This window comes from Zea mays, chromosome 4, assembly GCF_902167145.1.
Source record: "Zea mays cultivar B73 chromosome 4, Zm-B73-REFERENCE-NAM-5.0, whole genome shotgun sequence".
Classification (NCBI taxonomy): domain Eukaryota; kingdom Viridiplantae; phylum Streptophyta; class Magnoliopsida; order Poales; family Poaceae; genus Zea; species Zea mays.
The window spans coordinates 246,357,465-246,428,800 of NC_050099.1; the positions used below are offsets into that span (position 1 = coordinate 246,357,465).

General features: G+C 45.2%; 3 protein-coding genes and 1 long non-coding RNA gene across 9 annotated transcripts; 2 read left to right on the top strand and 2 right to left on the bottom strand.

Annotated features, from left to right (window-relative positions):
• Window positions 1-9,953: 9,953 nt before the first annotated feature.
• Window positions 9,954-15,129, bottom strand: LOC103654925 (glycosyltransferase-like KOBITO 1). The gene is made up of 7 exons (XM_035967629.1): window positions 15,124-15,129; window positions 13,731-13,838; window positions 12,434-12,583; window positions 11,647-11,781; window positions 11,520-11,563; window positions 10,680-10,856; window positions 9,954-10,599 (listed from the first exon to the last, which is right to left on the bottom strand). Exons 1-6 carry the CDS (start codon window positions 15,127-15,129, stop codon window positions 10,847-10,849), a joined length of 453 nt encoding a protein of 150 aa, XP_035823522.1. The 3' UTR covers window positions 9,954-10,599; window positions 10,680-10,846.
• A 7,028-nt stretch (window positions 15,130-22,157) lies between these two features.
• On the top strand, window positions 22,158-30,165 carry LOC103654926 (cycloartenol synthase). Its single transcript, XM_008681732.2, has 18 exons — window positions 22,158-22,609; window positions 23,384-23,569; window positions 23,864-23,953; window positions 24,026-24,220; window positions 24,312-24,396; window positions 24,730-24,896; window positions 25,363-25,551; window positions 26,706-26,819; window positions 26,984-27,106; window positions 27,188-27,310; window positions 27,583-27,681; window positions 27,938-27,994; window positions 28,293-28,339; window positions 28,417-28,560; window positions 28,686-28,863; window positions 29,223-29,303; window positions 29,400-29,483; window positions 29,730-30,165. Exons 1-18 carry the CDS (start codon window positions 22,418-22,420, stop codon window positions 29,847-29,849), a joined length of 2,274 nt encoding a protein of 757 aa, XP_008679954.1. The 5' UTR covers window positions 22,158-22,417; the 3' UTR covers window positions 29,850-30,165.
• On the bottom strand, window positions 30,090-33,898 carry sbp20 (SBP-transcription factor 20). 6 transcript variants are annotated; one of them, XM_035967028.1, is made up of 6 exons: window positions 32,891-33,898; window positions 32,532-32,765; window positions 31,527-32,223; window positions 31,275-31,411; window positions 30,902-31,204; window positions 30,090-30,838 (listed from the first exon to the last, which is right to left on the bottom strand). In XM_035967028.1, exons 3-6 carry the CDS (start codon window positions 32,147-32,149, stop codon window positions 30,447-30,449), a joined length of 1,455 nt encoding a protein of 484 aa, XP_035822921.1. In that variant the 5' UTR covers window positions 32,150-32,223; window positions 32,532-32,765; window positions 32,891-33,898; the 3' UTR covers window positions 30,090-30,446. The 6 variants fall into 6 exon arrangements, with proteins under 6 accessions (XP_035822921.1, XP_008677558.1, XP_008677560.1 ...); NM_001175227.1 differs by having other exon boundaries at window positions 30,097-30,824; window positions 32,891-33,079; XM_008679336.4 differs by having other exon boundaries at window positions 32,532-33,898.
• Window positions 32,943-35,733, top strand: LOC103656034 (uncharacterized). Its single transcript, XR_004857988.1, has 2 exons — window positions 32,943-33,092; window positions 35,407-35,733. It is a non-coding gene; the product is annotated as an uncharacterized lncRNA (long non-coding RNA).
• The last annotated feature ends 35,603 nt before the right edge of the window (window positions 35,734-71,336 follow it).

Below are 71,336 nucleotides of genomic sequence, written 5' to 3' on the forward strand. Positions count from 1 at the left end.
TGTCAATGATGGGGGAGTTGAAGTATTTTCTAGGATTTCAAGTAAAGCAACTCCAAGAGGGCACCTTCATCAGCCAAACGAAGTACACTCAAGACATTCTAACCAAGTTTGGGATGAAGGATGCCAAGCCCATCAAGACACCCATGGGAACTAATGGGCATCTCGACCTCGACACGGGAGGTAAGTCCGTGGATCAAAAGGTATACCGGTCGATGATAGGTTCATTACTTTATCTTTGTGCATCTCGACCGGATATTATGCTTTCCGTATGCATGTGTGCAAGATTCCAAGCCGACCCTAAGGAAGCTCACCTTACGGCCGTAAAACGGATCTTGAGATATTTGGCTTATACTCCTAAGTTTGGGCTTTGGTATCCTAGGGGATCCACATTTGATTTAATTGGTTATTCCGATGCCGATTGGGCAGGGTGTAAGATTAATAGGAAGAGCACATCGGGGACTTGCCAGTTCTTGGGAAGATCCTTGGTGTCTTGGGCTTCAAAGAAGCAAAATTCAGTTGCTCTTTCCACCGCCGAAGCCGAGTATATTGCTGCAGGCCATTGTTGCGCGCAATTACTTTGGATGAGGCAAACCCTGCGGGACTACGGTTACAAATTAACTAAAGTCCCTTTGCTATGTGATAATGAGAGTGCAATCAAAATGGCGGATAATCCCGTCGAACATAGCCGCACTAAACACATAGCCATTCGGTATCATTTTCTTAGGGATCACCAACAAAAGGGAGATATCGAGATTTCATACATTAACACTAAAGATCAATTAGCCGATATCTTTACCAAGCCTCTTGATGAACAATCTTTTAACAAACTTAGGCATGAGCTAAATATTCTTGATTCTAGGAATTTCTTTTGTTAACTTGCACTCATAGCTCATTTGTATACCTTTGATCATATCTCTTTCCTATGCTATGACTAATGTGTTTTCAAGTCTATTTCAAACCAAGTCATAGGTGTATTGAAAGGGAATTGGAGTCTTCGGCAAAGACAAAGGCTTCCACTACGTAAACTCATCCTTCGCCGTCGCTCCAAGCAACTCTCCGTTCTAAGGGGGAGAAAACATGAGCACCAAGCAAAAGGACTTCTTCTTTGGTATAATCTTAACTCATTTATTTATGACCAAAGAGGAAGATATCACTTCAAGGGCTCTAATGACTCCGTTTTTGGCGATTCATGCCAAAGGGGGAGAGAGTAAGAGCCCAAAGCAAAAGGACCGCACCACCACCTATTTCAAAATCTTAAGTGTTGAATTTTCAATTGGTATCCTATTGTGTTCAAAAGGGGGAGAGTATTTCAAAATGATATATCAAAACCCTCTTGAACACTAAGAGGAGGATCTCATTTAGGGGGAGTCTTGTTTAGTTAAAGGAAAAGCATTTGAAACAGGGGGAGAAAATTTCAAATCTTGAAAATACTTCTCAAAATCTTATTCATTTGCCTTTGACTATTTGCAAAAGAACTTTGAAAAGTATTTACAAAAGAGTTTGCAAAAACAAAACATGTGGTGCAAGCGTGGTCCAAAATGTTATAAGTAAGAAACAATCCATGCATATCTTGTAAGTATTTATATTGGCTCAATTCCAAGCAACCTTTGCACGTACATTATGCAAACTAGTTCAATTATGCACTTCCATATTTGCTTTGGTTTGTGTTGGCATCAATCACCAAAAAGGGGGAGATTGAAAGGGAATTAGGCTTACACCTAGTCCCTAATTAATTTTGGTGGTTGAATCGCCCAACACAAACAATTGGACTAACTAGTTTGCTCTAGATTATATGTTACACAGGTGCCAAAGGTTCATCTATAACTATACTAAATCGACTGTCCGGAATACCGTAGATTATTCCGGACAGGAGAAGCTTTTTGGAAAAACAGGCCAAGCGCGGACCGTCCGGGCCCTTGCGGCGGACCGTCCGCGACACGAGGATGTCACTCGGCCAGAACCAATGCAAAAATCCAAGTCTGTGCTATGGACTGTCCGGAGGAAAAGCAAAGACCGTCCGAGCCCTTGCGCGGACCGTCCGGCCTCTGGCGCGGACCGTCCGGTAGGTGAGAAACCGAAAAACCCGAAGGTAACGGGTTCGGAGAAATGAATTATAGCGGCCTCGCGGACCGTCCGGACCAGGCGGGCGGACCGTCCGCGACTGGCTCTGTCTGACATCTGACGACGCATTAAATGCAATATAGCCGTTGATATAGCCGTTACTGCTGACCGTTGCATTTTCAGCCGTTGATCTACAGGGGCGGACCGTCCGCACCAGGAGGGCGGACCGTCCGCGCTCAGCAGAATGGCCCAACGGCTAGGAAGTGGTTGGTGGCTATAAATACAACCCCAACCACCTCCATTCACTTGATCCAAGCATTCCAACCTTCAACATTCAATACAAGAGCTAGCAATCCATTCCAAGACACATTCAAAGCCTCCATCTCTCCAAGTTTCACAATTGAGAAAAGAGATCATTAGTGATTAGTGACTTGAGAGAGAAAGTGATCCGTGTGTTATTTGTCGCTCTTGTCGCTTGGCTTTTTCAATCGTGCTTTCTTGATTCTTTCATTGCAATCAAACTCACTTGTAATTGAGGCAAGAGACACCAAACTTGTGGTGGTCCTTGTGGGAACTTTGTGTTCCAAGTGATTGAGAAGAGAAAGCTCACTCGATCCGTGGATCGTTTGAGAGAGGGAAGGGTTGAAAGAGACCCGACCTTTGTGGCCTCCTCAACGGGGAGTAGGTTTGAGAGAACCGAACCTCGGTAAAACAAATCTCCGTGTCTCACTTGCTTATTTGCTTGGGATTTGTTTTTCACCCTCTCTCGCGGACTCGTTTCTATATTACTAACGCCAACCCGGCTTGTAGTTGTGTTTATATTTGTGAATTTCAGTTTCGCCCTATTCACCCCCCCCTCTAGGCGACTTTCAGCTACAAATTATATACAAGTCATTGTTGAACAAACAAGATACACATCAAGTGTTTTGCAAAATAAGCTACAAAATGTTACTTCAACTTACCGAGAGAAGAGCTTGATTTTGGGCCTGGAGGCTTGCATAATACTCGTCCCTCTTCTTCTAGTACTCGGCTTGTTGTCTCTGGTATTCAGATTGTTGCCTCTGGTACTCCAATTGTTCCCTCAAGACTGATTGATGGTACTCTGCCTGTTGACGCAACACTGCAAGCTCTATCTCATGGGCTGCTGATCGTGAACGGGACGACTGTGAAGACGACGATGTGGATTGTCGTCCACGACGTCTCAGCTCTCTGGAATCAATCGTAGAATCAAAAATACCCAACCTACAAGAGTGAACCATGCACTTAGTATAGTAACTCATGGCTCAGTTGAATCGCAAGCATATGATGACAATTTTGAAAACCAAATCAAATAATCTCACCGTCCATGGGCTTGTCCTCCTGCGCTAGCATATGCTGCCTGAGGGTCGATTGGCTGGCTCCTCCAATCGTACTCCTCCCCATGGCGTTGAACCATCTCCTGCCCATACGAAGCCTGGAGGCAAACAATATCAAATATAAGTGCATAACCCCTATGCCCTTGCAAACAATATCAACACACATAATAGAGTATCAAAAACTCACTAGACGGTCGGTGGCCGTCTGAGTGCATAACACATCAGGATTCTGAGGATCAGAACCCCTATGCCCTTGCATATACACCTCCACATCCGTGGGCGTACGGCCGGATTTGACTTCCTGTACATAAAAGTTATAATGACACATTTCTATGTGATTCAAAGTTACGACAAACTGTGACTTACCATTCGCTTAGCCAAGCGCACATGACCATCACCGTCGTAGTTGTGGAACGACTCAGTCCCACGGTTTCCCCTGTTCCTTTCGGAAATGGCACGAAACTCAGGGGAAGCCCACCATCTGCACAATGCCCGATAACCGTCTGATCGGGTGGCCATCCACGGCACCGACACCTACATGAAATTTTTTAAATAAAGCAAGCAAATACATGGCTTTGTGCGATATGAGAGGCAACAACCTGTTTACCTCTAGGTATTGCTCCTCCGTCAAGTAAATTGATGACCACTCGGCCTTTGTATTTGGCATCGGTCGATCATCAGCATTTGGTCTGTACCATGCCTTTATAGCCTGAATTCGTGCATAGTACATTGCATCTGCAACGACATCGTTCGCGTTAAACTCAAACACGTAACGAGCGTTCATATCATATGATCCATCGTCCGGCAACTTGTACCGTTTCTGCAAAAACCATAGTGTTATCATAAAAGCAAACATATATGGAATAACTAAAATAGTATAAACAAGTCATACCCAGAATGCATCCCAAACTAGTGCCTGTGTGTTGCCAAACGTTCTACAGACACCATAGCGATAATGCTCCCAAGTGGTGGCGGGGACAGACTCGCCAGTAGGCAAAGTCACAAGACCAGGCCAGTGCAGACGAACAAGATTACCAAGAAGCATGTTCACCTGCCTGTAGTGTCCTGTGCCTGTGAACGAGTCGTCGATCCAAGTCCTGCAAACAGAAATCAATGTAGAAATTAAAACATAACTTTCAATAACATTTAAGCAAAGATATGTCACTCACTTTCCACTAGGCTTTATCACAACCCGAGATTCGGGTGGAAGCTCTGGAGGTGGTCCAACAAAATGCAGCTTCCTCGTTCTCTTAACTCGAGAAGTTCCAGACCCAGCTGCAGAATCTCCACCAGCCCCAGAATCCCCAGCCCCAGAATCCCCACCAGCGTCGTCTCCAGCATCATCTCCCACATTATCTCCACCATCATCTTCAACATCATCTCTTGCATGATCCTCTAGCACTGGTTCCTCAATTTCAGCATCCTATGAAACAAATAACTTACATCATACAATATTAAGTAACTCAAATAATGTAATTTAACAACTAACTTACATCTTGTGGATACAAATGTTCTGCCAGCGCTCTCCGTCTGCTCATGGTAGAACCTGTGCCCTGAAAAACTGAATCCTCACCCCTCGAGCTGCTCCTCGAGCTACTCCTCGACCCAAGCAAACTACGAGCTAAAGACTTCATTTTCTTTGACATCCTATTTTAACAAAAACAAGTTAGTACATAAATCGACAATAAAATAATAAAATATGCAATAAAATCATAAAATATGCGATAAAATCATGATCCATACTCGTCAATCGTAATCGTAATCAAAATCAGGATCTAGTTGCTTTCGTCGATTTAATGGACGCCAAGTAGCTTTCTTCTTTCTCGTCACTCGTTTTCTTTTTGGAGGAACCTCTACATCATTTTGATCGCCTAATAAAGATTCTTCCAACATTTCAGTTTGTACATTAAACGTGCTTGTAAGTTCTTTGTCTTGGAAAATCTCAGCAGCCCCCACTTCCTGCTCGATTTGACTTTCAACATAACCAGCATCACCAGGAGCATATAGTCGTTCACGCGAATTAACTTTGTACACTACCCTCCAATCAACCAAACCGTTTTTCTTAGATGGATATGTCATATAATACACCTGCTCGCATTGGTGGGCAAGGATTATAGTGTCGTGGCCTTTTAATCTATCGTTGTGTTTGACTTCCACCATGCCATATTGATTTTCTCGCGTTGTATTTGGAGAAAACCAATCACAATCGAAGAACACCACTTTGAGTTGTTTATCTCCAAAAAACTTGTACTCGATTATACCATTAATGACTCCATAATAATTAGTCACCTTCCCTTCATCATCGACAGCTCTAGTTACAACTCCGGAGTTTGTCGTGGCTGCTAGAGGATGATCATCTTCGAACCTTGTGGAACGGAATCTAAAACCATTGACATCATACCGACCATAACGTCTGTCAGTTACTGCTCCTAGGGATAATTGTCGAAGGTCCAGGTGTATATTGTCATTTTTATCTACATAATCTCGAAACCAACACAAGAAATTAAGTCTCCCATCTTTTCCCTCTCGACGAATCTGGTCACGTTCACAGCCAGAGATGCAATTTTGAGAATCAAATTCCCTGTTAGTACAAGGAAACAAACCTTTTAGTATCACAACAAAAATTCTATCGGCAATGACTAAAATAAAGTTTACACTTACAGGAGAAACTGACTCATCTCTTCCATGTTGTTATACATGTAGAGTAAAGCAGTCTTCCATTCGTCGTTGGTGAAACAGTATGTTGTGCTGGGTCCTACAGTTTTGCCCCTCCATTGAAAAATTTCAATATCACTAATAGGGGGCTCGTCGACATGATACCGCAACGTATGGGCATTGACATTGTGTTCCTCTGCAAAGTACAGGCCCGTGAACGATGCTATCTCTTTGTATTTGAATTCTTCAGCGATGCACCCTTCAACTCGTCTCTTATTACCAACCATTGCATGTAGCTTCTTTAGTGTCCTTTCGGTGTGATACATCCATCTATATTGCACAGGACCTCCTACCTTAGCTTCGTATGGTAGGTGAACAAGTAGATGTTGCATCAGATTGAAGAGACCTGGTGGAAATATTTTTTCAAGTTTGCATACCAAAATCGGTATTTCTTGCTCAAGCTTCTCCATCATCTCTTTCTTTATTTCTTTGGCACAAAGATGTCTATAAAAGTAGCTTAGCTCCGCTAATGCTTTCCAGACATCATTTTTTACAAAACCACGAAACATAACAGGAAGGAGTCTTTCCATTATTATGTGGTAGTCATGACTCTTCAACCCAGAAAACTTGCCCGTCTTCAAATTCACAGACCTTCTAAAGCCCGCGGCGTAACCATCTGGGAACTTTAAGTTTTTCAACCATTTCATCAATTGTTTCTTCCTTTTAGGTTTAATACTGAAAGGAGCATGTGGCTTCTTCTGATTCTCTCCTATCTCCATAGTTGGTCTTCTACAGATTAAGGCCAAGTCTTTCCTTGCCTTAGGGTTGTCTTTTGTTTTGTCGGTGATATTCATGCAAGTGCTGATAATGCTTTCACCCATATTTCGTTCCTGGTGCATGACATCAATGTTATGCATTAGAATCAAGGCTTTCATATAAGGGAGTTCCCATAGACCACATTTGTGAGTCCAATTATGCTCGGTTCCATAACCTTCAAAACGATTTCCATGTTCGTTTAGTTTCAAATCATTAAGTCTCGCGAGAATCTCTGGACCACTTAGACGCTTGGGTGGTCCCCTCGTCACAATCGTGTCCTTTTTAAAAGCGTTCCTATCGAACCTGAACGGGTGATCCTCTGGCAAAAAACATCTATGGCAATCGAAGTAACATATCTTTCCACCAAACTTTAGTCGAAAGCATAAAGTGTCTTCAACGCATATAGGACATGTCAAAATCCCATGACAACTCCATCCAGCAAAGATACCATAAGCCATAAAATCATGAATAGACCATAAAAACGTGGCTCTCAGGTTGAACTTCTGTTTCTTGTAACAATCGTACGCCTCGACTCCTTCCCACAAAATTTTCAATTCTTCAATCAGGGGTCTCATCATCACATCGATCTTTGTTCCAGGATGATCCGGACCAGGTATTATAAGACACAAGAAAATAAATTCATATTTCATGCAAAGAGCTGGTGGAAGGTTGTATGGAACAGCAAAGACGGGCCAACATGAGTACGACGTTGCAGTTAGATTGAATGGTGAGAAACCATCTGTTGCCAAACCGAAGCGGACATTCCACACTTCATCAGCAAAGCTGGAATCAAAAGCATCTAGTGCCTTCCATGCATCTGTATCAGTTGGGTGCACCATGACATTTGGATTCTCACGTACCCCTTCTTTGTGCCACCTCATGTGTCTGGCTGTATTCTTGGAGATGAACGAACGTTTCAACCGAGGTATGAGAGGCATGTAATGAAGCTGCTTACGTGCAATCTTCGTAGTCACGGTCAAACCATCATCGTTTTCAACCTCAACGAATCTACGCTCACCACATACAGTACACTTCTTCTCACCTTCGGTCTCCTTCCAGAAAAGCATACAATTATTTTCACAGACATCGATTTTTTCGTAGTCCATACCGAGGCCAGATAACAGCTTTTTAGACTGATACATGTCCTTTGGCATCTTGTGATTCTCCGGAAGTACATCACTGATCAAGTTTAAAAGTTCCTTGTAACAGTTGTTTGAGAATGCAAACTTAGACTTAATAGCCATAAGTCGAGTCACAAATACAAGGACGGTCACTTTTGTATGCTCATGCAACGGCTCTTCGGCAGCTTTAAGGAGCTCGAAGAACTTCTGAACCTCAGGTGTAGCTGGATCCTCAAACTCGGTGGGTTGACCGGGGTTCTCCGAATCGACGGTTAGAAACTCATGGCGTACATCGTCAAGCATCTCTTCCATCCTATCGTAGTCCTCCTCTTCATGTGACTGAACTTCCGATACAATACGAGGAGGTGGGTCCTCACCGTGGTGCACCCACACCTCATAGCCTGGCATATAACCGTTCTTGCAAATATGTATCGACATAGTCCTCCTGTCAAGGAAATTAATGTTCCGACACTTGCTACAAGGGCACCTAACATCGGTTCCAGTCTCTGACCGAGCAAAAGCATGGTCGAGAAAAGCATCAGTCTTGGCCACCCACTCACTTGATAGAGCACCTCTTTTCTTCCAACCTTCATACATCCATCGACGATTCTCCTCCATACTAGATACGAGACGTTAACTTAATTAGATAAGTAATGCACGGGCCATCCGTTTTTACGAAGAAATCACGCCCCTACATCTGTAGGAAAGGATAGGTCCTAAACCCACCCAGGAGTGACCGACGAGGCCGTGTTTATGACAAGACATGTGGTCGTGCGAAATTTCGGCAGCATAACCCCGTTGTTCTCCAATCGCACGCCTAAAAATGGTGCAATTGGAGAACAGAGAGGTTATGCTGCCGAAACTAAGCAGGAGCACATGCTTTTGTCATAAACACGGACTCTATCGGTCACCCCGAGGCTGTCCAATAAAGGGACAATTCCGGCCCAACATACCTCACATGCGTCGCTTGTAAGGTGTGTTGGGCCGAAACGGGTGACGCCTAGGTTTCGTTTGTTCACACTACGATACACCTATGATTAACTATAATCATCGTGCATTATTAAATAATTAAACTAATAAACCACAATACAATATTACATACGAAATAACATTGTTATAGATGACAAATCATATAAAATGACCTTATTTCCGAGGGCATAATAATTACCCTCGTAAATTAAAAATTTAAATTATCTAAAGTACCACTAAATAAACTAAAACAAGCTACTTTAATTACGTAATCAAATTTTGGCCGTCGGACATAACAAACTAAACAATCAAATGCATTCATACATACAATTCTAATCAAATACATTAATACAAGCATACAATTCTAATCAAATAAATTAATACAAGCATACAATTTTAATAAACAAAATTGCTAATTAAGTATACTCACTTAGCGGGCGTGGGGAGCCGGCCGGCGACGGGCGCACGGGGCCGTTGGCCGGAGCACGGGGCGGCGGCGACCGGCAAACGGGGCGGCGGCGGCGGCGGCCGAAGCACGGGGCGGAGCTCGGGGCGGTGGCCGGAGCACGGGCCGGACCACGGGGCGGCGGCGGCGGGACCACGGGCGCGACGGGCGTGGCGGCGACCGAGCGCGAGCGGCGGCGATGGTGGCGGCGACCGAGGCCGTGCGGGACGGCGGCGGCGGCAGAGAGAAACGGACGCGCGCGCGGTGAAATGAAAGCCGCGCGGGTCCGATCCGCGCGTTAAAAAGCCTTATCTCCGACGGCTAGGTACGGGACCGTCGGAGATAACCTTATCTCCGACGGCTCGGTACGAGGCCGTCGGAGATAAGCGCTATTTCCGAGAGCCGACTGTGGCCGTCGGACATAACCTTATCTCCGACGGCCTCGTACAGAGCCGTCGGAGATAAGGAGGCCGTCGGAAATGCTCTGTTTTACTGCAGTGGCTAGTCGAACAAAGCTAAACGATGATAAGATTAAAAGAAAAAATGATATTAGTAAGCGCCATATTTTTCACCTGCACGTGCCAAAACATATCAACAGTAATTAGTGCCATCCAAGTCGTACACAACACTCCTATTCATACCTTCAAATACATACACCCACTAACCGCACCTAGATCCCTACATGCCGCAAGTACTGACAATAATGGCATACCGTCAGGCTCGATGTCTTCGACTTGTATCCTGCGAAATGACTCGACTGCCTCCTCTACACGTCTCACTAGAAAAAATAGCGCCCTATCGGGCGCTGTATCACCTAGCATGGTTAAACAACCCGAGTCCATGCTTAATAACGCCTCCAGAACCTCACAGCGTCGTCAAGTCGTCATGACAAAGCAGTGGCGCGTTCCGAGAGCTCGAGCAAACCAGGGGACGGCCTCGGCGGCATTGCTTCTTCCTGTTCCTGGGCGTCCACCATTTCCAAGATCTTTCTTACGGTTGCCTGTAACCTCTCGTGACCACCTTCCAGTGTGGACTGACCAGCAGTTACGTTCGGTTGGATGGCCATAGCCTCCTTGTTTCCGAGACCCATGTTTGACGGCTTCGTTTTCGACTGTGCTTTCGCTGATGTTACTGCATTGGTAAAGACGTCGGGTTCCTTGAGGCCACGAATGATAGCCTGCAGAGTTTTGGGGCATAAAATGTAGCAGCAATAAGAAAAACAGCTTTCACGCCTACAAGATTGAGATCAGGACTAACCATGGGGCATAGTTATGTTCCCGGTACCTGAACAAAGGTAATCATCAGACCAATGTGATGATCTCTCTTAATTCAGGTAGGATAGGGAGGAATGGTCGATGCTTGGTACACGGAGGGCTAAGGGTGTTACCAGTTCCCCATCTCCTCCTCAGTTGCTGTCGATGCAATTATAAAGGCCTGCCATGACACAATACACGGGAGGATTCATTACTCATTAGCTCTCCGAGTCAGTTATCCAGTTAGCTACCAATGCACAGTAAGAAAGGGGCCATTCAAAAGACACCTATATGGTTCTCTGGCATGGCTGGCTATACATTGTATGCTGGAGAATGGACCATGAGGAAACATTTCTGTGATGAGTACAAGGCACATGAAGAAGGTAAAATATTGTATCTGATTCAGACATAACTACATCCTGTCATACAATTTCAGTTAAAAAAAAGATACTACATGCATATGCGAAAAATGAAATCGTTTCCACTCATGACAATTTCCGTGAGCATTTCGAGAGTTATGATACCATATGCATATTGTGAAAAATGAAATCGTAAAGATATTTCTTAAACATGGAAACCTGCAGGCACAAAAGAATTTATAAAACATGCAACCTATCAAACACAGCCAACGATAATCCGACCAATCCTATCAATTCCTGCAATGCATTAATGAGAGTAGTTATGTGTAGTGTTTGCTAAACTATAGTTTTTTTCTAGACAGTGAAACTATATCCAGTTACGTACAGGTGGCACTTTGTTTCTCAAGCCAGTGGATCATCAATAGGATACAGAGCATTTTTCCCTTTCTTTTGAATATATGTTACAGATAACAGTAGTTCTATACCTCAGTAAAAGGATCCTTAATGTCATACGGTCAATGCTGCTTTCCTGGAAAAAAAGAAATATATACACAATAATCAGACGTGAAACACGTTACGATATTCAACAAACATGTTGCTTCTGTGACTCACATAATTGGGGAAGATAACCATGTCAACGTTGTCAGGAACATCTAAAAGCAATCGCCTCAGGGAGTACTCTCGGGCACCAGCTTGATGAATCAACTCATCAGTATCGAGGTGAATGATCCAATCCATTCTAGCATCCTGTGACAATCAAACGGGGGACATTCACATCAATGTCACCCCTAAATACAAAAGGTTGTATCCTAAAAGTTGTGTTAGGGAAGTAAGAAAAGGATGCGGGGCAGGAAAATGTTGATAAACTGTTCGGAACTTGACATTATTTTTATTATAGCCTCCCCCTTTCATTGCTATAAACTGTATAGATACACTGCTACGCACAATCAATAACTCAACATGGTGAATTCCAGTGTTGTTTTCATATATCAATTTCTGCACAGCAGAGCTCGAAACAAGACTGCTACATAATTATAATATAATTCCCAATAGTGAGGAAAACGATGCTGAAAATTAAATAATATGAAGAGCAATGTATCTGCGAATATAGGCGTGGACAACAATTACAACACTTAGGAAAGGGCTATGGAAGTCAAGATTACTGTTTAAATCTATGCTAAAAACACAGAAAGTCAGTGCTTTAGTTCTCATGGAACGAGTATTTTAAGGTTGAAAAGGTTCTCATGGAACTGTTGTGTCATCGACATACTTTCTATCCTGTTTCTCTTTCAGTTCTTTAGTTCTGTAAATAATTTTTACCCCCTAAAGACACAGAAAGTCAGTGCTTAGATAATGCAAAGAAATAAGACATGATATGGGATAGAAATTACTTGTTTACCTGAATAGATTCAAGAACAGAGGTGACAGCTGGCTTTGCAGCCTCTCCTTCAACTAATAGAAAGAAATGTGAAACACCAATGACATTGTGATAATACAACCATGGAAGAATCTGGTGTAGGCCAGCAGATGTGCTTCCCGTGATACAGATCTGCAATCCAAGATACAGGATAAGCTGAATATAGGTACAGTTTGGGTTCAAAATGTGAACAAGATTATTGCAAAACAAAACAAAAAAAGAAAAAGAGGGGACAAGGTTTTAAGGTTGAAATGAAAAAATGGTATTGTTGGATCATGGCAAGTGTTCGCCGAGTGAGGCTTCTCAACAAACATTTTAAGATCACAGGAATGTTATATATCTTGTTTTCCCAAGTTCCTACCTTAATAACAAGGTAATCTAATATGCTTGGATTCATGCTGTTGCCAAAACTCTTGTGTATATGAATGTGATGATACAACATCTCCATATTGTGCAATCATGATTGTACAAACAAGGAATTTCTACATATACTGCAGCTACGGTTGCTCATGCAAGGGAACTTTCACTTGAATGCTACGACCTGCACTGCACAATTTACCGAACATAGAACGAGCGCTAGTGGGGAGGAGGCAACTGTTGCTTCAACGCGCAAGCAGAATCGCGGCACCACACGTGGGGATCCGGCTGCCTAGTGGGGAGGAGGCCGTGCGGGGAGAGAAGCCTGCTCGTCGCCTCCTCGAGAGGGCGACGACGGAGATAACCAGATCTTGGGATTTGGGGTTGGTGGGGAGATGGGGACGCGATGAGAGGTGATCGCGACAAGAACCTCCGTCCCCATCTCAAGCCTGCTCGTCGCCCATTGTGACCAGATCTCTACGATCTTCGAGTCGGCCAGCTGCACGTACCCGTAGGAGACGAGCTTGGACTCGGCGGCCGCATCCCCGAGCTTCTCAATCTGGATGACGCCCTCGAGCGGCACGCCTTCGTCCGCGACGCGGACAAGGACCGGGTCCTCGGTGGAGGAGGGCGGAGGGGCCCTCACCCGCGGCGGCTGGGGTCGGCGCGGCGCGGCGCGGGGCTTGGTCGGCGCCAGCGCCGGAGAGCGCCAGGCGGCGGCGCAGGAGGCGAGGGTTGGCGAAGAGCGGGTAGGGGTTGGTGGTGGACGGCCCCGGCGGCTTCGACGGCAGCCGCCGCGCGGAGAGGGAGGTGGGGAGGGGGGCTGGGAGGGAGGGAGGGACAGCCTCGGCGGCTTCGACGGCAGCCGCCGCGCGGAGAGGGAGGTGGGGAGGGGGACTGGGAGGGAGGGAGGGATTTGCACCTGGATTCCGGAGACCACGTCGAGGGAGGAGCACGAGCTAAATCGCGAAAAGACAGAGGATCTTTGTGCAAAACTGCGACCGTGAAACGCGGGGAGAGCTCCAAACAGCTTCAGGTTTTAATAACTCCGATGTGTTGTATCCAACGACCACCGTCGTCTCATGTTTTAGGAGGGGCTCTATATTTAGCGTTGGTTGCCATCGGATGACAAACTTTTTTTTAAGATAACATGGCTTAAGTACATGTGAGAGTTGCTCTCACGGTTAATATAGTAAATAAAAATAAATAAATATGACTCTCAGCCGAGCTCCGATGCAACGGTGATCTCCTCTCAGGGCCGTTCCTGGTTTTTCAGGGGCCCAGTGCGAAATTCGATATATAGACCTCATCCACACACAAATATATATAATTACTAGTCGGTTGTCCGTGCGTTGCGACGGTATACAACAATACCCACATAAACTATCCATTAAAAAATTTCAAGATTTTTTATTGATTGTCTCCGCTCTCTGTATAATATATTTTTTGATTTGGCTAACTGATGTTATTGTTTACTCCATGCAAATATGTCTTGGTACAACACGGTCAATAAAGTGAGCGATTAGAAAAGAGTTCACAACGATTGACTAAATGAACATAGATAATAAAATGACATAATTCCATCATAAAGAGACCAAATAAGAGAAAGTTTGTGAGATCAAGTTTATAAAATAAGTCCAATGAAGTCAAACTTATAAAAAAGATAGATCAAAATATGGAGTGGTTGCTAAAGTCAGACATCAATAAAAACTGAATGCGCTCCACATAAATTACGCTACTTCGTAGCAATTACTAACGTTTAAAACCAACAAATAACCTTTCATTTTGCTGTTAGTGTGACAAATCATTGCTGCTCCAACCAATTCAGCAACTTCAAACAACATGTAGTCTATTGCGCCAATGTGGTCTTAGAAACGACCTAATGCTTGCAAGAGCAAAGAACGTCGTGCCGTGTTTGGGCTGTAGCCTCGACCCGTAGTGCTGGTCCGGTCCGACACGATTATTTTTTATTTTACAAAAAAATGTATATACCTATATACAATTTATATTCAATATTAAAAATATCTTAACGTGATGTTCTACTGGTTAGACAGTTTTACCTAGTGTCTCCTGACCTTCTTCCATCGGGGCACGGGTTCAAACCCCACCTTTTGCACCATTTTTTAACATTTTACGTTGATTTAATTAAATGGATCGACGGGCTAACGGGCTGCCCGACACAGTTAGCAGGCCGACATGACGTGTTTGTGCCATAGTTGTGGCCCGTGTGCATCTAGCCCATGTCGGGCGTCGTTTCACTGATTTAATTAAATGGATCGATTAACTAACGGGCTGGCTCGACACAGTTAGCAGACCGGCATGACGTGTCTATGTAGCGGATTAATTTGAAATAGCTGTGAGGGTTTATTTATAAAAAAATGACGCATGACGACCGTTGAAACTGGTGCTTTAAGTATAGTATAGATATATATATATATCACCAAATATTTTACGTATAAAAATTATTATGCACTGTTTTATAAGATAACAGATATAAAATATAGCAAAAAACACTTACTTGTTATATGATATTATTAAAAATATCTTTAACATTTTGTGATACAAAGTCATCGCTTATATCATCGAGATCAATCTCATCCAACAGCTTTTTTTCGACATATAGAATCACCAAGCAATTTAACCTCTCTTGAGTTATTGTTGACCATAAATAATTCATAATTTTTTAAATTTTAAAAATCTTCTCTCTACCGAAGCAACCATCATATGTATAGTTTATAATACTCTCTCTATATCAAAATAAAATTTGTTTTGCTTCTTTAGTGGATTTATCATCATCATCAATATAAACATAAAAATTAAGAGCTAAACCGAATATTATTTTGAAACGATGAAGTATTCGATAAGTAATTGAGATATTAGTTTAACAATATAAATGAGACTAGTCGATAACTCGATAGCGTATTGTTTTTTGGGTATTTATGTCTAGAATAGATAGATTTAACAAAAAATATATACTAACGTCCAGTGGCTAGGGGGCCCGGTGCCGCGGCACCCGAGGCACCCCTCAAGACCGGCCCCGTCTCCTCTGCACGGCAGCTGGTACGGTGGTGCATGTTTCATGTTCCATGGAAGTGGTTGATGAAGCAACACAAGTGGACAAGAACAAACCATGCATACGTAGCTAGGCGTCCCGCACATGTTGCACACCTTACCTCTAGGTCTACATAGGATAGGTTTTTCAAGTACAACAAATACTTAGGAGACTGTATGATACACTCCAAAACTTTTAGGCTAACTGCAACAAATCTCTATTTTATTTCTGTCGGAGAGGAAATTCTCCGGCCGGGTGACGGAACGCACCCGCCCTAAATCCTAAGATGAGGAGGAGGCCTAAGCGTTTTGCCTGCTAGGTGGATTCGAGATGAACACAAGAACACACAAGGGTTTAGAGTGATTCAGACCGCCGAAGCGTAATACCCTACTCCACTGTGTGTAGTATTGAGTATGTGAGCTTGAGAGCTTGTATGAACTTGTGAGTATGAGAGTCTGTGTGAATTTGCCTTGTAACGTCGTGTGTCCTCCCTTTTATAGCTCAAGGGAGGCACGTACAAGGATGCTGAGCCCCGACATGTGGGTCCATGAGCAAAACGGAGGGAATACATTATAGAAGTAACTAATGCGAGTACGCCTGAGCAATCTTCTGGCGCCATGTTGTCCGTAGTCCATACAGTGTTGATATGTTGCGGCTGCTTCCTTGGTAACGCGTGAGTAATGATGGGCGTAGCGTACGCGGCAGCATGGGCGTACTGCCTGCCAGTGGAATGGACAGGCACGCCGCCTGCGGAATGGACTGGTCACCGCCTGCCCGCGGAATGGACAGGTCTCATTAAATGCGAAAGCGGCACATCACCTGCCAATAGAATGGACAGGGCTCAATAAATGCTGAGGCGGCACATCGCCTGTCAGTGAAATGGACAGGTGGCGCGCCTTGTCCGCAATAAATGCAGAGACCGCGCAGCCCAGAGGCCTTACATCAGGTTCCGCCCGTTGGCTTACGTCACGTGTACCATGCCACATGACAGCATCGGCGCTCCGCCTGAGTGGGGAGCTGAAGCGTATACGGTATGGCTCGGACACGTGTCGGCTCCGGACCCCGTCTGGCCTTGATTAAGGCCTGTGTATTCTCTGTCCCAGAATCCTGGGACCCTGCTGTGAGTGGCTCGGACCCCACACAGAGGGGTCCGGAACCCATCATAGGGGTCCGGTTTGCACCCGTGGGGGTCCTGGACCTTACCCGGAGGTCCGATCTGTATATACAGGGATCCAGCACTTTCACATGGGGGTCTAGACTCACTGTTGATACCTTGAAGTATATCATCTTCTCTGGCCATGCGGCGGCCCGGGAGCCGTCTACGTGGTGGGGTCAGGTGCTGTTGCTGGCCCAGAGTAGTCGCCCGAGGCTGGGGGCTAGATGAAAGTGGTAATTCGAACTGTTAGGACAAATTTAATATTTTAAAATAGATATGTATAAAATTTGATATTGATCTTTTTTTATGTTATCAAGCACATTAGTACAAATACGAATAAAATATTACATAAATTGTTTTATTTATTATTTGCTCCACATAACACAAAAAGTTGAAAAAATTACCGAATTTATTTCCGAATCCATACCGAAGTTTATATCTATTATTTAAAAAAATAAATGATGAATTTGAGGTTTACCTTTTATGAATATTTAGAAGCTGAATGTTAAAAACAAGAATACAAATTTGCATTATAGATTCTATATCTTATTTATTCGCAATCAAAGAAAAACGACTAAAAAACTGATTACCGAATAAATATCGTTTCCGACCGTTTTCATCCCTAGCTGGGGCAAGCTATGGTCTGGTCCTACGCACAGCTTCTTTACCACGCGACTAGAGATAGCCACATAGGTACCGCGTCTTCATACTGTAGTAAGGGGTACCTTAGTTTCAAGGTACCGATAATTTCCTATTTTAAACTTTATTATAAAAACAGTATCATTTACAGTTCTGTGTCCCTTATTTTACACTATCCACTGAAGATAGTTTTATATCGTAAACATAATTAAGAGAAAATATGCATAAAGAATCATCGAGAAATAAGCTCTTCGCGAAAAATATCAATTATTTCGGTCCAAATCCCAGCCTATCATAACTAAGCACCGGTACTGACGACGCATATAGGTGATGTACGGAGCAAGATCAGAAAAGAGAAAAGAGTGTCCATCACGGCATCAGCTCACAGCTCCTAATCCTGTAGCCAATTGTTAAAGGGTGTTTGGTTTCACCCAACTAAAATCTAGTCCATATCATATCAAATGTTCTAAAAAATTAATATAGTCTAATTATAAAACTAATTATATAGATGAAGATAAAAAAAGACAAATTTATTAAACATAACTAAGTCTATTTTTAATACTGAAATATTTAATGTGATGTAAAATAAACTTTAGTTAGAGGAGCTAACCTCTCCCACAAGATAGATGCCACGCGTAGACTAGACAAATACTACAAAACCTTAGAACGCTAACACATCCGGATGCATGACGTCTCTCGCTCCTTTGAGCGTACGTCTCTTTTGTTAAGGATATTCTCGATAGAGTTTCATTGCATTATTTTTAATACTGCTACATCATTACAAGTGACATAAAATAAAGAATTTTCTATATATTAAAGCGGGGAGCAAACGAGCGCAACCGTGCTTCCACGTCAGTAAAAATATCCATATCCATACGATGCTGCATCATCGGCTGTGAAAGTATCTCACGGCAACGAACCAGGCCGTATGAGCGAAAAAGATCTTTTTCCTGCAGGTGTTACCACGTTCGTAGCTTACTAGCTTCTAGGATACGCCTCGAGGCTTCTAGGTTACTTTCCCATCGTGCGAGCGGCAGACGTTACAGAGAAAATAAAAACGCCTGCCAGCCTTGCAATCTCTCCCAAATGGGACGACGCCTTCGATGTCGACCTGCGACCATGGAGACCTCCGACTTTGCGTATCAATTCCTCGCGCGGTCTCATTTTCGTTCGATTTCCTAAAGGTGCGGACAACTTATATAGTTATATCACTGTTTTTTGAACTCAAATCTCATACTTCTTGATATAAAGGTTTGGTCCTCTTCGTGCTTAACCACCGTCTCCTCTGCTGCGATATGCATCGGTCACACATGGCTCAAATGTCGGCGCCTCCTCCTCCAAATCCGTCTGACAGCCTATGTGATCCGTTCATGGCGATTATTTCTCCCTCCTCTCCGGCGTTCGTCCCTATGCCTCTCTCTCCATTCGCAAGGTTAGTAGCAACTACAGCTAAAGTTAGTAGCAACACATTATGCTTTGCATTTCTTATCTTATTTCTCTTAGTACCACCATTTTATTGTTTTTTAATCCTTAAATTGCCGAATACCGAAAATAGAATATAATTGAGAGACTAAAAAATAGTACCCCTTTATATACACAATTTTCAAAGAACATGTGCACTTATTATAGGCTAGCCTCTCATATAAATTAAATTATGGATACATCATTAGTTTTCTGAATTTCCAATCGTTCATCCACATAGACAAAATATCGTTCATTCATAACATTGCATGCTTCCTTACCGCTTTGAACAACACAAATCGCTTCTCATGCTCTGCATCTTCTGTCGGACGAGGTGTGGTTACTTGAAAAAAGAGAGTACTTTGTTCTATCATATTTGTCTTATATATACACATTGTTAACTTTCTGTCTTGACATTACTCCTTACCATATACACAACAAAATTTAATCTGTTCATTTTTTGGCTAATGTTACAGGTTGCCCAAAAGTTAATCTATTCATTTTTGGCTAATATTATAGGTTGGCCAAACGCTTGGAACAATGGAACTATTGCAAATTTCTTTTTACAGACTACAACTTCTACCAGACTACGTACAACTAACAAATCTTCTGCCAATGCATATAACATACGATTAAAGATACTATCTTATACATAACTTAAACGCATAAGTTTCATTATTTTATTTATTTTTATCAAAGGTAAAAGTAGCATAATGAAACATCACATGATATTTTGTAAAACAACAAAAAAAAACTACATTACACTGCATCCATCGAATGTCGTTTTCAACCTGTTCAAATATATAGAGGTTGTAAGAGCATCTCCAAGAGCTCTCCATAAAACGACTCCTCAAAATCAGTTTTAAGGGACATCTAAATAATAAGTGGAGGTAAATTTTAATCCTTTCTCCAACAGATCCCTTAAAGCAGCAGTTTGTTTCTGGGGAGCCCAAAAAACCCCTCATTTGTAGCTACAAATGAGGGAGTTTTAAGGGCTATGAAAAAGTTGGGGGCGCTTTAGGGGAACTGTTGGAGACATGTTTTTGTGTTTTTCCCAAAAAAATAGATTTAAGGGAGACTTCTGGGGAGCTTTTGGAGATGCTCTAACAGCTTTACACTATTCTTTTTTTTTTTGGTAAAACGACCAAACTAAAACATATTGGGATATATTTTGTAAACCAGAAGGTGCCCTTAGTAAAAAGGCAAGGAACATATTGTAATACGCAGCACAAAAGGTGCTCCCCACAAGTTAAAGACCATCCTAAAAAACACAAAACTTCAATATCCTAGGATATATTTTGTAAAACAGAAAAATATAATGTGTTCAGCCATATTCATAATATGTCATTGGCCATTTCCATTTTATTTTGAATGCTATCTGAACCTGCTACAGCAGAAAAAAAATCACAAGCCCACATATGTTGCTTCAATTTTGACACCACCTTAATTTTCCTCAATATGTTTATTGCTTCCAGCACACATCACTTGCCATGTCACAACTCCAACTATATTCACTGTAACTTTTTCATATTTTTCAGGCATTTGCATAATAGTACATTTCATTGCAGTTAACTAAATCTTCCATATTCAAACTTTAGAGAACCTTGCCACTTAGGTCTGCACACAAAAATTTATCAACAATATGATTTGTACATAAAAGAAAAAAGTTCCCTGCCAACTGTAAACGACTGCAAAAGTCACAGAGGCCAATTTGAAAGAACTTTGGAAAACCGGTTGGAAAGAGTGAAAGTCTGTATTTATTATTGTGTCCACACTTCTTCATATATCTTTATATGATATTACATTTGTGACCAACTCAATAAAAATCACTCAATAGATAAAAATATGTACAAATAACTCGCTCATTTTGTACAATTCAATTGCTTATAATTTTGTTACAACTTCATATACCTTTCTTTAATGGTACATCTATGATCCATAAATGAAGACATATCGAACAACTCATTAGTTTAATCTGTATATTTGATCCATAGGCTCAAGAAAGGAGTCATGCACATTTGAGAAGAAACACACAACAAATCTTCCAAGAACTGAATATTGTCTCATATCATCATCAATATCTACAGTTGTAGAATGTCTATTTTGCATGCTCTGTATAATTATATAGTACATCTGTTTAGGCCTTCAAAACAGCTTTTGTAAATATAACAACTCAACTCCATATGCTACTGTAGATGCTGAAACAGACAACTAGCCCTTGGCACAACTCAACTAACACGGTTTTATATGATCTTTCCTATTTCAGAACTATTATAAGATTTATATAAATACATAAATTAGGGCATGTTTCCTACGCGCTACGCGCGCACAAGCTACTAGTATAACATCACTCTCAATACAAAGTTTTACTTCACATTTTTATATTTTAATAAAATGTTGCATCTAAATAGCCAATAATAATATATGAAATAAATAGAAATGAAACAAACTATTCGGTGGTTTTATACATTTTCTAATGTCTTGTAAATGAGTCGATATGGCTTTATGGTGACGAAACTACCTCCATTCATTTCATAATAAATATGATGTCATATCATTCATAAATCCGATACGACATCTAATTGACGTACGAAACTTCTCATGAAACTATAAATCAAGAATGACCTTAAGGTATATAAAAATGCAGACAAATTCTTTATAAGATATTGTTTCTACACGACTCTATGCATACATATTAAAAGAAAATTGTATCCAATAGACTCTGTAAACGACTCTTTAAATTTAGTGGATCTCTATTTTTTTTTTATCTTCGCTCTCCAATTTTGGATAGCCTGCTTCATTCTGTATTCAGTTCGTAGGTTTACCGAGTCTGTTGGATTAGCCTACACTTTTTCTCTAAAATCTATTTTAAAGAATAGCTAAATCAGTAAATTTGGCTACTCTTTTTAGCTAATCACCTGGAGTTGCTATTACCCGTCTATTGTCCTTCCGATCGCCATCCAATTTCAAATCTAGTTAATTTATAGAAAAAAACAGTGTCGTATTTATAGTCTATCTATTGCACGCTACTGTCTCGTCCATATTCTTGAGAGGCGCCCGCCATCTACCACGAGGCGCTGGCAGAGGGAGACTGGCCGACTGGCCCAGTGGCCCTATAGAAGAAACGGGATCCCGCCAGGCCTCCCGGGACCGGGAGCCACGCCACGCAGGCACGCACGCGGAGGGGAGCGCCGGCCGTCCGCGGCGGATTGGGATCTCCCTCGCCCGCCCGTCCACTCGAGACTCGACGGCACCCGCCGCATTTGAGCTGAGCTGAGGAGGCGTGGGGGACGGCGCGGGGATGTGGCGCCTGCGGATCGCGGAGGGGGGCGGGGACCCCTGGCTCCGCACGAAGAACGCCCACGTCGGCCGCCAGGTCTGGGAGTTCGACGCCTCCGCCGACCCCGACCCCGCCGTCGACGCCGCGCGCCGCGCCTTCGCCGGCAGCAGGGGCCACCTCAAGCACAGCGCCGACCTCCTCATGCGCATCCAGGTGGGCCGCCGCATCCTTGCCTGCGGCACCGCCCTCCCCCTCCCCCTCCTCGGTTACGGGTCCGGGCCCCTCTCCTTCTCGGCTCCGGTTCCACGCTGCTGCACCCACGCGTGCCGCCGCCGCCCTCACCCCTCGCCCGGCCGCCGCCGCCGCCACGCTCGACCGCGTTCAGTCGTTCTGTGGCCTGGCTGCCGTCGTGCGCCGCAGCAGAACAACCGGCGGTGATGGTCTTACTTGGCACATTCTCGTGGGCCCGACGACGCGACCTTAATAATTTCCAGTCGCTTTGATGCGAGGGCGGCCGGTGAACTATTTATGAGACTCTCTCGTACGATTTTAATGCGCGGTATGTGCGAGCCGGGATGGGCTCTGCCTCTCGCAGGCTGCAGGGAGGATCATCCTTCCTCTTGTCACGATTTCAGATTCGTTCCGTTCCGTACTTTACTGTCGGCACCTTAAATGTGCTGCCGCGGTTCAGTTTGCAATTTCCAACTGGCTGCCCCCCCCCCCCCCCCCCCCCCCCCCACACACACACACACACATAACACAGTAACTCTTTCACTGTTAGTGCCACTTTTTTCCAGAAAAGAAAACATTTCACTGTCCATGGAAATACAGTACCTACGGCCACAGAATGGTTGAAAGTGGACACAGATTTTCTCAACTCCATTCAAGTCCAGTCTTGCGCTCAGTGCTTCTTTCTTGTGCAGTCTCTGTTTCTGTGCTCTGCTTCCCTGTGAATTTGAAACAGCTGCTCCCTTTTACACACTGCAGTTCGCCAAAGAAAATCCTCTTGAGCTTGACCTTCCAGCGATCAAGCTCGGTGAGCACGAAGACGTAACCGAGGAAGCCGTGTCTACTACTTTGAGAAGGGCAATCAGCCGTCTTTCTACTCTCCAGGCACATGATGGACACTGGCCTGGGGATTATGGTGGCCCTATGTTCCTTATGCCAGGCTTGGTACCTCTTTCAACTCTACTTCTACAGTGATATGTTCAACTTGCTTACTTCACTTGGATAATCTTGCTTAACCTTGCGATATGTTTAAGACGAAATTGTGCTATCTTGCTTTCTCACATCTTATGCCTCACAAATTTTTTTTCTTGCATTTAGTGTGAGTACCATTTGGATGCCTCCTAAAATAGCAACTAGCAAATTGTGGCAGGCATCTCAGTTTTAGATTATATGGAAAACTCATGTTTCATGTTTCCTGGTTTACAGAACAGCTACTAATTGTTATTATCCTTTATCCAGATCATAACATTGTATGTGACTGGAGCACTAAACACTGTCTTGTCATCAGAACACCAGAAGGAGATCCGTCGGTATCTTTATAATCATCAGGCAAGGATTCAGTTCTAAATTTGTCAACCCTACAGTGCTAACGGTGATCTAATTTTGTCGCTGCAACTGTAGAATGAAGATGGTGGCTGGGGCTTGCACATTGAGGGTCCAAGCACCATGTTTGGCTCAGCACTGACCTACGTTACTTTGAGATTGCTTGGAGAGGGACCAGATAGTGGAGATGGAGCAATGGAGAAAGGCCGAAACTGGATCTTAGACCATGGCGGAGCAACATATATAACATCCTGGGGGAAGTTTTGGCTCTCGGTAGGGAATTGACTCTTATTCATTTGTTTATCAGTCGCTTCTATTTTCTTGGATCTGCTTTAATTCCTTCTAATTACCTGGCTTATTAAAGGTACTTGGTGTATTTGAATGGTCTGGTAACAACCCGGTACCACCAGAAGTATGGCTACTGCCATATCTCCTGCCATTTCACCCAGGTTCTGCGTTCTTTTCATCAGTGTACATAAATCTAGTATGTTATAGGTGTATATATACATTCTACCAGTCAATGGTAAAGATCTTTAAGTTGGTCCTAAAGGTTTTATATACCGCGCTTTGAAGATTAAACAATATATTTTTAGCCTTAATTCAGTGCTCCAATCACCAATGAGCTTAGTGTATACCATTCCTTTTTTTTCATTTTTAATGGGTCAATTGGCCAACAATCAAGCTATGTTGCATTACCATAGTCTTTCGGTAGTCTGCTCTTGGTTGCTATGTTGTTACTTTTGCTGATACGATACACTATTATGGTTTACAATGTCTTACAGGGAGGATGTGGTGTCATTGTCGAATGGTGTATTTGCCAATGTGCTACATCTATGGGAAGAGGTTTGTTGGTCGAATCACACCACTCGTGTTGGAATTAAGAAAGGAACTTTTCAAAGACCCTTACAGCAAGATTGATTGGGACAAGGCCCGCAATCTATGTGCTAAGGTTTGTTAAATTTTTATGTAACCTTTCTTATGGGCATTGATACATATTTTCCAAATTGTGCACAAGTTCATTCCATGAGGCACCACAAAGTTATCTATTAGTCTCCAAGTTGATCTTGTTTTTCGCCAAGGCTATCCTTACTCCTTGTTCAGAAATCCCATTCCCAAAAGAGTATGCTTAGTTGCTGGCACAACCTTGTCGTAACCACACTTTATTATTCGAAGTCTCTTGTTCCTATTATTTTGTTCAAGATAAACATTGTAACTTACCAGTTACTACCATGACGTGACCAGTTGATCTGGATCTGTACTTCTTTAGTAAGTATGAGATCCATCTTTCACATATGGTGCTTAGTCCTGAAAACTTAAAGGAAATTTCATGTTTCCTTTGTCTGTTAGGAGTCCATTTTGGATCCTGATTGTTCTGTCTGGAACTCTGAATGAGTTTTGATACATTTGTGCTGCAGGAAGATCTGTACTATCCACATCCATTTGTTCAAGATGTCTTATGGGCCACTCTCCATAAATTTGTTGAACCAGTTATGATGAGTTGGCCTGGCAGTAAATTGAGGGAGAAAGCTCTGGAGACAGCCATGCAACATGTTCACTATGAGGATGAGAACACTCGGTACATTTGCATTGGTCCTGTAAACAAGGTAAATTGAGGGCTATTATTGATTGCTGAACTTTTACTTAAGGAGATGTGGTCTTATGTTGTCCTATTTTTGCTGCAAACATCACAAGGCCATATGCTAGCGACTTTGATATAGATTTATACTCTCCAACAAGAAAGGAAAGCTGAGGCATTTGTGATTCAGTGCTTCCTTTAACTTTCAGCTTGTGTTGTGATGTCTTAGCTTACTATGGGCATTATGATGATTAACCGCCCCCCACACACATTATGGTCTTCACCTTTTTTTAGCACATTACTTTCTCCTGAATTTTCCATGAGAACTAAAATATATTCCTACCAGTCCACCACAGTTTTTTTAAATACTACGTTTTCTTGTGCTGTCTTAGCTTACTATGGTATTATGATGATTAACCCTCATGTTACCATCTTCACCTTTTTTTAACACATTACTTTCTCTGTACTGCCCATGAGAAGTAAAAATGTTCCTACCAGTCCACCAAAGATTTCTGTTTAATATTGCAATTGCTGTTGTGGGTTGTGGGTTCTGTGACTTGTTATCTCTTCCACCTTCTCATGCACTATGATTGCCATGTGATATGTATCATGTAGGAGTGGTAATGGATCGCGATCCAAATGTTTCTTCACAATTTGTTAGGGCCCTAAATTAATTTTAGTTAAAAAATGAATAGAAATAGAACCCGATCCTAATCCGATCCGATCCTTAAATTTTTTAGTGTAAAATTTAGAGACCATTGTCACCCCTAGTATCATGTAATTGGTAAGAAATGCATTATATGCCACAAATAATCATGATTTTGCTAAGTGTATCCAGTATATGCAATCCACAGTCCTTTGTAACAGCATAGGATTATGCCAAACAAGACAGCACTTGAATGATCTATTCAAATTATGGAATTGTTTTTCTCTCTTTCTGCTCCAACAGTTTTGTATTAACAAAAAATATCATTTTGTTAGTGCCTTGATGTCTGGGATGGATTCCTCAGTCTTGAGTGGAGTTATTTCTGACTCTCGTTTTGCCACTTTTGTTGATTTAAATCACTTCTGCAAATTTGATGATGTTCAGTTATTGCTCATATGTTGCGAAACTTTTATATATAGATTTCTTGATTATTTCTTAATATTGTTCAACTGATTGCCGCAAGAAATTCTGTACAGGTATTAAATATGCTTGCTTGCTGGATTGAAGATCCAAACTCAGAGGCCTTCAAACTCCACATCCCACGAGTCTATGACTACTTGTGGCTTGCTGAAGATGGCATGAAGATGCAGGTGATTATTGCTTGTTCTGTGGCCCATTTCTTTTTACTTAATTAATCCTAAATTAGGCAGCTATTGCAACAGCAAACCTGTCAACATATAATATTTTACTGTTCCTTAGTGGGATTGGCATATTGTTTTGGCATCTTCAATCCAGCTAGCTCTTTCCATTGTAGGGTTATAATGGTAGCCAACTTTGGGATACAGCTTTCATAGTTCAAGCCATTGTGGCTACCAACCTTACCGAAGAGTTTGGTCCCACCCTTAAACTAGCACACAACTATATCAAGAAATCACAGGTACAGTCAACATGCCTTTTTGTCTATATGGTTCAATCTTAGTCCTTTACATTACTGATAAATGTCTATTTATCATGAAAGGTTCTTGACGACTGCCCTGGTGATCTGAATGACTGGTACCGCCACACATCTAAAGGCGCATGGCCATTCTCCACCGCGGATCATGGTTGGCCTATATCTGATTGCACTGCTGAAGGACTAAAGGTGAATTTGGTCATCAGCATTACCAATAAGGAAATTTACTTTGGAAGATTTTTTTTGTCTTTTGAGATCTAGGATCCTTTGTTGTTTCAGCATCTCTAAATTCTTCCCACACATGCTTACGTAGCTAATAAAGTTTAGCTTTGTTCCTTCACATTTATGTAATTATGTTCCAACATTTTTTACAGTATAGTGTCTGGCAAGTCTTATTCATAATTATTTTTGTATTTTTTTAACATAGTTAATACTTAATCGCTTCTTTTCTTTTACTCCAGGCTTCATTATTGTTATCAAAGATTTCTCCTGAAATTGTTGGTGGACCGATAGAAGCTAATAGATTTTATGATGCTGTCAGTTGTCTGATGTCTTATATGGTAAGCATCTTGATTTTTTTTCTTTATCTTCATGCATTTTTTGCTATTTAATCATTTTTAAAGAAATGGTCGATGTGAGTCTATAAACATGGTTTGCGTTATGGAAAAGAAGACTCCTTGAATTGGCAGCAATCCTCTTATTATACTGTGGTCATATATGATATGTCCCATTTAAATTCTATACAGTTTTTCTTTGGTACCATTGTTATGTGTTTCGAATAAATCCGTTGATGGAGGGACTCATTAACCTTTACAGAATGATAATGGTGGTTTTGCGACTTATGAACTCACAAGATCCTATGCCTGGCTGGAGGTAGGTGGATGAACTTTTCTACTTTCAATATTTTAAATTAATGTTTGCATGCTCTCCTCTGAAATGGGAAGTTATCTTTCAGCTGTCACTTTTCTACTTTCTGAAGTATAGAACACCAATTGGCAAGTTAATCAGGCCACTTGTGAATTTCTTAACTATTTCTATTTGCCATTGCGTAAAAATACATGCTAGATAAGATATTTCCTTTGTTTCAACTTTCAAAAACAGAATAATTCATCAGCATTCCTTGAATCTTTCATGTTTCATCAATATTGATATTCTTTCTTAAACTATTCAGCTGATCAATCCTGCTGAGACCTTTGGGGATATTGTGATTGATTACCCGTAAGATGCAATAACTTTCCGTCGTGCTGATCTTTACTTATAAAACAAACTGAAGAAACATAAAACTCATTTTGCAGGTATGTTGAATGTACATCAGCAGCAATCCAGGCCCTGACATCATTCAGAAAACTATACCCTGGGCACCGCAGGAAAGAGGTGGACAGCTGTATCAGCAAAGCTGCTAATTTCATTGAGAGCATTCAGAAAAGTGACGGTTCATGGTCAGTATTTGGACTCCATGCAACAACAAAATAATAATAATAATAATAAACAGATTCGTTATATTGGAAGGTGCCTCCAAATAGCACTCCTCATTACCTTGTATATGTTTATCTGTTTCCGACAGGTATGGCTCTTGGGCTGTTTGTTTCACGTACGGCACTTGGTTTGGTGTGAAGGGACTAATTGCTGCTGGTAGAACATTTGAGAGCAGTCCTGCAATCAGAAAGGCATGCGGCTTTCTGTTATCAAAAGAGCTTCCTTCCGGTGGCTGGGGAGAAAGCTATTTATCGTCTCAAGACCAGGTAAATCCACTTCTGCCAGTTCCTTAAATTAACAGCACTTAAACAGTGGATATACCGGCAATGCTGTTTGCTGTGCTATGTTTATCTATTCCAGTTTTCATCATCTGTGTGCTACAGTCAAGATTTTAGGGGAGCTTGATTCTACTTTTAGGTTTATAATAACGTACCAATCCCAGGGAAAACTTGACTATTCAGATCGCATCATTTTATCTGAAGATTCTGCTACGAGTAAATATTAGATGAAACGCAAACATGCCATTGAGCAAGGCAGTGGTGCAGTGTTGATTCTGATATGCATATGGACTTGTTGGATTTGAAAAAGGACTCTGCATTAACCATCTCTCGACACGCTCAATCAGGTTTACACCAATCTCAAAGGCAACCGAGCTCATGCAGCGAACACTGGTTGGGCCATGCTGGCGCTGATTGATGCAGGACAGGTCTGTCATTTGACCTTGTAGCTTTGGATACTATACTAAACTCTGATACGATGCGCACGTGTTCGTTATGGGTACTTAAATCGCGCGTCCGTGCAGGCCCAGAGAGATCCCGCGCCTCTACACCGAGCAGCAAAGGTTTTGATCAACTTGCAGTCAGAGGACGGAGAATTTCCCCAGCAAGTAAGTAACAACAGCCGGTCCACAGAGATACTACCCTTAATCTTGCTTACATCAAACACAGTCTCACTTTAAAAACTTTGCTCAAGGAGCAAAAGGGTAAATTGGTCTTGATATCTAAACATCTTATTATTTTAGGCATAACAGTTTTGTCTTATTAGCCAGGGTTAATCGTTGGTCGCCTGGCATGTTGTGGTGTTGCCTTTCCATTCGTAACTAACTAACTATTGTGTCCGCCGCCCAACGCAGGAGATCATAGGAGTGTTCAACAAGAACTGCATGATCAGTTACTCCCAGTACAGGAACACCTTCCCGATCTGGGCTCTGGGAGAGTACCGGTGCCGAGTCCTGGGAGCTGGCAAGCGGTAGTGACCCGGCCTGGCCCCGTCAACTTGACTGAAAGGCGCTTTGTTGTCTTGGTGTTCTTGGTGTTCTATCTTGGCACGCCGAGGGCTGTCTTGCCGGCCGCCTAGCTGTCTCATGAATCAATCAGCTTTTTTGTGAGTAGCTAGCTATGTGCGGTGGTTGGAATAATGCAGCTATGCTTTTTTTTAGGGTTGCGCTCCTAGTTCTAATAATGTACTACGTATATTGGAAGCAGAATAAATGTTAGATTGAACTAATGGTGCCATTAAAGATGACAATAGAACTCTTCCGAAGCAACCAAGTTATTACATTGCACAAATCAATAGAACTTCAACTGCTAGCGTCACAAAACCGTGGATTATTCAAGCGCGCGCAGCTCTACCGGCGACCTCCACGAGTTCCCATGGCGACAAGGCCTTCTTCTTTTTTATTATTTTCTGTTCGTTCAGAACACAAGCAAAATCCCGCTCCCGCGTTGCAGAGACGACGCCACAGAAGCCACGTCTGACTGATTTCCACGCGCCAACCGGGGGCACGGCGGCGCTCCCGCTCCATCTCCAGTTCTCCACCACAATCCACAAGGAAGGAAGCATCAGCGCATCAGGTCGTAGTGGGACGAGGAGCCGCCGTACGATGGCGGCGGCCTGGGGAGCTGGAGGAGCTCCTGCGCCGTCGCCATGGCGGCGTCGAGAGCCTGGAGCCGCGCGTGCGCGTGGTGGCCCAGGGCCGCGCTGCCGCCGCCGTCCTGCCACAGCCCCGGCGACGAGGCCTCCTGCAGCACGGAGACGGAGCCGGCGGCGAGGCAGCTGCTCGGGGCAGCGCGGTGGTGGTGCAGCTCAGCCGCCGGCGGCGGCGGCGGGTGGTTGGTGTTGGTGCCGCCGCCACCGGCCGGACTGTTTGACAGAAGAGAGAGAGCACGCTGAAGGTCCGGGGCGCCGTCCGGGCTGGAGACGGCCGCACAGGCTTCAACGCCTGCGCCTGAAAAGATGCATCTTTTTTTCGATATCATCTCTGAATGTCATCATGTTCGTCGGAAAATGGCGCATTTTTATTACCTTGATGATCAAGGGTCTTTGGACTGATTCCTTTGAACGCCGTGACCGTGAACCCATCGAAATCCTCCTGATGGGCAACATGCGGAATCGAGTCATTCCACACCTGCTGCTGCTGCTGACCTGACAAAGGCAGCAGCCCATCAGCAGCAGCTCTCGCCGGCTTCAACCAAGGAGCTCCTCTCGTCTCCGCGAATTTGAAGCCTCCTCCTCCTGCTCCTGGGCTATCCCACCAAGAACTCGCACAGCTTCTCATCTGACCGTAGGGACCTTCACCAAACAGGAGGCTCGCCTGGCGCCTCGTGTCTGTTCGAGAAAGGCAAAGGCGGATTCAGTTGCTACAAGAAGCAGAATAATCAATGCTTATCACTAGTACCATAGAACATCGCCGACAGCCTCGATGAGCCGAAAGGGAGCGCTTCGGGCTGGGGCTTCCGCCTGCGCGCGTTGTGGTCGTTGAGTCGCCTGCGGCAGCTCTTCTTCTTCTGGTCGAACTCGGCCAGTCCATGGAACCTGCAAAGGAACTGCACTTTGAACATGGCACGACGTTTTTCCTTCCTACAATCTCGCAGAAGGAAACGGACAGAGAGGCGAGGGCGAGGTTTAGATAACAAGCTAAAGAACTCACCGGCTGCACTGCTGGCAGAAGCGCCGCTCCAGGCCAGCGACGACCACCTTGGGCGCCTTGGAATGGGGCTCGCAGACTCTGTGCTTGCGATGATAGTCTTTAGCAGAGGACAGATCGGTCCTGCAGCCTTCAACCTGGCAGTACGATTTCTGCTGCTGCGCGGTTGGAGCCGCCGCCGCCGCCTTCGCCTTCTTCGCAGGACCCGGAGGGGTCGCTGCACTGGCAGTGCCTAACGCCGCCGAACTCTTGCCGCTCTGCCCTAGTCCACAACCATCTTCGAAATACGTTCTCTTGCCAAGCTTCAGGCCTAGCACCACCGGCTCTCCGCTGCTGAGCACCGAACCAGTGTCCTTGTCGGGCGCTTTGGCAGGTGCGAAACTGATGAGCTCCATGTTGTTCTTGTTCTTGTTCCCCTTGGCACTGGGCAGAGAATGGATTGACGAGGATACGGAAGAAGGCGCCGGTTCATGCCCTGTGGCCTCAAGGCCCGCGAACTGAGGCGCGGCAGCGGTCGTCCTGTGGCTCTCGCTCCCGTTTGCGGCTGCGGGCGGCAGGTTCTCCCAGTCCCACAGCAGCACGGAGGCCTTCTGGTTCCAGTCCATGTCCATCCCAAACGAGCCCATGCCAGTTGCCAGTGCCAGGATCCGAAATCTGAGCTGCTGCTCCTCGTCCTACTTGCCTGCCGAAGCGGCTAACTCTGAAACAACAACAACAACAACAACAAAAAGGAAGAGAGAAGCAGGTTAAAGAGCAGAAAGGGTTCGGGTAAGAACAAGCATATCTGGGGGCTGGGGCACTCAGTTATGCATCATGATTAGGTTCGCAGGGTAAGTACGCGAGGTTGCAAGAACAGAACCGTTGAACTTTTAACAGAGGAATCGTCGATCACGGCAAGAACAGAACATAGTGTAGCAGCACCAAGAGAGAGAGGCAAGGGAACATAACCCACACCCACGAGTACGCCAGTCAAGGCGCTGCAGCAAAAGGCAAGGCCAAAGTACTCACCAGAAAAAAAAGGGAACGGACAGGGCAACCTGCGTCTAGGTCAGTCCGCGTCAGGTCAGCACGCCGGCTGGACAGCCGTGGCTGCGGCTGCTGCGGCGGCGGCGCATCGGCGAGCTCGGGGTGGGCGCAGCGTGCAAGAAGCTCAGCCTCGCGCGCCGGGGCACAGGTTCGCCCTCATGGAGCTTCTTGAGATCTGTGTACCCTGTTCCTCTCTTCGTCTCCTCTCCGCTCAGCCTGGAAACCACAGCATCGCCAAGTCGTCAACAGCAACTCCGGGCCTCCGGCGGCATCGTGGCAGCAGGTAACTGGCAACCGCCGCCACGCCCTCCGTCCGCCCGATCTTTTAGCGAGAATCTCACCTCGCTGTGGGTGATGACGGGTCGAGAGAACCTGTGTCTCGTCGTGGTGTAGCTCTTCCACGGCGGCGACCGGCAGAGCGAGCAGTGGGGAAGGCAAACCAGCGCAGCGCCTCTCAGAAACCCAAAAGGCGAGGCAGAGCGGCGAGGAAAGGGGAGCAGATGAGGAAGACAAGACTCCCCCAATTATCGACACAGCAGTACAGTACGCGCGATATGGCCGGCCTTTTGTTTTGCTTTTGCATCCATCTCTCATTCTCTCTCTCTCTCTCTGTCCATCGCTCTGCAGTGGCTGGCTGCTGGCTCTGGGCTCTGGCTGCGGGCTGCCTCCTCCGCAGCCACAACCACCATGGCATGGCAGAAAGGCACATGGCCGTCCCTGACCCCCAAGCACAGCGCAGGCACTGGTACTGGTAGGGCTCACTAGTTACTGCTGCTGCGGCTGCATGTTACAGAAACCACTGGCAGCTGCCTCGGATCTTCTTCCAGCTACCCCCACCCCACCGTCCTACGGCGGGCGGCCACTAGCCCACCACTACTACGCCACGTCCACGGGTGGCCAGCCAGTGCCGTACGTGCGACGAGTCCAGTGCCACGAAAGGACCCTGCCCCTCCTTTTCTTGCCGGATTTCCAGGACCCTGATGGCAAGGCTCGTGTTGCCACTTATGGAAGGATCGTAGAGAGTGGCGCCTCCGCACTGTGCCGCTGTACTCCTCCAGCTAAAAGAGTGGTGGACATGAGTGGATCGACAACAGTGGCGACCCTCGCCATCTGGGACGGGAACAGAGAGAGAGAGATGCGACCAGCAGGAGAAGCCGCCGTTTGTCGAAAACGACCGGGAAGCAGAAGGCGTACAGCTTGTTCGCTGCGGCTTGCTGCGGCTGCAATCCGGCTGCGGCTGCGGCTTCTACAGTATTTTTCTCTCTATGGATTGCAGCTGCAGCAGTCCAAACAGCTGCAACAGTGTCGGCTTGCAGCCAGCCGAACACGCCCGTAAACTCCGGGACGACAGGCGCACGGGCGCCTGTCTCCTAATAAATCCAGATTCCGAAACGACAGCAACCACAACCAGCCAAGCCCCCCTCGTCTCCGTCACACACTCACACTCACACAGCTGAACTCAAAGGGGTTTGCTGCCATTGCTGGTGCCATATATGCATGAGGCCACTTGCGCGTGTAATGTGCTGTGCTGCAAATCTGACTTCTTGGCGTACGAGATGCTCCTGGCCCTGCGTTTTTTGTTGTTAATTTAACGGTTCAGCAAAGGGCTGCGACCCTGTAAACTCGGGCGCCACGAGATCTGGGTGCCTCCCGGCCTGTTCCTGGTCATTCAAGGTGCAGTGCAGGCTCATCAGATCTGAACTGTCTGCCTGCCTGTCTGTCTGTACGTCCCTGGCCTCGCTCGTAGTGCTCTCGGTGGCCCTGGCCCCGTTGCGCATTTGCGTAGCCACACCACACTCTTCGCCCCAGCAAGAACAGCGTTGCCCTCCCGTCTCCGTGTTGATTCTACGCAGGAGCAGAACCGAACTGCCACGAAGGTTTCTGAAGAGTATGGCAGCATGATACTGACAACATATAAGCTGTCAGAATGGGGGTGAAAGGGTTACAGAGGAGAAGGGTTTGCATGATACTGACAACATACAAGCTGTCAGATTGTTTACGCTCTCATGGTCTGCTGGTCGTCTCGCGCGAAACCTTTGCGTCTACGAGGACGACAACAGGAACAGCTAGCTGGAGAAGAAGCGCAGGCAGGCAGGCAGGAGGACCTGCTGCTTCCAGGCCGCCGCAGCCTCCACGAGAAGGCGGAGATCGAGTCAGCCTCGATCGTGATCCCGAACCTGCACGTCCCGGTGCTGGGGTCCTGCTGGCCTGCCTGTCCTGTGGTCGTTCTTCTCTGGGAACCCGTACGAGATGTTAGCGCGGGTATCCAGCATCCATCCCACACGATGTTTTGTACTTGTAGCCCACGTTGTCCGCAACAGCAAGCTTTGCGTCGTTCAGGCCCACGGAAGGCTATAGATGTAGATTTGGGCCTTTTCTTCGGATGGCCCCGAAGCAAGGAAAAAAATATGGCCTTAGCAGGACACTGTCTAAAATATTTTACTGCCGGCTTGGTCTAACTTGATATATCAGGTCATGTTTAGGCCGAGGTGGTGGTCAACGGGCAGGCACATGCACGGCTCCGTTTAAAGCAGACAAAAAATGACCAATATAGAGGCACGAAAAATCACAATTCATTCCACACTTTTATGTACTTGATATAGAATGCAAAGCTAGAGATAATATTTGTTAGAATTTCTTTTTACAGTTTTGAATCAGAGGATACGATGCACAAATGAATTTGCTCCTGACGAGTTAGATTTTTTTACAACTTTGGTGATTGATGGACAAAACAAATAAAAATGTACTAATGAGTTTGCTCCTAGTGTATGTCAGTTTTTCCCAAGGATTTGCGGGGAAAGTTGTTAGTTGTATGTTAATATTCATGGTCTTCGTATTGTTCATTATTTGTTTTCAGCATATCGGAGGTGCATACATATTGTCGTGGTTTCGGAAACGAGGGACAATAAGATTTGTGTTCGGTGGAGGATGCTAGCGTGGACTTACTCCGAATGGTGAATCGCTGTTATTCAACGAGAGATCTGAGACACGGGGGTTATACTGGTTCGGTTTCGCACCCTACTCCAGTGTAGTGTTGATCGTAGTATTGCTTTGAGCATGTCACAACAAGTGTGCTTGTGTGCCTAGAGGAAAGAGGGCCTACCCTTTTATACCTCAAGGGTTGGACCTTATAAGGGAGATCTGTTTTTTTACATGTTGGCTTATAACTGGGTATGTTAGTATCTCTTTAGTTGCTTTTTGGAGTGTTGGCATAAATCATCAAAAAAGAGAGATTGGAAGGGAAATGTGCCCTTGGACCATTTCTATTTAGTTTTAGCGATTAAATGCTCAACACAATGTGTTTGGACTAACATCTCTACTACTCTATAAGCCTACAGCGTAGGCGTCCACACCCTGTGCACCATGTTCTGCCTCCGACACCCTCTCACCCGCGCTCCATCAATCACGCAAGCTATGCTACCGATGTCGCCCGACCGCCCCATCCGCAGCGCCCCCACCCCCGTCTGCCCCAGATCCGGATCCCGCCCCATCATCGGTGCCTCCTCCCCCGCCCGCCCGAGACTCGGATCCCGCCGCTCCCCCGTCAAGCTCCCCAGTCTCCCCCATTCCCCGTCTACTCATCCAAGCACACACCCCCGCCCCAACCGCGCTCCCGCGTCGTTTGCCCGTGTGCCCTGCTCTCCTTCCAACCTTGGCACCTCCTTCCATCGACGGCACCCGTGCTCTCGGCCCCGTCCATCCCGCACGTCGATGTCGCCCAATCCGCATCCCTCACTCCGCCCGCCCCGACGCACACGGGTTCGCCTCCGATGCCGACCTGACTCGCTCACCTTCACCTCTGCCCATGGCGCCAAGCCCCCATGGTGGATGCGCGACGCAACATGGAGGTCTTGCAACGAGCCGACGTGTTCGTTCATGGGGATGAGGAGACGGCGGCGTTCTACGCGAACCTGGGCGAGCTGTGCCTGCTACCTAAGTTCGTCAACAACTGCTATGCCGAGGCCACCACCCCGCCCTCAGTCCTCGTTCAGATCTGGCTTTGGTCGCCTTCCCCCTTCCCAATCCACCCTGTCGCCTTCCCAACCCCTCCCCTTCTCCTTCCCACACCTCCTCCTCTACGCTCCATCGCCACTGCGAAGGGGAGGTATGGCCCTTCGGCCTCACGCCTGTCCAGGTGGTCTTTGGGGACACCATCATCGCCGCCATCATAGAGACAAGGCGGCTCTCTAGGACCAGTACGCCTCCAACCATCCTGCTAGCAAGATCCATAAGACCCTCATTTTCAAGGTAATCAGTCACCTTGAACCCTAACGCACTACATGGATTACAGTTAATTGTTTTTTTAGAAACACTCACCCCTGCACATGCAATTCAGTTTGAGGTAACTACATGGATCACCTAATTAATTTACAAATTCAGTTTGAGGTACCTTCGTTAGAGTGCATGGTTACTCGAGATTTTTGTGTTTCTTTGTTTCTATGACTTGGATAAATACAATTACTTCTTTTTGTTGTGCGTGACCACTGAATGTCTTTAAGGTTTGCCTCATGTCCTCTACATAAAACTAGAGACTGTTGTTTTCTCTTTTTTGCTACCGACTTAGAAGAGATCCAGATGCTTTGTTATTCACAAAGGTAGCTGCATGCCTGAGTAACAAATATTGGCTTTTGTTTATCATTTTGTACCACACTTTGTTAGCTATTTCTGGTTGCATTTTAGCTGGTGATATGAGGTAATAAGATGATCAGAACTCCTTTTGTTTTCCATTATAATACTTTAGAAGAGATCCAGATGCTCTGTTATTCACAGAGGTAACTGCATGCCTGAGTAACTAATATTGGATTTTATTTATCATTTTGTACCACACTTTGTTAGCTATTTCTGGTTGCATTTTAGCTGGTGATATGGGGTAATAAGATGATCAGAACCCTCCCTCTGTTTTCCATTATAATACTTTCATATAATGCATATTACTACTTGTTTTCTTTGACCTTCATTTGATTACTAACCATTGTGTTATACAACTACTTCTAAATTGTATGCCAAATTACAAGTTATGACTGTTCATTCGAAGATAATCAATACTTTTCAATTTTGATGTATCCAGCACAAGTCGACTTGACGACGACGGGCGGCGGGCTGCGCGCCATGGATCTGTACGAGAAGCTAGAAAAAGTTAGGTGTATGTCTAATCTTAATTTTAGTTTGAATCCTACACATTATTGGAACCTAGAGGATTGTATTTTCTGTCATATTTAAGTCGTTTTCATGTCCACGTGTGAGGACATTCTCATTCATTACATTTATTTTAGGAGTTATTGTAGGTTCATTCTATAATCGCTTGCTTAATGTTGCTTTAGTTGCTTCAGTCTTTGGAAATTGCAGATATGTTTTTAGAGCACAAATTTATTTCCTATCTGAGCATACAAAAGGCAAATAGTTGCAAAGATATTTTGAAGTTCACATATTTCTACTGGCACTTTAGAAGAAGTCCGTGTTTTCATCAAATTTCCTTACTTTGCATGATATGGTTGGTATTTAGTATCCTCTAAAGATCAGATTTTGGCCCAAACAGTTTGCAGTGATTGAAGCTAGAGATTACATATTTTCTTCTGTACCATGCAAGTAGTGTTATCTCTTCCTTAACTGCACCACTCAATGCATGTCTAAATATAGTCATTCCATATCCCTCATTTGAAACTTTTCATCTGTGAAGACCGTCAATAAATGAATTCTTATATTCACTAATGAAGTTCCTTTTGGTACTATTATAGGAGCAGTGAAAACTGATATGATTAGGACAACAGATCAACGTGCAAAGGTAATTCTTCTATTTAAAACTGCATGCTGCTAGCACATCTCAAAATGTTTCTTCTCCTTTGTGAAAGGGAATTAGGCTTACACCTAGTTCCTAATTGATTTTGGTGGTTGAATTGCCCAACACAAATAATTGGACTAACTAGTTTGCTCTAGTCTATAAGTTATACAGGTGCCAAAGGTTCACACTTAGCCAATAAAAAGACAGTTCAACAAAGAGAGCAAGGGATAACCGAAGGCAGCCCTGGTCTGGCGCACCGGACTGTCCGGTGCACCACCGGACAGTGTCCGGTGCACCACCGGACAGTGTCCGGTGCACCAGGGGACTTCACGCTGAACTCTTCACCTTCGGAAAAATCCAGAAGCGCTCCGCTATAATTCACCGGACTGTCCGGTGTACACCGGACAGTGTCCGGTGTCCCAGAGGAGAGCGACTCTGGAACTCGCCAGCTTTGGGAATTCGCTCCACTATAATTCACCGGACATGTCCGGTGCACACCGGACTGTCCGGTGAGCCAGCAGAGCAACGACTACTTCGCGCCAACGGTCACCTGCAGAAGCATTAAATGCGCTTATGCGCGCCAGAGCGCGCAGAAGTCAGGCACGCGACAAGTGGCGCACCAGACACTCTACAGTACATGTCCGGTGTGCCACCGGACATCCAGGCGGGCCCAGCAGTCAGAGCTCCAACGGTCGGAACCCAACGGCCTGGTGACGTGACTGGCGCACCGGACACTGTCCGGTGTGCACCGGACTGTCCGGTGCACCATGCGACAGACAGCCTCCACCAAACAACTATTTTGGTGGTTGGGGTTATAAATACCCCAACCACCCCACATTCAAGTCATCCAAGTTTTCAACCTTCCAACCACTTACAAGAGCTAGACATTCAATACGAGACACACCCAAGTGATCAAATCCTCTCCTAATTCCACAAAAGCTTTAGTGTTAAGTGAGAGTGATTTGTTGTGTTCTTTTGATCTCTTGCGCTTGGATCGCTTTCTTCTTTCTCATTCTTTCTTGAGATCAATACTCACTTGTAACCGAGGCAAGAGACACCAATTGTGTGGTGGTCCTTGCGGGGAAGTTTTGTTCCCGGTTGATTTGAGAAGAGAAAGCTCACTCGGTCCGAGGGACCTTTGAGAGAGGGAAGGGGTTGAAAAAGACCCGGCCTTTGTGGCCTCCTCAACGGGGAGTAGGTTTGCGAGAACCGAACCTCGGTAAAACAAATCCGTGTGTCACACTCTTTATTCGCTTGCGATTTGTTTTGCACCCTCTCTCGCGGACTCGATTATATTTATAACGCTAACCCGACTAGTAGTTGTGATTAACTTTGTAAATTTCAGTTTCGCCCTATTCACCCCCCCTCTAGGCGACTTTCAATTGGTATCAGAGTCCGGTGCTTCATTAGAGCCTAACCTCTCGAAGTGATGTCGGGAGATCACGCCAAGAAGGAGATGGAGACCGGCGACAAACCCGCTACAAGCCACGGGAAAGCTTCATCGGGAGAGTCCCGCAACAAAGGGAAGGGGAAGGAGAAGAAACCCTCTTCCCACAAGTCGCATCGGAGTGGGGACAAGAAAAAGAAGATGAGGAAGGTGGTCTACTACGAGACCGACACCTCATCGCCATCTACCTCCGGCTCCGACGCGCCCTCCGTAACTTCTAAGCGCCATGAGCGCAAGAAGTTTAGTAAGATCCCCTTACACTATCCTCGTACTTCTAGACATACTCCATTGCTTTCCATTCCATTAGGCAAACCGCCAACATTTGACGGTGAAGATTATGCTAGGTGGAGTGATCTAATGAAATATCACCTAACCTCACTCCACAAAAGTATATGGAATGTTGTTGAGTTTGGAGCACAGGTACCTTCCGTAGGGGATGAGGATTATGATGAAGACGAAGTAGCCCAAATCGAGCACTTCAACTCCCAAGCCACTACCATACTCCTCGCCTCTCTAAGTAGGGAGGAGTACAACAAGGTGCAAGGATTAAAGAGCGCCAAGGAAGTTTGGGACGTGCTCAAGACCGCGCACGAGGGTGATGAACTAACCAAGATCACCAAGCGGGAAACAATCGAGGGGGAGCTCGGTCGCTTCTGTCTTCGCCAAGGGGAGGAGCCACAAGACATGTACAACCGGCTCAAAACCTTGGTGAATCAAGTGCGCAACCTCGGGAGCAAGAAATGGGATGACCACGAGGTGGTTAAGGCTATTCTAAGATCACTTATTTTCCTTAACCCTACTCAAGTACAATTAATTCGTGGCAATCCGAGATATACACTAATGACTCCCGAGGAAATAATCGGGAATTTTGTGATCTTTGAATTTATGATCAAAGGCTCAAGGAAGATCAACGAGCTTGACGGTCCCTCCACGTCCGAAGCACAACCAGTCGCATTTAAGGCGACAGAGGAGAAGAAGGAGGAGTCTACACCAAGTAGAACACCCATCGACGCCTCCAAGCTCGACAACGAGGAAATGGCACTCGTCATCAAGAGCTTCCGTCAAATCCTCAAGCAAAGGAGGGGGAAAGATTACAAGCCCCGCTCCAAGAAGGTTTGGTACAAGTGTGGTAAGCCCGGTCACTTTATTGCAAAATGTCCTATTTCTAGTGACAGTGACAGGGGCGACGACAAGAAGGGGAGAAGAAAGGAGAAGAAGAAGTACTGCAAGAAGAAGGGCGGCGATGCCCATGTTTGTCGCGAGTGGGACTCCGACGAAAGCTCTAGCGACTCCTCCTCCGACGAGGACGCCGCCAACATCGCCGTCACCAAGGGACTTCTCTTCCCCAACGTCGGCCACAAGTGCCTCATGGCAAAGGACGACAAAAAGAAGAAGGTTAAATCTAAATCCTCCACTAGATATGAGTCCTCTAGTGATGATAATTGAGAGCACCTAGAGAGGGGGGTGAATAGGTGATCCTGTAAAACTTGAACTTAATGCCACAAAAACTTGGTTAAGCGTTAGCACAGTAATGCCAAGTGGCTAGAGAAGAGTCTTAGTGAAACACAATAACCACAACAAAATCAACACAGATAGACACAGTGGTTTATCCCGTGGTTCGGCCAAGTACAACACTTGCCTACTTCCACGTTGTGGCGTCCCAACGGACGAGGGTTGCAATCAACCCCTCTCAAGCGGTCCGAAGACCCAGTTGAATACCATGGTGTTTTTCTTTTCTTTTCTATATCCCGTTCACGAGGAATCTCCACAACTTGGAGCCTCTCGCCCTTACACTTTGATGTTCACAAAGAAGCACGGAGTAAGGGAGGGATGAGCAACTCACACAAGACACAAAGATCACAGCAAATACGCACACACAAGACCCAGAATTGAGCTCAAGAGACTATCACAAGTTTCACACTAGAACGGAGCTCAAATCACTAAGAATGTCGAACAAGTGCGCAAGAATGGAGTGTGAGTGATCAACAATGCTCAAAGGATGCTTGGTACTCTCCTCCATGCGCCTAGGGGTCCCTTTTATAGCCCCAAGGCAGCTAGGAGTCGTTGAGAGCAATCTGGGAAGGCAATTCTTGTCTTCTGTCGCCTGGCGCACCGGACAGTCTGGTGCACCACCGGACACTGTCCGGTGCGGATTTCATTCCTTATTTGGCAAAGCCGACCGTTGGCAGCCTTGGAGCCGTTGGCGCACCGGACAGTCCGGTGCCCCCTACTAGCCGTTGGCTCGGCCACGTATCCCGCGCGGATCGCGCGGCCGACCGTTGGCTCACCGGACAGTTCGGTGCACACCGGACAGTCCGGTGAATTTTAGCCGTACGCCGTTAATTACTTCCCGAGAGCAGCAAGTTCACCTGAGTCTGCCTGGCGCACCGGACACTGTCCGGTGCACCACCGGACAGTCCGGTGCACCCAGACTGAGCAGACTTTGGCTGAACAAAGCCATCTCTTTTTCAATTTGATTTCTCTTGTTTCCAGCACTTAGACACAATACATCTGTCCATAAAACAATGTACTAAGTCTAGAAACATACCTTTTGACTTGATTTGCACTTTGTCCACCACTTTGCATAGATCAATACTTAGGCACTTGTGTTGGACACTAAATCACCAAAATACTTAGAAATGGCCCAAAGGCACATTTCCCTTTCAATCTCCCCCTTTTTGGTGATTTATGCCAACACAACATAAAGCAAGTAGAACAAGTACAAAATCAATTCAAATAAGAACTCAAAATTGTTTTGATTCAGATTTGACATATATGGATCACTCTTTGCCACCACTTGGTTTGTTTTTGCAAATCAAACTTAATTTCCTATCTCTAAGTCACACACACATGTTGAACCATAATGAGAGTTGTTTCACGAGAAATTGATTAAGGATTCAAAAACTCCCCCTTTTTCCCATGATTAAGCCTTCTCCCCACAAGAGACCAACTTTTGACAAAAGAGACAACAAGAGAGTTTTGACAAATCAAAAAGCTCTATTCTACTATTTTCAAAATTTCTCAAGTGGTAGCTGATCCATTTATTGCTTTGGCCTTATTTTCTCCCCCTTTGGCATCAAGCACCAAAACGGGATCAATCTTGGCCCTTTAACCCCATTGCCTCACCAAAATCTTCAACTAAGAGTAAGAAGGTAATAAGAGTATAAGAGATGAACTTGGAATAAGTTACCCTCTCATCGGAGTGCAGTGGAAGTCTTGCATGGTCCAAGTCCACCTTTTCCCTTTCAATCCTCCTTCGAGACTAAATCAAGCAAACTCAAGCACATGGTTAGTCTCAAAGGGTCAAGTTGTAACACATCTCCCCTAAATGTGTGTGTCACTTGCACAAGGACTTGTGAGGTCCGGGGAGTGCTTGTACAACTTGAGCACCATAAATAAGCAACAAAATGCAGAAGGAACATGATCAAAGGCATAAACACAAGTATGTTATAATTCAATCCAGGTTCCGCGAATCTAAGACATTGAGCTCACTACGCAGCCTGCAAAAGGTCTTCTCATCTAGAGGCTTGGTAAAGATATCGGCTAGCTGGTTCTTGGTGCTAACATAAAATACTTCGATATCTCCCTTTTGCTGGTGGTCTCTCAAAAAGTGATGCCGGATGTCTATGTGCTTTGTGCGGCTGTGTTCAACAGGATTTTCCGCCATGCAGATAGCACTCTCATTATCACATAGGAGTGGGACTTTGCTCAGATTGTAGCCAAAGTCCCGGAGGGTTTGCCTCATCCAAAGTAATTGCGCACAACACTGTCCTGCGGCAACGTACTCGGCCTCAGCGGTGGATAGGGCAACGGAAGTTTGTTTCTTAGAATTCCATGACACCAGGGACCTTCCTAAGAATTGGCACGTCCCCGATGTACTCTTTCTATCGACCTTACATCCGGCATAGTCGGAATCTGAATATCCAATCAAGTCAAAAGTAGACCCCTTTGGATACCAGATCCCGAAGCAAGGCGTAGCGACTAAATATCTAAAGATTCGCTTCACTGCCACTAAGTGACACTCCTTAGGATCAGATTGAAATCTAGCACACATGCATACGCTGAGCATAATATCTAGTCTACTAGCACATAAATAAAGTAAAGACCATATCATTGACCGGTATGCCTTTTGATCAACAGACTTACCTCCTTTGTTGAGGTCGGTGTGTCCGTCGGTCCCCATCGGAGTCTTTACGGGCTTGGCGTCCTTCATCCCAAACCGCTTTAGCAAGTCTTGCGTGTACTTCGTTTGGGAGATGAAGGTGTCGTCCTTGAGTTGCTTCACTTGGAACCCAAGGAAGTAGTTCAACTCGCCCATCATCGACATCTCGAATTTCTGCGTCATCACCCTGCTAAACTCTTCACAAGACTTTTGGTTAGTGGAACCAAATATTATGTCATCGACATAAATTTGGCACACAAAAAGATCACCATCGCAAGTCTTAGTAAAAAGAGTTGGATTGGCTTTCCCAACCTTGAAAGCATTAGCAATTAAAAAGTCTCTAAGGCATTCATACCATGCTCTTGGGGCTTGCTTAAGTCCATAGAGCGCCTTAGAGAGCTTACACACGTGGTCGGGGTACCGTTCATCCTCGAAGCCAGGGGGTTGCTCTACGTACACCTCTTCCTTGATTGGCCCGTTGAGGAAAGCGCTCTTCACATCCATTTGGAACAACCTGAAGGAATGGTGAGCGGCATATGCTAGCAAGATACGAATGGACTCTAGCCTAGCCACAGGAGCAAAAGTCTCCTCAAAGTCCAAACCTGCGACTTGGGCATAACCTTTTGCCACAAGTCGAGTCTTGTTCCTTGTCACCACCTCGTGCTCGTCTTGTTTGTTGCGGAACACCCACTTGGTTCCCACAACATTTTGCTTAAGACGAGGCACCAGTGTCCAAACTTCATTCCTCTTGAAGTTGTTGAGCTCCTCTTGCATGGCCAACACCTAGTCCGGATCTAGCAAGGCCTCCTCTACCCTGAAAGGCTCAATAGAAGATACAAAGGAGTAATGCTCACAAAAATTAACTAATCGAGACCGAGTAGTTACTCCCTTGGTAATGTCACCCAAAATCTGGTCGACGGGATGATCCCTTCGAATCGTCGCTCGAACTTGGGTTGGAGGTGCCGGTTGTGCTTCTTCCTCCATCACATGATCATCTTGTGCTCCCCCTTGATCACACTCCTCCTCTTGATGAACATGTTCATCGTCTTGAGTTGGGGGATGCACCATTGTTGAGGAAGAAGGTTGATCTTGCTCCTTTTGTTCCTGTGGTCGCACATCACCAATCGCCATGGTTCATATTGCGGCGGTCGGAACATCTTCTTCATCTACATCATCAAGATCAACAACTTGCTCTCTTGGAGGGCCATTAGTCTCATCAAATACAACGTCGCTAGAGACTTCAACCAAACTCGATGATTTGTTGAAGACCCTATACGCCTTTGTATTTGAATCATAACCTAGCAGAAACCCTTCTACAGCTTTGGGAGCAAATTTAGAATTTCTACCCTTCTTCACTAGAATGTAGCATTTACTCCCAAAAACTCGGAAATACGAAACATTGGGTTTGTTACCGGTTAGTAGCTCATACGAAGTCTTCTTGAGGAGGCGATGAAGGTAGACCCGGTTGATGGCGTGGCAAGCCGTGTTCACGGCTTTCGACCAAAAGCGCTCGGGGGTCTTGAACTCTCCAAGCATCGTCCTCGCCATGTCGATTAGCGTCCTATTCTTCCTCTCTACCACACCATTTTGCTGTGGTGTGTAGGGAGCGGAGAACTCGTGCTTGATCCCTTCCTCCTCAAGGTACTCCTCCACTTGAAGGTTCTTGAACTCGGACCCGTTGTCGCTCCTTATCTTCTTCACCTTGAGCTCAAACTCATTTTGAGCTCTCCTTAGGAAGCGCTTGAGGGTCCCTTGGGTTTCAAACTTATCCTGCAAAAAGAACACCCAAGTGAAGCGGGAAAAGTCATCAACAATAACTAGACCATACTTATTTCCTCCTATGCTTAGATAGGCGACGGGTCCGAAGAGGTCCATATGTAGCAGCTCCAGGGGTCTTGATGTGGTCATCACATTCTTGCTGTGATGCACTCCTCCCACTTGTTTACCTGCTTGACAAGCTGCACAAGGTCTATCTTTTTCGAAATGCACGTTAGATAAACCTATCACGTGTTCTCCCTTTAGAAGCTTGTGAAGGTTCTTCATCCCCACATGTGCTAAATGGCGATGCCACAGCCAACCCATGCAAGTCTTAGCAATTAAGCATGCATCTAGACCGGCCTCCTCTTTTGCAAAATCAACTAAATAAAGTTTGCCGTCTAGTACACCCTTAAAAGCTAGTGAACCATCACACCTTCTAAAGACAGACACATCTATATTTGTGAATAAACAATTATATCCCATATTGCAGAATTGACTAACAGATAACAAATTATATCCAAGTGACTCAACTAAAAACACATTAGAAATAGAGTGCTCATTTGAGATTGCAATCTTGCCTAAGCCTTTCACCTTGCCTTGGTTCCCATCACCGAATATGATTGAATCTTGGGGATCCTTGTTCTTGACGTAGGAGGTGAACATCTTCTTCTCCCCTGTCATGTGGTTTGTGCATCCGCTGTCGATAATCCAGCTTGAACCCCCGGATGCATAAACCTGCAAGGCAAATTTAGGCTTGGGTTTTAGGTACCCAACACTTGTTGGGTCCTACAAGGTTAGTCACAATGGCTTTAGGGACCCAAATGCAAGTTCTATCTCCCTTGCATCTTGCCCCTAACTTCCTAGCAATTACCTTCTTATTCTTTCTACAAATAGCAAATGAAACATTGCAAGCATGATATATTGTAGAAGGTTCATTAATTTTCCTAGGAACATTAACACGATTTCTCCTAGGCATATGATGAACAACATTTCTCCTAGACATATCTCCATCATGCATATAGGAAGAACTAGAAGCAAACATAGCATATGAATCAAAAGTATCATAACTTCTATAGGCATTTCTAGAATGTCTCCTATCATGATACATAAAGGCATGGTTCTTTTTAGCACTACTAGCCATAGGGGCCTTCCCTTTTTTCCTTAGCGGGAATGGGAGTCTTATGGCTTGTTAAGTTCTTGGCTTCCCTCTTGAAGCCAAGTCCATCCTTAATTGAGGGGTGTCTACCAATCGTATAGGCATCCCTTGCAAATTTTAGCTTATCAAATTCACTTTTGCTAGTCTTAAGTTGGGCATTAAGACTAGCCATTTCATCATTTAACTTTGCAATAGAAGCTATGTGTTCACTACAAGCATCAATATCGAAATCTTTACACCTATTGCAAATCATGACATGTTCTACACAAGAGTTAGATTTATTTGTTACTTCTAGTTTAGCATTTAAATCATCATTAACACCTCTTAAAGTAGAAATGGTTTCATGACACGTAGATAGTTCACAAGAAAGCATTTCATTCCTTTTAATTTCTAGAGCAAGAGAATTTTGCGCACTAACAAATTTATCATGCTCTTCATATAAAATGTCCTCTTGCTTTTCTAATAATCTATTCTTATCATTTAAAGCATCAATCAATTCATTTATCTTATCAATTTTGGCTCTATCTAAACCCTTGAATAAACATGAATAATCTATTTCATCATCACTAGACTCATCCTCACTTGAAGAAGCATAAGTACTAGTATTACGAGCGCTTACTTTCTTTTCGCTTGCCATGAGGCAAGTGTGATGCTCGTTGGGGAAGAGGGCCGATTTGTTGAAGGCGGTGGCGGCGAGTCCTTCGTTGTCGGAGTCGGAAGAGGAGCAATCCGAATCCCACTCCTTTCCAAGGTGCGCCTCGCCCTTGGCCTTCTTGTAATTCTTCTTCTTTTCCCTCTTGTTCCCTTGTTCCTGGTCACTATCATTATCGGGACAGTTAGCGATAAAATGACCAATCTTACCACATTTGAAGCATGAGCGCTTCCCCTTCGTCTTGGTCTTTTTGGGATGCTCCTTGCGTCCCTTTAGCGCCGTCTTGAAGCGCTTGATGATGAGGGCCATCTCTTCATCATTGAGCCCGGCCGCCTCAACTTGCGCTACCTTGCTAGGTAGTGCCTCCTTGCTCCTTGATGCCTTGAGAGCAATGGGTTGAGGCTCATGGATTGGACCGTTCATTGCGTCGTCCATGTATCTCGCCTCCTTTATCATCATTCGCCCGCTCACGAACTTCCCAAGAACTTCTTCGAGCGACATCTTTGTGTACCTAGGATTTTCACGAATATTGTTCACAAGATGTGGATCAAGAACAGTAAAGGACCTTAGCATTAGACGAGCGACGTCGTGGTCTGTCCATCGCGTGCTTCCGTAGCTCCTTATCTTGTTGATGAGGGTCTTGAGCCGGTTGTATGTTTGGGTTGGCTCCTCTCCCCTTATCATTGCAAATCTCCCAAGCTCGCCCTCCACCAACTCCATCTTGGTTAGCATGGTGACATCATTCCCCTCATGTGAGATCCTGAGGGTGTCCCAGATCTGCTTGGCATTGTCCAAGCCGCTCACCTTATTGTATTCGTCCCTGCACAATGAAGCTAGAAGAACAGTAGTAGCTTGTGCATTTTTGTGAATTTGCTCGTTAATGAACATAGGACTATCCGAGCTATCAAATTTCATTCCACTCTCTACAATCTCCCATATGCTTGGATGGAGAGAGAACAAGTGACTACGCATTTTGTGACTCCAAAATTCGTAGTCCTCTCCATCAAAGTGAGGAGGTTTGCCAAGTGGAATGGAGAGCAAATGAGTATTTGTACTTTGCGGAATACGAGAGTAATCGAAAGAAAAGTTCGAATTGACCGTTTTCCGTTTCTCGTAGTCGTTGTCGTCGTTGTCCTTTTGGGAAGAAGTGGACTCGTCTCTGTCGTCGTAGTAGACGATCTCCTTGATGCGCCTTGTCTTCTTCTTCTTCCCATCTCTTCGTTTGTGGCCCGAGCCCGAGTCGGTAGGCTTGTCATCTTTAGGCTCGTTGACGAAGGACTCCTTCTCCTTATCATTGATCACCATCCCCTTGCCCTTAGGATCCATCTCTTCGGGCGATTAGTCCCTTACGTGAAGAGAACGACTCTGATACCAATTGAGAGCACCTAGAGGGGGGGTGAATAGGTGATCCTGTAAAACTTGAACTTAATGCCACAAAAACTTGGTTAAGCGTTAGCACAGTAATGTCAAGTGGCTAGAGAAGAGTCTTAGCGAAACAAATAACCACAACAGAATCAACACAGATAGACACAGTGGTTTATCCCGTGGTTCGGCCAAGTACAACACTTGCCTACTTCCACGTTGTGGCGTCCCAACGGAGGAGGGTTGCAATCAACCCCTCTCAAGCGGTCCGAAGACCCAGTTGAATACCACGGTGTTTTTCTTTTCTTTTCTATATCCCGTTCGCGAGGAATCTCCACAACTTGGAGCCTCTCGCCCTTACACTTTGATGTTCACAAAGAAGCACAGAGTAAGGGAGGGATGAGCAACTCACACAAGACACAAAGATCACAGCAAATACGCACACACAAGACCCAGAATTGAGCTCAAGAGACTATCACAAGTTTCACACTAGAACGGAGCTCAAATCACTAAGAATGTCAAACAAGTGCGCAAGAATGGAGTGTGAGTGATCAACAATGCTCAAAGGATGCTTGGTACTCTCCTCCATGCGCCTAGGGGTCCCTTTTATAGCCCCAAGGCAGCTAGGAGCCGTTGAGAGCAATCTGGGAAGGCAATTCTTGCCTTCTGTCGCCTGGCGCACCGGACACTGTCCGGTGCGGATTTCCTTCCTTATTTGGCGAAGCCGACCGTTGGCAGCCTTGGAGCCGTTGGCGCACCGGACACTGTTCGATGCCCCCTACTAGCCGTTGGCTCGACCACGTATCCCGCGCGGATCGCGCGGTCGACCGTTGGCTCACCGGACAGTCCGATGAATTTTAGCCGTACGCCGTTAATTACTTCCCGAGAGCAGCCAGTTCGTCTGAGTCTGCCTGGCGCACCGGACACTGTCCGGTGCACCCAGACTGAGCAGACTTTGGCTGAACAAAGCCATCTCTTTTTCAATTTGATTTCTCCTGTTTCCAGCACTTAGACACAATACATCAGTCCATAAAACAATGTACTAAGTCTAGAGACATACCTTTTGACTTGATTTGCACTTTGTCCACCACTTTGCATAGATCAATACTTAGGCACTTGTGTTGGACACTAAATCACCAAAATACTTAGAAATGGTCCAAAGGCACATTTCCCTTTCAATAATGCTAGTGATGAGGAAGATAATTTGCGTACTCTTTTTGCCAACTTAAACATGCAACAAAAGGAGAAATTAAATGAATTAATTAGTGCCATCCATGAGAAGGATGATCTCTTGGACTCCCAAGAGGACTTCCTAATCAAGGAAAACAAAAAGGCATGTTAAAGTTAAAAATGCTTATGCTTTAGAAGTTGAAAAATGTGAAAAATTATCTAGTGAGCTAAGCACTTGCCATGAGACTATAGACAACCTTAGAAATGAGAATGCTAATTTATTAGCTAAGGTTGATTCTATTGCTTGTAATATTTCAATTCCCAACCTTAGAAATGAAAATGATGATTTGCTTGCTAAGATTGAAGAGTTGAACATTTCTCTTGCTAGCCTTAGAGATGAAAATGAAAAATTGCTTGCTAAGGCTAAAGATTTTGATGTTTGCAATGCTACCATTTCCGACCTTAGAAGTAAAAATGATATATTGCATGCTAAGGTTGTAGAATTAAAATCTTGCAAACCCTCTACATCTACCGTTGAGCACACTTCTATTTGTACTAGATGTAGAGATGTTGATGTTAATGCTATACATGATCACATGGCTTTAATTAAACAACAAAATGATCATATAGCTAAATTAGATGCTAAAATTGCCGAGCATGACTTAGAAAACGAAAAAATTAAATTTGCTAGAAGCATGCTCTATAGTGGTAGACGTCCTGGCATTAAGGATGGCATTGGCTTTCATCAGGGAGGCAATGTCAAAATTAATGCCCCTCCTAAGAAATTGTTCAACTTTGTTAAGGGCAAGGCTCCCATGCCTCAAGATAACGAGGGTTACATTTTGTACCCTGCCGGTTATCCTGAGAGCAAGATTAGGAGAATTCATTCTAGGAAGTCTCACTCTGGCCCTAACCATGCTTTTATGTATAAGGGTGAGACATCTAGTTCTAGGCAACAAACCCATGCTAAGTTGCCTAAGAAGAAAACTCCTAGTGCATCAAAAGATCATGACATTTCATTTAAAACTTTTGATGCATCTTATGTTTTAACTAACAAATCTGGCAAGGTAGTTGCCAAGTATGTTGGGGGCAAACACAAGGGATCAATGACTTGTGTTTGGGTACCCAAAGTTCTTGTGTCTAATGCCAAAGGACCCAAAACCATTTGGGTACCTAAAGTCAAGAACTAAACTTGTTTTGTAGGTTTATGCATCCGGGGGCTCAAGTTGGATCATCGATAGCGGGTGCACAAACCACCTGACAGGGGAGAAGAAAATGTTCTCCTCCTATGAGAAAAACCAAGATCCCCAACGAGCTATAACATTCGGGGATGGAAACCAAGGTTTGGTCAAAGGATTGGGTAAAATCGCTATATCTCCTGACCATTCTATTTCCAATGTTTTTCTTGTAGATTCATTAGATTACAATTTGCTTTCAGTTTCTCAATTATGTCAAATGGGCTACAACTGTCTATTTACTGATGTAGGTGTCACTGTCTTTAGAAGAAGTGATGATTCAGTAGCATTTAAGGGAGTGTTAGAGGGTCAGCTATACTTGGTAGATTTTGATAGAGCTAAACTCGACACTTGCTTAATTGCTAAGACTAACATGGGTTGGCTCTGGCACCACCGACTAGCCCATGTTCGGATGAAAAATCTTCATAAGCTTCTAAAGGGAGAGCACATTCTAGGATTAACAAATGTTCATTTTGAGAAAGACAGGGTTTGTAGCGCATGCCAAGCAGGGAAGCAAGTTGGTGCTCATCATCCACACAAGAACATCATGACGACTGACAGGCCACTGGAGCTCCTACACATGGATCTATTCGGCCCGATAGCTTACATAAGCATCGGCGGGAGTAAGTACTGTCTAGTTATTGTGGATGATTATTATCGCTTCACTTGGGTATTCTTTTTGCAGGAAAAATCTCATACCCAAGAGACCTTAAAGGGATTCTTGAGACGAGCTCAAAACAAGTTCGGCTTAAGGATCAAGAAGATTAGAAGCGATAACGGGACGGAGTTCAAGAACTCTCAAATTGAAGGCTTCCTTGAGGAGGAGGGCATCAAGCATGAGTTCTCTTCTCCTTACACGCCACAACAAAATGGTGTAGTGGAGAGGAAAAATCGAACTCTATTGGACATGGCAAGAACCATGCTTGATGAGTACAAGACTTCGGATCGGTTTTGGGCCGAGGCGGTCAACACCGCTTGTTACGCCATCAACCGATTATATCTACACCGAATCCTCAAGAAGACATCATACGAACTCCTAACCGGTAAAAAGCCCAATATTTCATATTTTAGAGTCTTTGGTAGCAAATGCTTTATACTTGTCAAAAGAGGTAGAAAATCTAAATTTGCTCCTAAGACTGTAGAAGGCTTTTTACTAGGATATGATTCAAACACAAGGGCATATAGAGTCTTTAACAAGTCCTCTGGACAAGTTGAAATTTCTTGTGACGTTGTGTTTGATGAGACTAACGGCTCTCAAGTAGAGCATGTTGATCTTGATGAGATAGGTGATGAAGAGGCTCCATGCATCGCGCTAAGGAACATGTCCCTTGGGGATGTGTGTCCTAAGGAATCCGAAGAGCCTCCTAATGCACAAGATCAACCATCCTCCTCCACGCAAGCATCTCCACCAACTCAAAATGAGGATGAGGCTCAAGTTGATGAAGGAGAAAATCAAAGAGATGAGCCACCTCAAGATGACGGCAATGATCAAGGGGGAGATGCAAATGATCAAGACAAGGAGGATGAAGAACCAAGGCCGCCACACCCAAGAGTCCACCAAGCAATCCAACGAGATCACCCCGTCGACACCATCCTCGGCGACATTCATAAGGGGGTAACTACTAGATCTCGTGTTGCACATTTTTGTGAGCATTACTCTTTTGTTTCCTCTATTGAGCCACATAGGGTAGAGGAAGCACTGCAAGATTCGGATTGGGTGGTGGCGATGCAAGAGGAGCTCAACAACTTCACTAGGAACGAGGTATGGCATTTGGTTCCACGTCCTAATCAAAATGTTGTAGGAACCAAGTGGGTTTTCCGCAACAAGCAAGATGAGCATGGTGTGGTGACAAGGAACAAAGCTCGACTTGTGGCCAAAGGATACTCCCAAGTCGAAGGTTTGGATTTCGGTGAAACCTATGCACCCGTAGCTAGGCTTGAGTCAATTCGTATATTATTAGCCTATGCTACTTACCATGGCTTCAAGCTTTATCAAATGGACGTGAAGAGTGCCTTCCTCAATGGACCAATCAAGGAAGAGGTCTATGTTGAGCAACCTCCCGGCTTTGAAGAGAGTGAGTACCCTAACCATGTATACAAACTCTCTAAGGCGCTTTATGGGCTCAAGCAAGCCCCAAGAGCATGGTATGAATGCCTTAGACATTTCCTTATAGATAATGGCTTCAAAGTCGAAAAGGCCGATCCTACTTTATTCACTAAAACTCTTGAGAATGACTTGTTTGTATGCCAAATTTATGTTGATGATATTATATTTGGGTCTACTAACGAGTCTACATGTGAAGAATTTAGTAGGATCATGACACAAAAATTCGAGATGTCTATGATGGGGGAGTTGAAGTATTTCTTAGGATTTCAAGTAAAGCAACTCCAAGAGGGCACCTTCATTAGCCAAACGAAGTATACTCAAGACATTCTCAACAAGTTTGGAATGAAGGACGCCAAACCCATCAAGACACCCATGGGAACCAATGGGCATCTCGACCTCGACACGGAAGGTAAGTCCGTGGATCAAAAGGTATACCGGTCGATGATAGGCTCTTTACTCTATTTATGTGCATCTCGACCGGACATTATGCTTTCCGTATGCATGTGTGCAAGATTCCAAGCCGACCCTAAGGAAGCTCACCTTACGGCCGTAAAACGAATCTTGAGATATTTAGTTTATACTCCTAAGTTTGGGCTTTGGTATCCTAGGGGATCCACTTTTGATTTACTTGGTTATTCCGATGCCGATTGGGCGGGTTGTAAAATTAATAGAAAGAGCACATCGGGGACTTGCCAGTTCTTGGGAAGATCCTTGGTGTCTTGGGCTTCAAAGAAGCAAAATTCCGTAGCTCTTTCAACCGCCGAAGCCGAGTACATTGCCGCAGGTCATTGTTGCGCGCAACTACTTTGGATGAGGCAAACCCTTAGGGACTATGGTTACAAATTAACCAAAGTTCCTCTTCTATGTGATAATGAGAGTGCAATCCGCATGGCGGATAATCCCGTTGAGCATAGCCGCACTAAACACATAGTCATTCGATATCACTTTTTAAGGGATCACCAACAAAAGGGAGATATCAAGATTTCATACATTAACACTAAAGATCAATTAGCCGATATCTTTATCAAGCCTCTTTATGAACAAACCTTTAACAAACTTAGGCATGAGCTAAATATTCTTGATTCTAGGAACTTCTTTTGTTGATTTGCACACATAGCTCATTCATACACCTTTGATCATGTCTCTTTCATATGCTATGACTAATGTCTTTTCAAGTCTATTTCAAATCAAGTCATAGGTGTATTGAAAGGGAATTGGAGTCTTCGACAAAGACAAAGGCTTCCACTCCGTAACTCATCCTTCGTCGTCGCTCCAAGCAACTCTCCATCTTTGGCTTTAATGACTCCGTTTTTGGCGATTCATGCCAAAGGGGGAGAAAGTATTAGCCCAAAGCAAAAGGACCGCACCACCACCTAATTTTAAAACTAAGGTTTTTTAATTGGAAAATTTCAAATTTCAAATTGGTACCTTATTGTGTTCAAAAGGGAAGAAAGTAGTATTTCAAAATTGATATCTCAAAACCCTCTTGAACACTAAGAGGAGGATTTCATTTAGGGGGAGTTTTGTTTAGTCAAAGGAAAAGCATTTGAAACAGGGGGAGAAAATTTCAAATCTTGAAAATGCTTTGCAAAATCTTATTATTTACCTTTGACTATTTGCAAAAGAACTTTGAAAAGGATTTACAAAAGAATTTGCAAAAACAAAACATATGGTGCAAGCGTGGTCCAAAATGTTAAAAATGAAGAAACAATCCATGCATATCTTATAAGTGTTTATATTGGCTCAATTCCAAGTAAACTTTGCACTTGCATTATGCAAACTAGTTCAATTATGCACTTCCATATTTGCTTTGGTTTGTGTTGGCATCAATCACCAAAAAGGGGAAGATTGAAAGGGAATTAGGATTACACCTAGTTCCTAATTGATTTTGGTGGTTGAATTGCCCAACACAAATAATTGGACTAACTAGTTTGCTCTAGTCTATAAGTTATACAGGTGCCAAAGGTTCACACTTAGCCAATAAAAAGACAGTTCAACAAAGAGAGCAAGGGATAACCGAAGGCAGTCCTGGTCTGGCGCACCGGACTGTCCGGTGCACCAGGGGACTTCACGCTGAACTCTTCACCTTCGGAAAAATCCAGAGGCGCTCCGCTATAATTCACCGGACTATCCGGTGTACACCGGACAGTGTCCGGTGCCCCAGAGGAGAGCGACTCTGGAACTCGCCAGCTTCGGGAATTCGCTCCGCTATAATTCACCGGACATGTCCGGTGCACACCGGACTGTCCGGTGAGCCAGCAGAGCAACGACTACTTCGCGCCAACGGTCACCTGCAGAAGCATTAAATGCGCGCCAGAGCGCGCAGAAGTCAGGCACGCGAAAAGTGGCACACCGGACACTCTACAGTACATGTCCGGTGTGCCACCGGACATCCAGGCGGGCCCAGCAGTCAGAGCTCCAACAGTCGGAACCCAACGGCCTGGTGATGTGGCTGGCGCACCGGACACTGTCCGGTGTGCACCGGACTGTCCGGTGCACCATACGACAGACAGCCTCCACCAAACGGCTAGTTTGGTGGTTGGGGTTATAAATACCCCAACCACCCCACATTCAAGTCATCCAAGTTTTCAACCTTCCAACCACTTAGAAGAGCTAGACATTCAATACAAGACACACCCAAGTGATCAAATCCTCTCCCAATTCCACAAAAACTTTAGTGTTAAGTGAGGGTGATTTGTTGTGTTCTTTTGAGCTCTTGCGCTTGGATCGCTTTCTTCTTTCTCATTCTTTCTTGAGATCAATACTCACTTGTAACCGAGGCAAGAGACACCAATTGTGTGGTGGTCCTTGCGGGGAAGTTTTGTTCCCGGTTGATTTGAGAAGAGAAAGCTCACTCGGTCCGAGGGACCGTTTGAGAGAGGGAAGGGGTTGAAAAAGACCAGGCCTTTGTGGCCTCCTCAACGGGGAGTAGGTTTGCGAGAACCGAACCTCGGTAAAACAAATCCGCGTGTCACACTCTTTATTCGCTAGCGATTTGTTTTGCACCCTCTCTCGCTGACTCGATTATATTTCTAACGCTAACCCGGCTTGTAGTTGTGATTAACTTTGTAAATTTCAGTTTCGCCCTATTCACCCCCCCCTTGGCGACTTCCACTTTGTTTACCCTAACAATACTCTCTACTCCAAGATGCACAAGATCTTGGCCTGTCTATTGAACTTCTTCCACTGAGCCGCCCTGATGAGCAGTTCAACATGTCCCTATTTTATGCGGTAAGTCTCCATAATTAATTTTTATATCCTATATGTTCTCTGTTGAACTGGTCCAATTGCGCAGGATTTGATTGGTCTGTATGGGGATGAGATAATCGAGTATTTTGCCAAGAAGAAAAACCAAACTACCATGTAACTGATGCATTCTCAGTGTCAACACTCAAGTACAATTCTCTAATATATATGAGAAAAATATGAAGAACTCATGTACAGCTCCGTCCAACTAAGTTGTGAGGCCCAATAGAATCATCTTCCTCTATGTGATCTTCTCAGCCCTTCAGGTATGTCCTTGACCAGTGGACTTTTTGTCTTGTATGTATTTTTCAAATCTTGCTATAGTGTGGACTTCAATTGTTTTAGTACTTTCGGTGCACTTTCTGTTTGTGAAACATCTAAAACAGGCTGATAACATGTATTTCGTGTGGATTTCAAACAATTCATTCATGTATCTACAGTTGCCTATTGAACCAGTTTAACCCATCTGTTGTAGTGTAATAAGTGGATTTTAGGCAATAGTAGTCTCCTGGCTCCGTCTTTGAAGAAATAAACATGCATGACTATACACTTCTGGCAGTAGTCCAACACATGCCAGATCTGCAGTTGCCAACTTGACTCAGGGGTGGCAGGCAATCATACTCGACCTTGCCCTAAGCAAAGAATTATTACTATTCTAAGACACACAGGAGAAATTGTAGTGTGAATTGGGTTGTAAAGTGCACCCTTAATCAGTAATTATAGTGTGAATTGTGCAAATGAGGATAAATTGTAGTTCAAGATGACATAAATTGTTCTTTTCTTCTCTGTTTTTACAACACTGTCAAGCACACTGTCAAAAGTACATGGAAACAGAACAGCTTGGAACAGAGTTATTACTATTCTATGACACACGGAAGCAGATAACATGTGATATACAGAAGCAAAGAGTATCTGGTTCAAAACCACTAAATTCTCGAATGGTTTCTCCCGCTGGTCAGCTTGGCAATCCTTCTCACTAAAATTGTGAATACGAGAAAAAAAAGAGAGATGTCTAGAGCCTGAACATAAATAGCTGGTTTGTTTCACTTTTGCAATGCTTCTGACTAAGCTCCCCTGATGATACACGACATATGCATTTATTTGTTGCATCAACATCATACATATTACTCCTTGCCAAAATCTACACTGTAATGTGCACTCGATTCCAATTTTTTTTAGCATTTAGCTTCCTCAGCCTGAAATATAAGTTGCAGAGATTTTGAGTGTCAATGTTTAAATACCACCTTCATGAATTGTTGATTAGATTGGTGAACTGAGTGTAAATGGTGTTAATTAATCGATGTGTGTCGTCGCAACGCACGAGCACTATACTAGTTATCTTATATGAGCAATGAGTACATGTAGTTAAATCAAATTGATAAAAAGGCATTTTTAGGCTTGGAAGTGGGCATACCACAAATCCATATGGTTCAAAGTGAAAAGGTATGCTCCGAACACTTAGTCAATTGTTTTGGGTACTAATCATATTTGTCTAAGTGCTAGGGACTATATGAAGTCAAGTCAAAAGGAGCAAATAAGAATTGGAGTGAAAAAGAGAAAGTTGGACTGGTCTGCGGATCACCGGACGGTCCGGTGCCACCCACCAGACAGTCCGGCCGAAAGGGTCGCTCTCGGGGAAAATAAGAATTCGTCGGCTATAATTCACCAGACAGTCCGTACGGAGCGCAGGACAGTCCGGTGTGCCAGCCGGCCAACGGCTAGTTGACACTTCAGCCGGAGCCAACGGTCAACAGGTGCACCAGACGCCCTGGTGCCCTCCAGAAGTGGAAAGCAGCCAATCAAGCGATTCGTAGCTGTTGCACCAGACAGTCCGGTGTGCACCGGACTGTTCGGTGCACCCGCGGACAGAAGGCAACTAGTGCCTTCTAATTGGCGCTCCAACGTCTCGTAGGTCCCTTAGGGCTATAAAAGGACCCCCTAGGCCATGAAGCAACACACAAGCATTCTTTGAGCATGTTACAACTCTGAGACTCTGCAACCATGCTTCTGTTTCATTAGATTGAGATTTGAGATCTAATGAATAGGGTGGCTTAGTTTGGCTTCGTTCACGTAGCTCCGCGAGCGGGGTTGGGTGACGCTAAGGAGAGGGGCGGCGCGCGGTGGCGCATGACCGGATCCTCACCGGAGTCGGATGGAAAGGCACTCCCGGCGGCCAACGCGACTGGTGACGGGTTCGGGGTGAAGCTAGGAGGAAGGCGGGCATGGTAGACGTAAACCCGAAAATGTGATTTATAAGACTGTCGTTATTCAATGAATAAAATTTAGCATTTATTATAGTATATGAATCTTTATCGAAGCATGTCCCTCTAGGTAAATATACAAATAAAAGTAAATTCCAATACAAATGAATCAAATTAACCTTGGGTGAATTATGCATTTGGATATATTCTTAAGAGAGTGGAGCTATAAATAATAAATTTCCTTAATAAGAGATTATATATTAATAAATAATTTCTCTTAAAACAAATGAATATTCAGTTCTGAATTGACTTTCAATTTAACTTCATATCTAAATAATATTATTTTTAACATAACTAAATTTATGTATGTGGGTTTCCATAAATGGAAGAATTTGATAAAAATAGGATGATGAATAAAAATAAAGTAGTGCATTTATGTTGGATCTTTGGTTGTGCATCTTGTTTTGAGCTCCATTTGAAAGTTGAATTTGGATTTAAAATAAGGATTTAAATGGAGAAAAAGAAAATGAAAACAAAAAAGAAAAAGAAACCATAGAAACACCACTTGGGCCGAATCTGGCCGACCCACTTGGTCATTGCTGCACCACGCGCGCTGGGGTTGGCGCTGACATGTGGGCCATGCCCCGTCCACCACTCATTCTCGTGCCCCTCAATCTGAATCACTGACGAGTGGGGCCTCTGCGCCAGTTCTGTCTCCTCTTCGTTGTGATGAAAACCCACACGTACGTCGTACACTGGGGCCGCCGCAACCGAGCTTTTCGCAGGAGTTTGTTAGGCCATTAAGATCTCGTGGGTCTCGGAGATCGCCTCCCATGGATATATACGCATCGCCTTGGCCGTGGACCATTCGTCCATGCCCACGCCGAGCGGAGGGATAAGGGATAGTGATCGAGAGGGAGAGAGAGAACCACCATCATTGAAGGTTGGTCCTGGTTGCCATTGGTCCACGACAAGGGGTCTGTGAAGATCATTGGGACTAACCAGAAAGGAGTTGGGGAACTACCTCTAGGACGACGATGCTGGGACAACCGGCGGCAAATCCAATCGTGGTTCGCCTCGGCTTCAGGCTTCAGATAAGAGCGAGAGGATAGGGATTCCCGAGACCTAAAGAGAATAACTATGGAGGTGTTTGGTTTGTGGAATCACTTCATCCAAAATGTAGTGGTGCATCATGGGTTCATTCTTCAAATTTGGTGGGATGACCTCATTCCTCGTATTAGTACTAACTAAATAACTATAAGGAATGAAGTGATGATGGATCAACTCAATCCATTCCACAAACCAAACAAAAAAGTGAGGAGTGAGAAGACGATGGATTAGATCATTCCTCAAACCAAACAGCTTATATGTTCACGGGACTGTGCTAACGGACTAAGAGGAGACAAAAGGGCAGTGTGGTCACTTTGTATGGATGGTCCCACACGTCAGGCCCAAAAACGGATAAGTGATCCATATTAGGCCTCGTTTGGTTTTATTAGTCTTAGGGCTAAAGTTTAGTACATGTCTCTACCCTGTTTGGTTGTAGGGCTAAACAAATTCTAAATACATTAAATGCAACTCATAAAGACCAAAATACTCATTTTCTTGTTTTGCGCCAGTTTTCTAGGCAAGTGCAATTAGAGTAATCCTTTAGTCTCTTTTAGCACCCATGTGAGGGACTAGAGACTAAAGCCAACTAGTCTCTATTTTAGTCCTTCCGTTTCTCAAAATAGAGACTAAACTAAACGAGACTAAAATTCAAGGACTAAAGATTAGTCCCTCAAACCAAACGAGGCCTTAATGAGAGTTCTAAACTGAGTGGTCTATTTTAGCTGTTACGTCGAATGCCTATCAATTTTAAGACTATCTCCAGCAACGTTCTCTATATTCATCCTCTATATCCGTTTTTATAGTCTCCTTTAAAAATTACATTCCCTACAACTTCTTTCTCTCAAACAACGTCCTCTAAATCACGTCCTCTATACACAAATACTTATATTAGAGACATTTTTAAGTTTTTGTACATACGTATTTCTCATACTCTAAAATGTATTGTACATGTTTTAGTTTTGCTACATCGGTTGTTTAAAATATTCAAATGGATAGAGAACCGTTTAGAGAAACTCTATATATAGAGGATCTAGCAGTGTTCTCTAAATTTAGAGGGCCGTTTAGAGGACGTTGTTGGAGGGAGTAGAGAATGACCTCATCCTCTAAATTTAGGGTACAATACCCTTTAGAGGTTATTGTTGGAGCTAGTCTAAGGCTCTGTTTGTTTCAGCTTTTTACAGCTTCTGGCCACCAAAACTGTTGCAGACTGCAAAACACTTAGCTTTTCAGGCAGCTTCTATAAAAACCGATTTATTAAAAATCATCCAAAATCAACATAAACATATAATTTGTCGAGTCATTGCAATAGTATGTGAAAGAGAAATAGGGTCAAACCTTTTTCTAAATGATTTTGGTGGTTAAAATGCCCAACACAAATAATTGGACTAACTAGTTTGCTCTAGATTATATGTTCTACAGGTGCCAAAGGTTCCACACAAACCAATAAAAAGATCTAAGTTAGGGTTCAAAAGAAAGGAGCAAAAGAAACCGAAGAAAACTCTGGTCTAGCGCACCGGACTGTCCGGTGTGCCACCAGACAGTGTCCGGTGCCCAGGGCCGATCGACTTCAAACTTGCCACCTTCGGGTTTCTGGAAGAGCCGCTCAGCTATAATTCACCGGACTATCCGGTGGGTCACCTGACTGTCTGGTGTGCCAGCGGAGCAACGGCTAAGAAGCGCAATGGTTGACTCCAACGGTCGCCTGCAACGTGAACAGTGCGCGGACAGTTCGGGCAGAGTTAGAGCAGCGCCAGAAGGCGCACCGGACAGTGAACAGTACATGTCCGGTGCGGCACCAGACTGTCCGGTGGCCCAAGCTGTCAGAGCTCCAACGGTCAAAACCATCAGAACCCTAACGGTTGGATGACGTGGCTGGCGCACCGGACTGTCCGGTGCGCCCATCGACAGCAGCCTCCCCAACGGCTGTTTTGGTGGTTGGGGCTATAAATACCCCCAACCACCTCTATTCAAGGCATCCAAGTTTCCAGCATATTGCATTCAATACAAGAGCTCTAGACTTAACTCCAAGACACAAACAAGAGATCAAATCCTCTCAAAAGTCCGAAACCACTTCAAACACTTAGTGACTTGTGAGAGAGATATTTTCGTGTTCATTTGAGTTCTTGTTGCTTGGATCGCTTTTCTTCTTCCCCATTCTTGTTCTTCAAGACACTTGTAATCAAAGCAAAAGACACCAAGTTATGGTGGTCCTTGTAGGGGTCTAATTGACCCGTTTGATTAAGGAGAAAGCTCACTCGGTCTAGGTGACCGTTTGAGAGAGGGAAAGGGTTGAAAGAGACCCGGTATTTGTGACCACCTCAACGGGGACTAGGTTTGCAAGAACCGAACCTCGGTAAAACAAATCACCGTGTCACTCGCTTTATTCCTTGGTTGATTTGTTTTCGCCCTCTCTTTTGGACGAATTTATTTCTAACGCTAACCCCTGCTTGTAGTTGTGCTTAAAGTTTGTAAATTTCAGTTTCCGCCTATTCACCCCCCTCTAGGCGACTTTCAATTGGTATCAGAGCCTGGTACTTCATTAGAGTTTAACCACTCGAAGTGATGTCGGGAGAACACGCCAAGAAGGAGATCGTGACCGGCGGTGACAAGTCTACAAGCCACGGGAAGGCTCCATCGGGGGAGTCCGGCAACTAGATGAAGGGATCCCCTTCACATGCCAAGTCGCATCGGAGCGGCGACAAGAAAAAGAAGATGAAGAAGATGGTCTACTACGAGACCGATTCTTCGTCGCCATCCACCTCCGGCTCCGACACTCCGTCCGTCACTTCTAAGCGCCATGAGCGCAAGAAGTTTAGTAAGATCCCCTACGCAATCCTCGCATTTCTAAACGCACTCCTTTACTTTCTGTCCCATTAGGCAAACCACCGGTTTTTTACGGTGAAGATTATTGTATGTGGAGTGATAAAATGAGGCATCACCTAACCTCACTCCACGCTAGCATTTGGGACATTGTTGAGTTTGGAGCGCAGGTGCCATCCGTAGGGGATGAAGGATATGATTTGGACGAGGTCGCCCAAATCCGGCACTTCAACTCCCAAGCCACTCCTATACTCCTCGCCTCTTTATGTCAAGAGGAGTATAATAAGGTGCAAGGGTTGAAGAGCGCCAAAGAGATTTGGGACATGCTAAAGACCGCGCACGAAGGGGATGAGGTGACCATGATCACCAAGCGGGAGACGATCGAGGGGGAGCTCGGTCGATTCATCCTCAACCAAGGAGAGGAACCACAAGCAATGTACAACCGGCTCAAGACCTTGGTGAACCAAGTGCGCAACCTCGGGAGCACCAAATGGGATGACCATGAAATGGTCAAGGTTATTCTAAGATCACTTGTTTTTCGTAATCCTACACAAGTTTAATTAATTCGTGGTGATCCTAGATATAAACTAATGTCTCCCGAGGAAGTGATAGGAAAATTTGTGAGCTTTGAGTTGATGATCAAAGGCTCCAAACAAATCGTCGAGCAAGGCGGCACCTCCACACCCGAGGTGCAACCCGTTGCATTCAAAGCGACGGAGAAGAAAGAAGAGTCTACGTCAAGTAGACTCCCTATCGACGCCTCCAAGCTCGACAACGAGGAAATGGCGCTCATCATCAAGAGCTTCCGCCAAATCCTCAAGCAAAGGAGGGGGAAATATTACAAGCCTCGCTCCAAGAAAGTGTCCTACAAATGTGGTAAGCCTGGTCATTTTATTGCTAAATGTCCATTATCTAGTGATAGTGACAGGGGCGATGACAAGAAGGGAAGGAGGAAAAAAAGAATAAGTACTACAAGAAGAAGGGTGGTGATGCCCACGTATGTCGAGAATGGGACTCCGATGAGAGCTCCACCTACTCCTCTGACGACGAGGACACCGCCAACATCGCCGTCAACAAAGGCCTCCTCTTCCACAATGTCGGCCACAAGTGCCTCATGGCAAACGATGGCAAAAAGAAGAAGGAAAAATCTAGAGCCACCACTAAATATACAACATCTAGTGATGAGGGTAGCTCTAGTGAAGATGAGGATGATTTGCTTAGTCTTTTTGCCAACCTTAACATGCAACAAAAGGAAAAATTAAATGAACTAATATGTGCCATTCATGAGAAGGATGAAATCTTGGATAGCCAAGAGGAATTCCTTATTAAGGAAAATAAAAAACATGTTAAGGTAAAGAATGCTTATGCTCAGGAAGTAGAAAAAAATGAAAATTTGACTAAGGAGCTTAGCATTTGCCATGACATTGTCTCTAACCTTAGAACTGAGAATGCCAAATTACTTGCTAAGGTTGAAAATAGAAATGTTTGTGATGATTCTATTGCCAATCTTAAGAATGATAATGCTAGTGAAAGTCGCCTAGAGGGGGGTGGATAGGCAAAACCTGAAAATTATAACATTACACCCCAACTAGATCCCTTGATTAGTGGTTAGAACAAGATTCACAATTGTAGGAGTATAAAAACTAAGTCCTTCGCTTGTAAGGAGTATTGCTTTCGAATAATGTGGAATTGATAAATCAATACTATTAATAAGTCTATAAGAATAAATCAAGAGGACTTAGATAAGAATAGCAGTAACCCAAGTTCTTTCTTGCAAGGTGTTGCTTCACTAAATGAGAATTTAACTTAAAGCAACACCAAATAGTATTAGCAAAGAATAGTGCAAGAAAAACTTAGAAAGAGAAAGAACAAACAAATCACAAGCAATAAGCACACGAGACACGGGTGATTTGTTTTACCGAGGTTCGACCCTCGAAGGCCTAGTCCCCGTTGAGGAGTCCACTAAGGACGGGTCTCTTTCAACCCTTTCCCTCTCTCCACCAATCACACAAGATCGGCGAGCTCTTCTTCTTCTCAAGGATCACTTAAGACCCCGCAAGGACCACCACACCCTTTGGTGTATCTTGCTAGCTTTACAAGCCTCCAAAACTTTGGAGGAAGTTCAATGGGAGTCAAAACTCCACGCACAAATGAACACAAAGATGTAGCACACACTATCTCTCAATGAATCTCACAAGGCACTAGTGCTAAACTCAAATGAGTAGCTCTCTCTTGCTTGCTCTCTCTTTTGTGGCACTTGTGTTGGTTGTAGTGGTCTAAATCTTGTGTATAGGATGGATCAATGAATAGAGGTGGTTGGGAGGGCTTGAATATGTCAACTATATGACTTGGAATGTTGCTTGGGCTCCCACACCTTGAAGTGGTCGGTTGGGGTGGTATTTATAGCCACCAACCAAATTGTAGCCGTTGGAGAAGGCTGCTGGCGATGGGCACACCAGAAAGTGTCCGGTGCGCCGCCACGTCATCCTCCCGTTAGGGCCTAGAGCTGGTCGACCGTTGGAGGCTCTATCCTCATGTGGCACCGGACAGTCCGGTGCCCCTCTGACCAACTGCTCTGACTTCTATCGCGTTCACTGTGTTGCACTGTTCACTGTCAGAGTCGACCGTTGCGCGCAGGTAGCCGTTGCTCCGCTGGTGCACCGGAAAGTCCGGTGGCACACCGGACAGTCCGGTGAATTATAGCGGAGCTGCGCCTGAGAAACCCGAAGCTGAGGAGTTTGAGCTGATTTACCCTGGTGCACCGGACACTGTCCGGTGGCACACCGGACTGTCCGGTGCGCCAAACCAGGGCACACTTCGGTTTCCTTTTTGCTCCTTTCTTTTGAAGCCTAACTTGTTCTTTTGATTGGTTTGTGTAGAACCTTTGGCACCTGTAGAATGTATGATCTAGAGCAAACTAGTTAGTCCAATTATTTGTGTTGGGTAATTCAACCACCAAAATCATTTAGGAAAAGGTGTAAGCCTATTTTCCTTTCAATCTCCCCCTTTTTGGTGATTGATGCCAACACAAACCAAAGCAAATATATAAGTGCATAATTGAACTAGTTTGCATAATGTAAACGCAAAGGTTACTTTGGAATTAAACCAATATACATTTCATAAGATATGCATGGATGCTTTCTTCATATTTAACATTTTGGACCACACTTGCACCACATGTTTTGTTTTGCAATAAATTGGAAATTCTTTTTCAAAAATCTTTTGCAAATAGTCAAAGGTATATGAATAGGATTTTGAGAAGCATTTTCAAGATTTGAAATTTTCTCCCCCTGTTTCAAATGCTTTTCCTTTGACTAAACAAAACTCCCCCTTAATGAAATCCTCCTCTTAGTGTTCAAGAGGGTTTTAGATATTAATTTTGAAGAGGGTATACCAATTTGAAATTATATAAAAAATAAGATACCAATTATCCTCCTCTGATACCAATTGAAATTTTTTTTCTTAACCAAAATTTGAAAGACTACATTTTTGAAATTGGTGGTGGTGCGGTCCTTTTTCTTTAGGCTAATACTTTCTCCCCCTTTGGAGTGAATCGCCAAAAAATGGATACTTGTGAGTGAAATACATGCCCTTTTTCTTTCTCTCCCCCTTTGGCAAACAATATATGAGTGAAGATTATACCAGTTGAGAGATGGCAGAATACCGGCAAAGAGTGGATAATACCAAGAGAGTTGAGTGGAAGCGTCGTCTTTGCCAAATACTCCATTTCCCTTTCAATTCTATGACTAAACATGAAAATACACTTGAAGGCACATTCGTCATAGACATATGATCAAAAGATATATCAATGAAGCATAATCATAGTTCTATATAATATAGATTGCTCCCCCTAAATATGTGCATGGAGAGGAACACATATTTTGGCCTTAAATGCCAATTGCACATAATTAGGTTAATGAGAACATATCTATATCATACAGAATGTGAAGTGCATTGTGTCATAGTATAAGCATGATGCTCATGACAGTTTATGCACTTATGAAAGCATGTTAGAAACATCTTAAACATTTACCCTTAAGGATTTCGAAGATACTTAAGGACCATCCACCTTTGCAACAAAGGCAGCTTATCCTCGTTACAAGGTTAAACTTTAAGCTCTTTGACAATAAAATTACTTCACCCAGTTTTAACAAAGATGCAAGAATGAATGTTTGTGAAGTTAAACTAGGTATGAAGCAGGGTTAATGCATGAACATGCTTTCTCTTCCTTTTATACAAGATATGCAAGAAATGTATAGAAAAGGAAGATTTAGGTACATGTAAAAATAAGAGGGAGCAGTTTTACCCTTTTGTACCTTCACATAGAGACGCTCTCTTCATTGTGCTTTGTCCTTAGTCTTAGTTGCTTAAGACCTATATTCAAGACAGTGTATGGAAATATTTTGCACAAGAGAGGGTTCTACAACTAGTGATCCTTTTTAAGTCATTGTTATTGTATATCAAGTAGATCACAGATTGCATAAATATATCATGAATTCTCCTTTTAACTTAGTGCACATCAAGAGAGATATCGATTGAAATTATGAGGCACTAAGAAACATAAGTGTTTTATTGGAGTTATTCAATGATCAAACAAATAATAGATGCGATCAAAAGAACAACATAGGCATTAGATTATTGTCGGGGACCATAATTAGGGGTACCCTCAAGGCTCCTAATTCTCAACTGGTAACCCCCATCAGCATAAAGCTGCAAAGGCCTGATGGGTGCGATTAAGTCAGGGATCAGTCCATTCGAGGGACTCGATCACGCCTCGCCCGAGCCTGGCCTCGGACAAGGGCAACCGACCCCGGAGGATTTCCGTCTCGCCCGAGGCCCCCCTCCAGCGGCGAACATATTTCCGGCTCGCCCGAGGCCCTGACTTCGCCAAGAAGCAACCCTGACCAAATCGCCGCACCGACCAACCAAATCGCAGGAGCAATTAATGCAAAGGTGGCCTGACACCTTTATCCTGACGTGCGCCCCCCAGCCGGCAGAGCCGAAGTGACCGTCGTCACTTCGCCGCTCCACTGACCGGCCTGACAGAAGGACAGCGCCGCCTGCGCCACTCCGACTGCGGTGCCACTTGACAGTGTGAGACTGACAGGCAGTCAGGCCCTGCTGAAGGCACCATACGAACTCCGCTTCGCCCGACCCAGGGCTCGGACACGGGCTAAGTCCCGGAAGACGGCGAACTCCGCTCCGCCCGACCCAGGGCTCGGACACGGGCTAAGTCCCGAAAGACGGTGAACTCCGCTCCGCCCGACCCGGGGCTCGGACTTGGGCTCAGCCCCAGAAGACGACGAACTCCGCTCCGCCCGACCCAGGGCTCGGACACGGGCTAAGTCCCGGAAGATGGCGAACTCCGCTCCGCCTGACCCAGGGCTCGGACTTGGGCTCAGCCCTAGAAGACGACGAACTCCGCTCTGCCCGACCCCAGGGCTCGGACTCCGCCCTGGCCTCAGTCGACGGCCTCCGCCTCGCCCGACCCAGGGGCTCGGACTCGACTTCGGCCACGGAAGACAGACTCGACCTCGGCTTCGGAGGAGCTTCCACATCGCCCAACCTAGGGCGCAGACCAGCCACGTCAACAGGAGGCGCCATCATCACCCTACCCCGAGCTGACTCGGGCCGCGGGAAACAAGACCGGCGTCCCATCTGGCTCACTCTGCCAGATAGGCAATGATGGCGCCCCACATACTCTGTGACGACGGCGGCTCTCAGCCCCCTTACGGAAGCAAGAGGACGTCAGCAAGGACTCAACCGCTCCGACAGCTGTCCCTCCGCCAGGCTCCATCGCTCCTCCGACAGCCACGACATCACACCAGCTGGGTGCCAAAATCTCTCCGGCTGCCACAACGGCATGTACTTAGGGCGCTAGCTCTCCTCCGCTAGACACGTAGCACCCTGCTAGACCCCCCATTGTACACCTGGATCCTCTCCTTACGCCTATAAAAGGAAGGACCAGGGCCCTCTTAGAGAGGGTTGGCCGCGCGGGGACGAGGACGAGACAGGCGCTCGCTTGGAGCCGCTCGCTCCCTCTCCCGCGTGGACGCTTGTAACCCCCTACTGCAAGCGCACCCGACCTGGGCGCGGGACGAACACGAAGGCCGCGGGATTCCCACCTCTCTCACGCCGGTCTCCGGTCGCCTCGCTCTCCCCCCTTCGCGCTCGGCCTCACGCTCGACCCATCTGGGCTGGGGCACGCGGCGACATTCACTCGTCGGCTTAGGGACCCCCCTCTCGAAACGTCGACAGTTGGCGCGCCAGGTAGGGGTCTGCTGCGTGTTGACGAACAACTTCCCGTCAAGCTCCAGATGGGCAGCCTCCAGCAACCTCTCCAACCCGGGACGGTGCTCCGTTTCGGGAGTCTTGAGTTCATGTCCCTCGACGGCAGCTACGACATGATACTCATTCCACCGTCGGGCGACAACGGCAATGGCGGCCGACAGTCCGCCTGCCGGCGGCGGAATCGACGACGTCTTCCCCGCGTGGTGGAAGAACAACCTTCGAGCTCATCCCGCCCTCTTCCCCGCCGACGGGGGGAAGGCGGGGCGACCAAGGCCAAGCTGGAGGCAGCGCCTCGTCGGCTGTCGAGCGAGTCGACAGCGCCGGCACCCCAACGGGGGGCACACCGGGTATCGACTTCGCGCTTGAGATGAAGACGAGCGCCGTCTCCCCGCGACACGCCAATCCCGAGCAAGCGGACGACGCCAGCACGCTCGCAAAAAGCTTGCTGGACGTCACCCTCGTACCTGAGACGACGGTGCATTCAGTCCCCGACGTGACTTCATCACCGCCCGTCGACCAAGAGGTACCGACCGATTCTCATCCCACGTCATTTGGATTCAGCCTCAACCCCCTAGCGACTTCGCTTTGGCAGGTGATAGTCGCCTAGAGGGGGGGTGAATAGGGCGAAACTGAAATTTATAAATATAAACACAACTACAAGTCGGGTTAGCGTTAGAACTATAAACGAGTCCGCGAGAGAGGGTGAAAAACAAATCGCAAGCAAATGAAGTGGTGAGACACACGGATTTGTTTTATCGAGGTTCAGTTCTCGCAAACCTACTCCCCGTTGAGGAGGCCACAAAGGTCGGGTCTCTTTCAACCCTTCCCTCTCTCAAACGGTCCCTCGGACCGAGTGAGCTTCTCTTCTCAAATCACTTGGGATCAAACTTCCCGCAAGGACCACCACACAATTGGTGTCTCTTGCCTCAATTACAAGTGAGTGTTTGATCACAAGAAAGAATGCGAAAGAAAAGAAGCGATCCAAGCGCAAGAGCTTAAATGAACACTACAAATCACTCTCTCTAGTCACTAAGGCTTTATATGGAGTTGGGAGAGGATTTGATCTCTTTTGGTGTGCTTGGCAATGAATGCTAGCTCTTGTATAGTGGTTGGAAGCTGGAAAACTTGGATGCAATGAATGGTGGGGTGGTTGGAGTATTTATAGCCCCAACCACCAAACTAGCCGTTTGGTGAGGCTGTCTGTTCGATGGAGCACCGGACAGTCCGGTGCACACCGGACATGTCTGGTGTGCCAGCCACGTCACCAATCCCGTTGGATTCCGACCGTTGGAGTTTCTGTCTTCTGGGCCCGCCTGGATGTCCGGTGCACACCGGACATGTACTGTTCAATGTCCGGTGCGCCAGTATGGGCGTGCCTGCCTTCTGCGCGCTTCTGGCGCGCATTGAATGCGTCTGCAGGTGACCGTTGGCGCGAAGTAGCCGTTGCTCTGCTGGTTCACCGGACAGTCCGGTGTACACCGGACATGTCCGGTGAATTATAGCGGAGCAGCTGTTCCGATTTCCCGAGGCTGGCGAGTTCCTGAGGCAGCTCTTCCTTGGAGCACCGGACACTGTCCGGTGTACACCAGACAGTCCGGTGAATTATAGCGGAGTGCCTCTGGAAATTCCCGAAGGTGGCGAGTTCGAGTTGGAGTCCTCTGGTGCACCGGACAGTGTCCGGTGTACACCGGATAGTCCGATGCCCCGACCAGAGGTGCCTTCGGTTATCCCTTTGCTCCTTCGTTGAATCCAATATTTGATCTTTTTATTGGCTAAGTGTGAACCTTTTACACCTGTATAACTTATACACTAGAGCAAACTAGTTAGTCCAATTATTTGTGTTGGGCAATTCAACCACCAAAATTGTTTAGGAACTAGGTGTAAGCCTAATTCCCTTTCAGCAGGCGCTCTCGTAGAGGCGAGTCCAAACCCTCTGGGGTTTCGTATGCGGTCACCTTGGGACCGGCTGACGGACGTCTCGACCTACGGGCCCTCCGGGTCCGAGGAAGACGACGAGCCCAGCTTCTGTTGGGATTTCTCTGGACTTGGCAACCCTAGTGCCATGCGGGACTTCATGACCGCATGTGACTACTGCCTCTCCGACTGTTCCGACGGTAGCCGTAGCCTCGGCGACGAGGACTGCGGCCCAAGTCGCGAATGCTTCCACGTCGATCTAGGGGGTCCCTCCGAAGGCAACCATCTCGGCATGCCGGAGGACGGTGATCTCCCTAGGCCGGTGCCTCGCGTCGACATCCCACGGGAGCTAGCTGTGGTCCCCGTTCAGGCGGGGG

What these genes read in the sequence shown, in the direction of transcription:
- LOC103654925 (XM_035967629.1), bottom strand. An exon ending in ACGTGGTCTCCGGAATCCAG is followed by an intron (nt 12,584 to 13,730) that starts GTGCAAATCCCT and finishes CTTGGATTGCAG; the next exon opens with ATCTGTATCACGGGAAGCAC. An exon ending in CTGTTCTTGAATCTATTCAG is followed by an intron (nt 11,782 to 12,433) that starts GTAAACAAGTAA and finishes TGATTGTCACAG; the next exon opens with GATGCTAGAATGGATTGGAT.
- LOC103654926 (XM_008681732.2), top strand. Translation starts at nt 22,418, where the DNA reads ATGTGGCGCCTGCGGATCGCGGAGGGGGGCGGGGACCCCTGGCTCCGC. An exon ending in GGTATCTTTATAATCATCAG is followed by an intron (nt 23,954 to 24,025) that starts GCAAGGATTCAG and finishes CTGCAACTGTAG; the next exon opens with AATGAAGATGGTGGCTGGGG. An exon ending in GATATTGTGATTGATTACCC is followed by an intron (nt 28,340 to 28,416) that starts GTAAGATGCAAT and finishes CTCATTTTGCAG; the next exon opens with GTATGTTGAATGTACATCAG.
- sbp20 (XM_035967028.1), bottom strand. Translation starts at nt 32,149, where the DNA reads ATGGGCTCGTTTGGGATGGACATGGACTGGAACCAGAAGGCCTCCGTG. An exon ending in GCTGTCGGCGATGTTCTATG is followed by an intron (nt 31,205 to 31,274) that starts GTACTAGTGATA and finishes TTTCTCGAACAG; the next exon opens with ACACGAGGCGCCAGGCGAGC. An exon ending in AAAGACCCTTGATCATCAAG is followed by an intron (nt 30,839 to 30,901) that starts GTAATAAAAATG and finishes ATCGAAAAAAAG; the next exon opens with ATGCATCTTTTCAGGCGCAG.